Raw genomic sequence first — 72,089 nt, 5'->3', positions numbered from 1 at the left:
AGCAGACATGTGCAACGAGCGCGTACCTACGACTGCGTCCGTTGCAACCGGAGCGACCGGAACGACCGCTCTGCGCCGCGCGTACACACACCTGCAACCACACTGTTAGCAAGTCCCGTGTATTTGGCGAATATTTGGGGTGAAAAACACGCTATTTACGCAAATTACCATAAATTTACACGATTAGTAACGGATAATTCGTTCAGAAATCATGCGAGGTTGTAAAAAACGTGTTTTGGTTCGGTCATACACGCATAACCGTGTAGCCGACCTCGATAACACGCATCGCCCCCGGCGACGACCACGGCATTGCCGGCTATCGAAGCACCGGAATGCTTGGGGACACACTTAGAAAGGACCGTCGAGACAAATGCCGCGGAAAGAAACATCTCTCGGAGACAGATATGCACCAAAAGCAATTGCGCCATTTCGCAGGACATTGGCGAAACCGGCGCTTACCGGGCTCGCCGCCATCTTCTGGTCGATGGCAATGCGGCTTCCCTCATGTCGCCCATGTTTGTATTTAGTTTAGGTGTCCTGATAACAGTTTCTTAGACACCACAAATAAAGTTATGGGTCTAATTATCCGTTGCAAACAGTTAAAATGGATATAAAAAGCGTGTCCTCGATGTGAACACGTGACATTGCAGTTGGTTTCGTTTTTGCTTCAACCTTCAACTGCAAGCGATCTGGCCACGGCGCAAGCGCAACGCCGATGTACGCTGGAAGCCTCCTTGGCTGGAAGCAAGCGCCGGTTGGCTTTCGTTGTTTTGGGGTTTTTGTTTGACCGGAGAAAATCTGGCAAGTACGCATGGCGCCGCTACTGTTTTGGTTTGACGGGACGCGAGAAGCTTCGCATAGATCTTCGGAGTTTGCGAGCACATAGTGAAGACGTGACCGGAGAAGTGCCCCTGTGATGTTCCTGGAAGACGGAAAGTAGCATTCGTGATCGTCGTGTGTGCTTTGAAAGCGAAGGAGTCACAGGGTCCACGAGTTCGCAACCACAAGCCAAGGTTCACGACAGCGCGGCGTTGACTTCGGCGATCTCGTTCTGTTTGGTGCAACCCGGCGATGCGAAAAAGAGCTGAAGCATTCGTCGTGTGTGGTGCGGTGCTTTGTATTCCGGGTCTGTTTGAACCACGCTTTTAACACGGAGCGCAAATTGTTTGTTGCGTGGTGGAGGTTCAACGGGTACAGTCCCGTCGTCGTCAGCTGATCCGGTCCAGCTGGTCCGGGAGGACGCAGCGAGCGTTTTTAAAAGTAAATCTTCCTTCGTTCCATTTCAAACTGTGGAAGTATCCCGACACATACCGTGAGTAAGAAGCAGCGGGCGTTTTCAACAAAATTATGTTGTTTTAATTGAATAATGGACTCCGGATTGTTGTCTTAAATCTGCCGTTTTTTATGCTTCGTGTTGGACTGCGTTTGCATAGCGACGCACACCGCTCTAGTAGATGATTTGGTCCTGCAACGAGTTTGTTGCGCCAATCATGCGGCGTGAATAAATTAGGGCAAGGTTTGCTACCTGCCCACAGATGCATGTACTGAGACCATTTTTTATGTTGTGAACGTAGTGCTCTTTCTTTATTTTGGAAGACGCGTTGGTGCATTTAATATGGTACAATCACTTTAAAGTTGAGAAATTTGAGAGCGAGCAAGCTTTCTCAACTTTGTCTCTTTCTCTCTGGCACTGCCCTGTTTCAGTTTCAGTAGGCATATCGCAGGTACAAACTGCTCTAAAGCAGGTAAAAAACGGGAAGCTTAGGACGGTGCGAACTCCGTGTTTCGCGCTTTTCGCAAGGTGACAGGGTAAATGCTTTTGTGAGATATGCGGAATATGCAAGCGATTTCGTTATGCCCGTCGTTTGCATCTCTCCAGCAAAACGAATAAGATAATCTACTACAAAGGCGCAATCATAAGCCAAGATATAAGATAGCAGTCGTTTGCTTCGGTGATCCGTGTAGCTGTATTTTACCCTGCTCTCTGCAACACCGTGTCATGACGAAGAGCTGGAATGGTCGCGGTTTGTGCTGGCCTCCCGGTTGACAGAAACCCGCGTCGCCCGCATCGGCACCGAGTGCGCTTGGGCTGTTGATGCTCCAGCTTTTCATCCGCGGCTTGTCGCCAGCTCATCCTGCTGCTCAACGGTGAGGAAGCGGCGAGAGTAACCTCGGAAGTGAATGTAAATCCTCGTTCATTCAGTTATCCGGTGTCAAAGTGTGGAAGATGTCCAACGTATACTAAGGGCGGGAACTACGAGCGTTTTGCCTTGGTTTTATAACCGAAACCAGACCAACGAGATAACTGCCTTGAGTACTCTAAAATGACGGAAGCAATAAGTTTCAACAGGTCGAGTACGTCACCGGGGATGTAGGCGAGACGGTGCACACTGTTTAAACGCTTTCAGTATCCACGAGTGGTACCAGGAAAGCGACGTCAAGAAAGAAGGAGCTCGCGATTCAGCATAATAAACTGCTACGGGCCCGTGTATCTTCAAAGTTCGGGGTGGTGGCAGTATAAAAAAAAGACGCATCAGCGCCCCACACCAGTGTTCACGAATAACACCGGTCACAAACTCCCATGCCCCACCGCTCTTCTCGACACCGACACGACATACGACAACAAACTGCATCAAAACGCCCCAAAAGTGAGGGCGTCTGCTCCCGTACTGCAACTGCTGCAACTAGCGGAAGTGAAGTGTTGGGCGGATGTCCGGATGTCCTTCACAAAAATATATAAAAAATGATTTGCGCAAGGATCATTTTCATTTATTATTCTATACGTAATGACAAAATCCCAATAATTTGTTTTCCTATCTGATTCAAGCTAGTCAGACTGCTCGTAACACTGGTCAAGCAAGAAAATAACAAAAATTTGAACTTTTTCATGACCGGTTTAAGATTTATTGTTAACATATCGTTATTTATTGTAACGGACTAACATTATAGATTTTGCCTCCATACTTTTTAAATGCAAACAGTTCTAACACACGGCTGTTCATTGCGTCGTGTTTTGTGTGTTCTTCTATAAATCTGTAATGGTCAGCGACCAAAGAGCTCACCCGCACATGTCAAGCTTATATGCGCCGCGGGAAGAAATGGATATCGAGTAGGAAGTGTCGGGCGTAGTGTCGGTTGTTGTGTTTGTGTACATGTCGGTGCTGTGTAGCTGTGTGCTCTGTCGCCTGCGTTGTATGTAGGGTTGCTGTGTAGTCGTGGTCGTTCGCAGTGTTAACTGGCTCGTCCTTTTTTTAAAAACAGGCAGCTAGAAATCTCGATAGGTGGCGCAAGTTACCGTCCAATTCTAAACAGTTTGCTCAAGTTATTTATCCATGTAAGTTCGGCACTCGTTTTTTTTTTTTTTTTTTTTTTTGTCTAGCGGCTCGTTGAAGCTACCGACGCCGCCGACCGCCGACAACGCACGTACGTACCTTTGCAGGTAGCTACGTCCGCCGCTTGGAGACTTTACTGTATATAACAGACATCGAACGAGAACTAACGCGCCCTGTGTGCTTTCAATTCGGCTGAAAGGCGCGCGGCTCGCTGGGCTCGTCTCTCGCCTGTTCTCGGCCGCTGGCCGCCAGGTTTCATAAGGAACACGCTCGAAACGGTTTTGCGGAAGGCAGACACGGTGTAGCGTGTTAAGTTTACACAGCACCTCATGTGTAGACGAAAAACACAGATGGCCTCGTGTAAAACGAACACGTCTCGACGTGTCCGCTATGGGACAACGGTTTACACGTCTGGGCGTGTTATTTTTGCTAACAGTACACTACAACAAGCGCAGCGAGTCGTCAGCACGGCGACCGCTTCTATACGCCGCCGTCAGCTGTTTCAGCGGCCCCTCTAAAAAGGGGACGTACTGCTACTCAATGCCGTAACAGAATATAGACAGACAGTTTTCTATAGCCTAAAGCTTTATTATTATTTTTTCTTGATAGGCTCGCAGGGTACAGTGGATTAAAAAAATAAAATAAAAAGATACAGTCCGCCGTCTTGGACGATCACGACTCTAATACACGACATTGCAATAGTACAAATATCGCCACACGCCTTTTCTACGATTATAAAAGTCAATGTAAGCTTAGCAGCGATATTGCAACGTAGAAATATGGGGTCTAGGAGAATCGTCACAAGCCAACTCGTCGCAGCCAACTCGTCCTAGGTAAACTCGTCAACTAGGCCAAGTCGTCATAGAGCATCTCCTACACGGGGAAGTCGCAACAGAGGGCAACTGGGCACTTGTCCATTTCGTTACAATTTACTTTTTCCCGATCTTGCGTTTGCAATTCGGCTTTGATAACTGATGACAAATAGTAATTTACAACTAAAAAATAAAAGCACGACATGGTCTTGTATAGATTTTTCTCAAAAAGAGCTTCTGCTGCCACCTCGAAGAGTTTGTGCTCTGCTCGCTTTCCGAAGCGACAAACACGTACGTGCTGGGCTGTAAATATCGCGCGCTGGGCCGTACCTGAGAATGGTATATTATCGGGGACAAGTAGAGAACGCGCACGTTAGCTTCCGTCGTGATTTGGTTGGGCGTGCGCGATCGTGCTATCAAGGGAAGCAAACTCATTAGCCCATATGACCGATTCTAACCGCTCATTCACAGTGGAAGCGGATCCGCGCTCGCAAAGCGGTTGCGAACGCGGTTGTTTAAAGACCCAGTACAATGTCACGCGCACTGGATGTCACCGAGTGCGCGTGCAATGGTACTGAATCATTTTACAACCGCGTTTGCAACCGCTTTGCGAACGCGGATCCGCTTCCAGTGTGAATGAGCGGTAAGAACCACTCTGAAACATGAAAATATTGGGTCTAGGAGAACTGACCACAAGCCAACTTATCATAAGTAAACTCATCAAGTAGGGCAAGTCGTCATAGTGCATGTGAGGGTGATGGCTTTGGCCTTTGCAATGCTTTCTATCTCTACAGACCCAGTACACAGCGTCGGGGTCTTTTCGGTTAAGCGTATAAGAATACCCTTCGCACAGCATGGGAGCGTCACGCTGGGTTTCAATTCGGTCCATCATACCAAATGCGGTCGTGCTCTCTCAAGGTCCGCACATTTCGCCCCTATGTATATATACGTACTCGAAGCCACTTCGAATGAGAAACCTCTTTGGAGTAGATATAGAGAAAAGAGAAGACGCCCCCAAAGACGAAACCTAACTGCTGCACTTCCTAGCGTCCTGCTGCGGAGGTCTGCATACCACACCCCTGTTTTGTCATTGCACAATAAGTTCCAACCTAGCAAAGCTTCCGAAAAAGGTTTAATAACAAAGGGACGTCGTAAGTAAACACCGAAAAGCCGACCACAACCGCCCCCTGCAAACAAGCAAAAGGAGAGGCCAAGTCTGAAACTGCGACAAGTTCGACGCGACCACTTTCCAAAATAAAGCCCCCCCCCCCCTTCCCCTCCCCCCTCTAAAAAAAAGTCTGTGACGAACTTTACAAGAACGAGAAGGTCACTGCGACCACTTTCCCTACTACGAGTTCACCTAAAACGAGATGCCCTCTTTGACCAGTTCACCTATGACCAGCTTCCCTATAACGACATGGCTGTGACGAGTGGGCCTGTTCCCGATTTCGTGATCAGATAGACGTTGTGAGCGTTCAGGATAGCTAACACTAATCACTTTTCTCCGCTGATGAAAACGCGTGAACATTCGCATCCTTTATACGGTACGCGCCAGTAATACCTTCAACTTGAGCACAGGCATGAAATGCGCCAAATAAAAAATCCGGGCGATGTTCGAGGACACAAATGCTTAGAAAGCACTACTGTAGTCGAAGTAAACAAACACGACGGCACGGGCGTTTCTGCTGTCTGGAGAGTGTCGCCGCGACTTCGCCGCATGAGTAGGTGGATCTTCCCTTCTAGTATGTGCTGGGTTATCATAGCGACACACGACGAAAATTCACAGTCAAGGATAGCGCTTTCACGCGGAACGATGAGCTGTCACCACGCCGTCCACGCCGCCCACGCCGCCCATCACCACCGACGCCATGTTTGCGGATAGAAGGAGCCGGCCGGCCTGCGACCGGCACGACCGGCCTGCAACGCGCGGGGATACGTGCGCTTCCGCGCATCCCTGGGGAACGGGAAATTCACCCCCCGCGGAGGAAGGCAAGGAGAAAACGTAGTCCCATGTTTGTGAAACGATAATTGCAGTATCGCGTATTCTAAACTAGAAATATTTTACGTCTTGTGAAATTATTATGCACAACATAAATCAACTGGAAAATGTTTCTTTAGCGAAACTTTACAAAGACCACCAAAATTTTCAAACAAACGATAAATTCATTGGTCCTCGAAAGTACGGAAAAGAGTCCGCACGTATTTTATTCCTGCGTGATTAATAGGCGGTTCTGCCTTCTAAAACTGAAGATACTCATTCACTGACACTTCCTTAACGGCATCGCACCAAAAAGTAGCTTCTTCAAAAACCGCTTGAGTGACCGAAACGGGCAGAGGTGAGGATTGAACCCAGGATCCTGGGTTGTGTAAAGGAGCTTTTCTTCGACGTGCTCCGAGCTGGTGTGCGCTAGTCCAACCGGCCACCGTTCTCCCGATTTAAATAATATTGAACCCTTCACTGCGGAGCGTAGGGAAAAATCGGAGCTACGCTGGGGAACTCGCCGCCACCAGGGGGCTGGGAAATGTAACAGGAGGAGTGGGAAACTCGCCGGAGTGGAGTCAAAAGAAGCTCCTCCCTTCCCCGTTACGTCGCATTTGAGAGATTCCCGCCGAAGGTGAGTTTAGCCTCCCAGTCCCAAATTTCTCTTTTAAAGGCAGACAGAATTCGCCGGTACCGCGAACGACAGTTCTGAAGTAGAGGTCCCACGCCCGTCGTCCGCTGCCACCGCCGTCCCCTTGGGACCCAAGATGCGCGAAACGACGCACGCACACAATGCTTCCGGTTCTCCGTGCAACTTTTTTTTTTTTTTTTTTCAATCAACGTATTTGTAGCTTTTTAGAAGCCACAAAAAATGTTTTCATATTTTTTTTTTATTTTAATATTGAGTGTGCGCCTTCAGTGACCAACGATTTTGATTAAATTTGGTGGTCGCGTCGAAACCTTAGAAAACGGCCTGTGACCACGGAAAAGCGAGTGAGCGAGACTCGAACCGGCCAGTTCTTGATCGGCAGTTTTCGGGCGGAAAGAAACCGAATTTCGAGCCGCAAATTTTGCTCTGGGTAGTTGGGCTCTCATATTTCATGTTCAACTAAAAACCTCGGCGAGCATAAATACCCTGTCAGTGTCCCTTTAAACGTGTTGCCGTGCGGCATTCGAAGCTCAGATCTCGTGGTGACTCGCCTTTGGATCTGCTTGCAGACAGTCTTTTGTATGATGTATAAGCAGTGTGACCCCGGCTTTGGGGAAAAAGTTATGGCGGTGAGGTACGGCCAGAACGCAATGACTTCGCCATTTTTTTAAAGTAGAAGTTTGGGCTGGTTGGTATTTCATGATTAAAGATTAAAACAGCGCAAGGACACGGACAAGAACAAGAAGGTAGACAAACAAGGCGCTGACTTACAACTGAAGTTTATTCGTTCTAACAGCGAGTATAAATACTGTGTTGTCACAGCAAACAAACATGAATAAAAAGCTTGACCTGGATGCCACGTGCTCACTAGTCATCGCTATGCACTGTCACTGTTTCTTTAAATAGGAACGTTCCTTATCTGATAAAGATAGTGACGGAATGCTGACACAGTTTTGCCCCAATCTTCCAATTTCCCGCGCCTCAATGATTTCCCGAGTGAGTTTGTCTTTATTTTTCCTAATCACTTCACATTTGTCAAAGACGGGAGCGCAGCAACAGTCTCGGCAGTGCAGGCCAAGGTGACCTGACACTTGGAAGATTGGAGCAAAACTGTGTCAGCATTCCGTCACTTTCTTTATCAGATAAGGAACGTTCCTATTTATACAAACAGTGACAGTGCATAGCGATGACTAGTGAGCACGTGGCATCCAGGTCAAGCTTTTTATTCATGTTTGTTTGTTGTGACAACACAGTATTTATACTCGCTGTTAGAACGAATAAACTTCAGTTGTAAGTCAGCGCCTTGTTTGTCTACCTTCTTGTTCTTGTCCGTGTCCTCGCGCTGTTTTAATCTTTGGCCATTTTTTTATTTACTTCGTGATAATTGTAGGTACTGATCCAAAAGTGGGGCGTTATCTTGTAAACGTCTAGTTTTTGGCATATGTAGCACAGACCAGCGCGTATCCCGTTATGCGCCTTTTGATATAACTTGCTACGCAAAAAGATAATGGGATCTAAAAAAAAGGAAGAAAAACAACTCTGGTTTATTTATAAATTCGAACCCTGTACCAACATGGTTTATTCGCTATTCCAACTCCTATATTTAGATTTCAAGCATTGAATTTTTATATTAGACGCGAAGTACTTTGCGATGCAGTAGCCTCAGGCAGTTTCTTTCGATACGCTATCCTGCCTGGCCTGTCAGTGATGGTCATCCCTATGTTGACCAGTAATGGCCGTACAAGCGTCTCTATTACAATCCAAGAGTTTTATGTCTCATGGTCATCTCTTACAGCGCAAATAAAACTCCAAAGAAAATTTAGCTTCGTACAAAAAACAAACAAACAAAAAAAACTACACATATTTTCTTAAAGGGAAGATGGAGCGGTTCTGCATTTGTGTGATTTTTCTGCATGCTGTGATTTTTTTTAGTTTTATTTTCGCACGTTGTTTGACATAGCTTTTCGATCGCAACCACCGGGTTTGATACTACAAAAGCGCAGTCCTCGTGACATCCTCATTTTCATATTTTCTTATTATTTATTACGTAAATTGTGCAGGTGATATTGTTGTTTGCTTGCACCGTAAGCAAGTTTAGGGCAAAAATTATGGCGGTAAGATACGACCGCCTCGCAATGATTTTGATTTTTTTTTTTATAAACTTGGTTATGTTTGTAGGTGCTTTTTCTACAGGTAGGTAGTTTTCTAGTAACCGTCTAGTTTTTGGCACATGTAGCACAAACCACCGTATCCCGTTATGCACTTTCTGATGTAATATGCAAACAAACAATGGGATCTCAAGAAAAAGAAACCTGGTTTATTTGTAAATTCCAACCTTGTTCCAATCTGGTTTATTCTGTATTCCAACCTGGTATATTTACAGATTCCAAGCCTTGGATTTTTAGACTAGACGCGAAGTACTTTGCGATGTGCAATGGCTTCAAGCTTTTTCTTTCGATAAGGGACCCTATCTGTTATAGTCATTCCTATTCTGACCAGGGACGGCCGTACAAACTTCTCTATTACAATCCTAAAAAATTTTGTCTCATGGCCATCTCAATTGTAGCGCAAATAAAACTATAAAAAAATTCAGCATATATATATATGTCCCTGAGTAAAACAACAGTGCTGTACTTTCTTTTTTTCTTATCCGGTGAGCCCTGGTGAACGCAACGAAGCGACTGACACCACCCACCCGCGATGCCTCCGACTAGAGGTCTGCATTTAGAGGCCCGGCCCAGTCCGGCTCGTTGTCTAATGGGCGCGGACTAGCCCGCGGCCCGCTATCTATTTCTGACAGCCGGCCCGGCCCGGCCCTAAGCTAATTTTCACGGACCAGCTGCGCTTTATTTTAGCCAATTATAAATAGCTCACAAATTGCGTGACATGGCAGCTCGCTTGCCACTGCTACGCATAAGTTGATTACGGTACCCAATAGTAAATACTGTAAGCATCTTTTTTTTTTTTTGCTGTTATTAGTTGGATTAATCTGCAGGCCTAGGAAGCTTTAAGAAAAATCACCCCGATGCCCGATCTTCGTTTTCTGCGACCAAACCCGCGCGGAAAGGACGGAAAAACAAAAATGACAAGCAGCAGTAAACAAAACCACGTGCCACCATTGAAAAGGAAAGAAAGCGTCGCGACAGGTTTGGACAAAGGACAAAGTTTTAAATTGCAACTCTCTCCGCGCAAAACCGTAAAGCAAAAAATAAAAAAATATCAACGTTTTTGGCGGTGGTTTGCGAGAAATAGTTTAGGAAAAGTACCCCTGAGGAGAATCTTTTCACCCATGTTGGGTATGCCGCACTCGTACGTACAGACGGTTTACGCCGCCGATGGTGCACATTGTGTAGGCGCCTGTGTGCGTGTTGGTGGTGAGAAGCGATGAAATAATGGCAGCGCCGCCGGGAACGAAAAGGAACGCCGCGCCGCTAGTCTTCTGGAAGAGCATTCGCTGTACACACCGAACCGTACGAAAACATACTCGCACACACACATGCTTCAGCATCTCTTTATCCCCCACTGTGGTTCCTGTCCCAACATCGAACACGCTTACGAAGAACATGGCGCTAAAAAGCAGTGATGGTCGGCTTGCTCCGCTTTGGCGCCCCTTGTAGAGTTCAATGTAACGCCTGTACCCGGATCGGTCCCTTCATGAATGTAGCTGTAAAGCCCGAGCCCGGCCCGCAGGCCGGGCCGTGCCGGCCCGTGGCCTGTATCAGTCAGTGCCGGCCCGTGGCCTGTATCAGTGCGTGGCCCGTATCAGTGCAGATCACTACCAGCGACGCTGCCGGCTTTCCCCTCTGGTATGACTGGGCAGACATCGCCACCTCGCGGCGAGCGCGGAGGTCGCGCTATAACACTAGTACTGCTGGGGAGCGACTCGAATGGGACGGACGGAGAAGCCTTCGCGCGCGGGCTTCGGGATCTCGGAGGCACTCCGTTAAAGGGCAACTCCGCTTCATTTTTGGTTTTGAAAAAATAATGCAGCCCTCTTCAGTATCACCTAGGAAGACCACACGTCAAATATTACGACGCAGTTCTGTCTAAATGTTTCTTAAACGGTCCAGCAAACTTTGTAAATCGCCAAATCGCCGAAATCGACTGACACGAGCGGGCGAATTCAGGCGCAACCAACAGCGCAGTCGAGGCTACGGCGTGGGCGGAGCCAACATTGAGACGTCATCATCATGGCCCCCTTTTGCTTGCTTTTACTTCTCCGGGTGAGCGTAGCGCATGACGCTAGCAACGTTGCCTCTCGGCACACAACGGTGTCCACGTGGATGGCATAATGTGCCTGCGCAGCGCGCCTCTTGGGAGCGCGCTACGCAGGCGCCTTACCGCCGTCTTCTGCGTCACAACCGCCATCGTCGTCTCACCGTTTGTGATTATTGTCTCTCGGAGTTTCGCCCACACTTCGGACACCACGTGCGCAGACTTATGCCGCACTTGTGGAGACGTCGTCGAAATCCGTAGACACCAAGACGTGGCGAAGAGTGCGGTGCAGACGACACTCGCGCATGCCACACGCCCGCCCCAATCGCGGCCGTCGTTGGGCCGAGGATCACTTGACATCTCGCACCACGTGATGGCCGTGGTCTTGGCGGCCCGAGGTCAATGTTGCCGGACGGAGCCGAAGTTTCGGTTTTGATTTCCGCTCGTGTTTAAAGGGCAACTCCGCTTCATTTTTGGTTTTGAAAAAACAATGCAGTCCTCTTCAGTATCGCCTAGGAAGACCACACGTCAAATATAACGACGCAGTTCTGTATAAATGTCTCTTAAACGGTCCGGCAAACTTTGCAACTCGCCAAGTTGCCGAAATCGGCTGACTCGAGCGGGCGAATTCAGGCGCAACTAACAGCGCACGCAGTGAAGGCTACGGCATGGGCGGACCTAACATTGAGCTGAACGTCATCATCATGGCCCCCTTTTGCTTGTTTTTACTTCTCCGGGCGAGCGTAGCGCATGACGTCAGCAACGTTACCTCTCGGCTCTCAGCCAGGCTCACGCAGCCAGCGGCGTTCAAGGAATCCTCGGTAGAGGCCGCCAAGAGTCAGGATGACGTCACGATGACGTCAAATATGTTGATCACCCTCTCCGGCAACTAGGACGGGTACAGCCGTTAACATCCATGTTCCGTCGGGGCGCTCTTTCTGCGCTCAAGCGTAGGGTTCTTGTTTCCACCACCTCAAAATATGGCGTTACGATCGACTTTGTCGCCGGGCCGGTGGCCATGGCAACGGCAGCGGCGCAACCGGTGCCACCGGTGCAACGGCAGCAACGGTCGCCGACAGCCGCTGAGCGTGATCGTCAGCTCCGAGTGTTCTGCGGAAAACGTGGTGTTCGCTCGGTCCGCGCTAATTTGACTTCGAAAGCTCTGCTGCTCTCGGAAGAGGATACCTTGGCGCCACTGCTCTGCGAAATGGTGCGGGAACTCCAACAAGTCAAAAGTCTTGTCGAAAGATGTTCCGAAGCGAGAGCTAAAGTCTCGTTTTTCGTCGCTTTCGTTCCAAGCCCGTTCCATGTGGTGCAATCCTGGTTGCGATTTTCAGTCTCGTGCGGCAGAAACCCCATAAACACAGCACTTAGCACACGTTTTTTTTTTGTTTTTACTTACGTATGAGCGACGCTCCACCTGAAATTTGCAGGCAGATCGAACCGTACCACGTGCTAAGCGCACAGGACGACACTGGCATTTTTGGTGTTCTCTTTTTGCCCACAGACCCTTGCCTTACTTTTTTGGGCAAGCTTGAGTGCTTTCTGGTGTGCATTCTGAATCTGGTATACAAGGATGATGTGACGAAGAATCTTAGTCCTTTCATGGTGCGATGTCTTCTAAAAATGTATATTTCTTTCATTGTGCTCTTTTTTGCTTCTCGTGCTATCTGAAAAAGACAACAGGGGGCCGAGCGAAGCAGAAATACTCCACTAGGGCTCCTGCCCTTTTTAGGCAGTTAACGCGAAGGTACCCAAAATATGCTTATAATCTTCAGTGTCATTCAATTCACCAAGAAAAGCGGCACCGAGGGATACCACAGCGGTACAAGTGAGTGAATGTTTCGGCCAAATTTCCACCTTGGAAATATCTACCTCGTATGAGGAGAGCTAAGCCTCACCAGGAATACAAGCGGTCGCCATCTTGGCTGCACTCGAACACGGGGCACCCGCCGAGGGAAAGAAATACGCGAGACCCAACGCCGAAACCCGCTTTGCGCGCGGGCCTTCGGGCCCCGCAAGCATGATACATACGCAAGTAACAAAGCAGGGAAGGAACAACGAGATAGAGATGGAGAACAGCGCGAGTACCAAAACGAGTGGCACGCACATGGAGTTTGATGAAAACAGCGGCAGGACGCTGAGCCAGCCTTGCCCGTTGTACGAAGTTCTCAAAGAGAGAAAAAGCCAGAAAACAGCGGATGAGAACCGCATAAAAGGAAACAGCAAGGCGAACAGCGCGTAGAATCTAAAAGAAGAGTCGAGTGGGGTGACCAACCCAAAGATGCAACCGACCAACAACCAACTGCAGCAACAGCGACGCAGGGACGGAAGAACCCGCGGAGGCAACAACACGCCACCAAGGAAACGCATGTTGCCACCATTACAAGAGGATGAATACAAGGTAGTATACAGACCAAGAACGGGCCTCAAGCTTTCCACGTGGTCTGATAAAAGCCTCACGCAAGGCATCGCCACAGCAGGCGGTTTTCCATTGTGACGATCCAAACGCAATGGGCTCAGAACTTGATCATTACAAGTACCGCGGATGAGGACTACGCCATGAAGCTGAGCATGAGCACCCAGATACAGCTAGGCGCGGCCTTGTACGAACTCATGCCTTACCTAAAACCGCTCCCGGGCACCGTACGAGGAGTGGTGCACGCAATAGAAGCAGGAACAACAGAAGAGGATCTTAAAGAACTTATCTCAGTCAACGGCTACAGCATTCTGCACGCAAGAATGCTCGGAAAATCCAGCTCGGCGCTACTCACGTTTGTTGGACCGCAAGTGTTGTATTGTACGTGAAAGCGGGTAGCGTGTTCACCCGATGCCGGCCCCACCGCAGATCCGTGCAGTACTGCAGAGCCTGCGGGAATGTCGGCCACAGACAGGACGTCTGCCCCAACCCGGACACGAACAGGTGCAACCGATGCGGAGCGGAAAATCCTCAAGACAATCACGAGTGCCAGCCTAAGTGCAAGCTGTGCTATCAACCCCACGAAGCGGCAAGCAAGGAATGCCAGAAACGACTCAAACCAAGTCCCCCACCGTTACACGTGAGGGAAAGAAGCAAATCGCAAAGTTAACAAGCCGCTTGGACGGGAGTTGCAAGCGACCGCCCTTTCGAGCAGCAGCAACGGACGTCATTGCCGCAGGACAGAGTGGTGAGCTGGCCTCAGCTGGGGTCCCATTCTCCCAATGCTTCAGACCCCTTTCCCCCACTGTCGGTCACGCAGCAGGATTCAAGTAACGCAAATTTCGAGCAGACCATAGAGACACTTAAGAAATAGAACGCGGAGCTAATCTGGCGCTTAGAAAACAGCGAAAAAAAAGCGAAGGCTAGGGAACAGGCCCTAGAGCAGAAACTGCAACAGTTTATAGAGCAGATGCAGAAACAGCAGCAACAACTGCCGCAAATACTGCCACGAGCTCCGACACCTCTGCCGGAGGACCTCGAACAAAAAATGGAATATCACATGAACAAATTAGATGAGAGGATCGATCAGAAGATTGATCAGACAATGAGCCAGATGACAAAAGCAGTTGAACATAAAATGAACAAAATGATGGAAACTGTGAATAAGGTCTTTGAAAACGTTAATCCAACCATCATGCAAACGAGTACGACCCTCAACGCCAAGATTGATCGAATGGGGGAGACCCTCAATGCCCAGATGGGCAAGATGGGTGATGAGCTCAAGCAACGTATTTCCGACCTTGAGAATGAAAGAGAACAAGCCCGAAAGAAGCGAAAAACGTCGCCAGGAGGGGATGCGCTGACAGAAGAAACGATCAGAACCCACAATAGAGAGTAAAGAGACGGGAAAGAAAGACGCGGCCCATATCCTCAAAATCTGGGAGTGGAATTGCCGATCGATTAACCGGAAAAGACAAAATCCACTACTACTTATCAACCTTCATCAACCGGATATCATCGCGCTACAAGAAACAGAAACAGACACCATAAAGATACGGGGCTACGAGACACACATAGCCGAAGGAAGAAACCGGACAGCCATCCTCAACAAGAAACACCACACAACACAACAACACCAAATCAGCCACAGAATTGAGCACACTTTGATAGAGATGATACCACAAAAGAAGACAATACAGAGTCTATTTATCCTGAACGTTTAAAGCCCGCCCTCGGACAACCTAAGGGACTTGGACAAGTTCCTGAGGGAGATAAAGAAAGTAACCAAAGGGCAGAAGATACTCGTAGTTGGGGACTTCAACGCACCGCATGTAGCGCGAGGATACCACAAAACCAACAAGAAGGGGACGGATGTGCACAACGCGGCTCAGCACCACCAACTGACGCTGTGGAACGACCCTCAGTGTCCAACCAGGATTGGAAACAGCATCTCCAGAGATACAAGCCCCGACTTAACTTTCTCGAAGGGCATTCGGCAAATCGAATGGACGAGGCTGGAAGAAACCCAGGGAAGCGTTCACTCTATAATTCAAACCGAACTCCGACACAACAAGACTCCATTGAGAACGGGACAAGCGAAGATCACGGACTGGACCGCGTTCCGAAAGGTGGAACACCCAGTGGACATGGACGATATTGAAGAATGGACCAGGCAAGTGATGGAAGAGGTAACCAAGCACACCAATTGGTGTGCTTGGTTACCTCTTCCATCACTTGCAGGCCATACGTACCGAACCCGCTGCGCTGCTTCAAGTGCCACTGGTTCGGCCACGGCTCGCGGAGCTGTCACGGATCTTACACGTGTGCGAGGTGCTCTAGCAAGGAGCATCTCGCAAATCACTGTGAGAATGATCCAAAGTGCACTAATTGCGAAGGGAAGCACGCTGCAGAATCTCGGTCTTGTTCTCTCTGGAAGCAAGAAAAATAAATACTTACATTGAAGGTCCAAGAGAACATTACATACCAGGATGCAAAGAAGCGTGTCTTGCTTGCCCCACGTGGTTCATATCCAGAGGGTGTGCACAGGCGACCTGCACGGCGTTGGTGTCGACGGGGACTCAGACATCTGCGAATGACCTGCGTGTCCCGTCGGGGTCCCCCTCCACCTCGGGAGCGGTGCGGCAAACACCACCTCTGAGCTCTAGGAAAAATGTGGGCGTGCCCACACCGAGCAAGGAGCAGGGCTTGGGGGCCCCCCTACTGAAAAAAACCATTTGGCGCCAATATGAAAATAAACGGGTCCATACCGGTAACCGTTTAACCATACCGGTCACCAGTTTGTCAAAGGGGTCGCCCGTATGGCTCAAAGGGGTCTCCCGTATGAGCCATAACGGTCACCTATTTGGACAAACAGGTCACTTGTTTGGCAAAGGGGTCGCTCGTCTGGGCAAATGGGTCGCTCGTCTGGCCAAATGGGCGACTCGTTTGGGCAAACTTGTCGCACGTTTGCTCAAACCGGTGACAATGTTGCAAATTGTACCGGTTTAATCAAACGGCTCTCCGGAGCCCGTTTGATACTGAGCGTACAGATCGGCGGCGCGGGCACGCCTAGCGTATCATCCGTGGCAGCCAATGTTTCCGGAAGGCTGGGAGCGCCGGTTCATCGATTTCAAATCGTCCGCGTAATGCAAGTAATTATATTTATATTTCAATCGCGCTGATGTTCGCTTATATTGCAACTAAAGCTAACACCTTTTTTGTTGTTTTTGTTTTACGTAAACGCGCGACGTTGGTGAGCCGATATTTTTGAGAGAACTTTAAAACTTTGTCCATCTTTGTTGCCTCAATTTACTTATTCAGCTCGAATCTCTCTCGCAGAAGACGCGACCGCGTGAAAGAATATACGTCTAGACTCCGTTTCACTTTAATTCAAGACGCAGCGAAGGTAGCACGCGTACACGCGGCTGCAAGAACATCGAGCATTGCGAGAGCACGTCCGCCGTTGCAGCAGTCAAACTACGAGCTCGCGCTGAGTACTTTCTTCGCTCGGCCGCAAGCCGAGCTTCTGGCCGCCCCGCCGCCATTTCCAAGGTTCGAGCGCGCTAAAACGCGCGCGCGCGTGTTTTTTTTCTTTTTTTCGAGGTTACAAAAACACATCTCACTGGAATGCCTGGGGAGAGGGAGAGGAGCCGTCCCTGTGGTCCTCGCCCCCTCCCTCCTCTCTTGTCACCCGTCACGTGACCCTTAGCCGCGCGCGAGCTACACGCTGATAAGCATCGAGATCCGGAAGGGTGCGCCTAGCAGCCGTTTTTCTATTTGTCTGCTTGTTGTCAGTTCCAGCTCGAACTTCGCTCGTCCACCTGCTTCGATCTGTCACCTAACCCTGCGGTCTTATTAGGATGTCTCTCAACAACGTATTGGATGTGCACCAAAGCTATCAGTGTTCGAAAAGTCCTACGTCTATATCGGCAACAAGCGATTCTTCAAACAAGTCAGGAATTCTCGCGGTTTGGTTGGGTTCGGCAACTGACAGCTTGTGCGCCACATCGTGTTGAGACTTCCAAGAAGCCGTTCCCTCTCATTTGTTTTTGTGTGGTTATCCTGCTTTGACCGTGTCGACAAATATCACGGATTACATCTTTCAAGTCCGCTATTTTTATGGTAAGTGCACTGCAACCTACTTTTTGGCAACGATTGACCGTTCTTCTACTCGTACTCTTCCAGATTATCTATATAATTATGCAGCCACTATTCTCGCGGCAGCCGGGCGAATAATTTCCCGAAAGTCTACCTTCATAGTCTAGAATTACCTCGGTTGTTGTTTGCTTTGCTATCTTCTCAGTTGTATAAAAGCTTAGAGTGCTTTTCACCTTTCACAGATCGCTTGCACGTTTGTACTTGTCTACAGAAGACGTAATAAACATTGAGGAGAATCGAAAGCAATCTTTTGGGTCTGTTTTCCTGTCCATTTGCAAGCACCCACGTGAGCACATTTGTTCTACGTGTTTCCTCCATGTTATAAATAGGTTTTTGAGTTTCGGAACGTCTTATATAAGTTTAAGATAACCAACCTACCAGACGATCCTCGTTTAGGGCTAGCGCATAATTTCAGGATTCGAATGGCACGTTCAAACGTGTGGTCACGTGCAAGGTTGAACGGGCACCTGTATCAAACGGGCACCCGTTTCAAACGGGCACCTGTATCAAATGGGTACCGTTTCGAGCGGGTACCGTTTCAAACGGCTACCCGTATCCCATAATCACGTTTGATCCAAACTGGTCGACAAGTTTGCACCCGTTTGATTTACCAGTTTGCCACCCGTTTGAATTTCAAATGTTTTTTTTCAGTAGGGCCTTGCTCCTCCCACTGCCCTGCCCCCGAAAGGACGGGGTCTAGCACCCCGCCCTTCTGATACCCAGAGGAACCCCACCCAGCCACCCAAGCCAGAGGCATCCAAGGGTAAGCCATGTGCGACAACTACCGACGAACCAATGGATCAAAGTGGACTCAAGTCCGACGAGGACAGGCCCACGTCGGGGTCGGAGTGTTCCCTTCCTGGCACTGGTGGATCCACCAGTGATCTGAGGGGTGCCACTAAAAAAACAACAACACTCCTCTATGAAAATCGATTTTAAGAAATAAAAATATATTCCTCGTTTGTATTTAAGCTTTTCTTCATCTTTACGTTTTTAGCTTTTTAGACATCACTCTTTTAAATCATGGCCTGTATTATGCAGTGGAACTGCAGATGTCTTTTCTCTAATTTAGATGACGTGAGGCTCTTGTTGCAGAGGCATGAACCTTCTGCATTTTGCCTGCAAGAAACTTACCTGAAACCAACCAACAGCAACTTTCTTAGATCATATCAAGTCTACTGGAAGGACCGCGTGAGTACCTCTGGCGCTTTCGGTGGAGTTGCTTTTGTTGTAGAGAGTGGCACTCCTGCCTGTGGGGTCCCTCTAGACACGCCTCTGGAGGCCGTAACGGTGAGGTTGCTACAGCAACGCCTCATTACAATTGGCTCCATTTACATCCCCCTTCCTTTGCCCTGGAACTCGCCCAACTTGAAACTTTAGTCCATCAGCTACCTGAACTTTTTATTTTAATGGCCAATTTGATGCACACAACCCCCTCTGGGGCAGTGTCCCAACTGCCACTCGAGGTTCTGTTGTGGCTCGGTTTTTATCTCTTAAAGAAGTATGTGTAATAAATACAGGAGAGCCAACATATTGTAGTTCTTCTAATCCCTCCTTTTCTTGCACTGACTTCCCTATTTGTTCTGCTGCACTTCTTACAGATTTTTTTGGAATGTATTGGATAACCCTTATAGAAGCGACCATTTTCCGGTGTATTTTACTCCCTTAAAGTCCTGCCCAGGCTGCCTTGTTGTCCCCCCGTTGGAAGATCTCTTCAACAGATTGGGACCTTTTTCAGTCAAATATCTCTTCTTCCCTAGATCTTTCGCCAGTGGCCTCCGTGGACGAAGGAAATGCTCTCATAACTACAGCAATTGTTGAGAAAGCCCGTCTGTCCATCGCACAGACGTCTCTAGTTCTGAAAATCACACTCCAGAGTTTCTGCAGTCTAAGTCCAAGCGCGAGAGAATTCCAATTCGTAGGTTAGAAAATTGCACTGAAGAATATAATTGTCCTTTTTCCCTTGTCGAGCTTCGTGGAGCTCTTGCTGCTGCAGAGCCTACATCCCCTGGGCTTGATGCGATTCACCCAAGCATGCGTTCTCATCTACCTGAAACATTTCTAGTCATTCTCCTCGAGTTTTTTAACATCATCTGGGCGAAAGGGAAATTTCGTAGCACCTGGAAACAGGCTATTGTCGTTCCCTTAAAACAAGGAAAGAACAGAAGTAAAGCCACGAGCTACAAGCCAATTGCCCTTACTAGCTGTTTGGGGAAGACTTTTGAGCGGCTGGTTAACAACAGGCTAATCTACATACTAGAAAAAAAGAAACTACCAAGCAATATCCAGTGTGATTTCCGCACTTCCAGGTCTACTGTTCAACACCTGGTACACCTTGAGACGACGAACTGCGAGGCTTTCATAAATAAGCATGTTTGTCTCTCTGTATTTTTTGACTTTGAAAAAGCTTACGACACCGCCTGGCGGTACGGCATACTCAAGGACCTTATCTCGATGGACATAAAAGAAAGAATGTTCAACTGCATTGCTGACTTTCTGCAGGATCGTAGCTTTCAGGTACGCCTGGGGGCTACAATCTCCAACCCTTTCCCGTAGAAGAATGGTGTGCCGCAGGGCTGTGTCATGAGCGTCACTTTGTTCACTATGAAGATAAATTCTCTAAAATGTCAGCAAAAGTCGAATCTTCTTAAGGTCCTTGCACACCGTTCTTCGACTTCCGACCGTATCTACCTTTCGCGAATCTACAGGGCCTGTGTTCGCTCAGTTTTGAATTATGGAATCATTGTTTACGGTTTTGAGGAACCCTCTAAGATAGTAAATTAATTTTTGGCCCACATATAAAGGAACTAAGACTAAAATGTCAACGAAAGTAGAATCTTCTTAACGTCCTTGCACACCGTCCTTGGGGTTCCGACTGTGTCTGCCTTTTGCGAATCTACAGGGCCTGTGTTCGCTCAGTTTTGGATTATGGAAGCATAGTTTACGGTTCTGCCAAACCCTCTACGCTTAAAATGTTAGACCCAATCTATGACCAGGGGATCCGACTGGCAACCGGAGCCTTCCGAACGTCCCCCGTGACCGGCTTGTATGCCGAGTCAAATGAGTGGTCGCTTGATAAACGTAGGTTTTATCTTAGCGTGCAGTACTTTTTAAGACTCCGCACTCTTTCATAGCATCCGAATTTTTCTTTGATTGAACACAGAAAATATGAGCAGGCCTTTCAAAAGAAGTCATTCGTAACACGTCCCTTTGCACTTCGTGTGAAGGATGGTGCAGCGACTTACAGTTTTTACATATCCTGTTCTGTCATGTAAACTGAACAAAGACTTGCTCCTTGGGATGATCTAGCTATAACATGCGACCTCTTTTTGACAAACTACAACAAGAAAGTGGCCGCCGCTAGTGTTATAAAAGAATAATTCTTTTTGAGAAGGATAGTCGTTACGAGACGGACAAAAGTTTTTTTTTGATGGGAAGAAAGCAGCCGGTTATGCTGGCTGCGCTGCGGTTGGGCAGTCCTTCCACCAAGTTAGACGAATTAATGCCAATGAATCTGTGTTTACTGCTGAGCTTCGTGGACTCTTATTGGTGGTAGATGAAATAATCAAACAAACATACAGGCTATCCGTGATATTTACAGACTTGCTCAGTTAATTTCCTCCTTGCCCTTACCTCTGCAACATCCTGGAAACATCCCTTCGTTTCTCTGCTTCGTGCTAAAGTAACAAGCGCTATAAAGCAAAACATCACTATTCACTTTTGCGGGGTTCCTATCCATATAGGAGTACGCGGCAATGAGGATGCCGACCGAGCCGCAGGGGCATGTGTAAACGGGTCCATTGAAATTCACACCCTCCAGTGACAGATTATAGAACTACACTACTAAATAATATAAAAGATTCCTGGCAAGTAGAGTGGGAGTCTGATCCTCACAATAAGCTACATAGAGTTAAACCTGTTTTAAGTGGATGGCGCAGCGCCAGACATCGGGAAAGGTTTTATGAGGTCATTTTATGTCGACTGAGGATAGGCCGCACGCACTTCACTCACGGCTACCTTTTAAGGAACGACAACCAACCGATGTGCGACTACTGCTCAGAAACCCTAAATATGCTTCACGTCCTTTTAGTATGGCCACAATTCAATGATGAAAGCCGCTCCTACTTTCCTATTTTTTTCAGAAAACAAATACCTTTCCTCTTGGCACTTTTGCTTGGAGACGAGCCTGTTACTCCGTACACACGTTTTTTTTTTTTTGTTTTTTTTTTACTTTTTAGAAAATATTAATATTTTACATCGACTCTAAGATACAATTTTCTTTAAGCGATATTTGATGTTTTGATCCACTGCAATAATAATCTTTTAGTCTTGTGATATCTACTCAGCCTGTGTTTGGCGCACTATGGCCTATGTTGCTGCTGCGCCAGAAAACTCTAAATTCATTCATTCCTGCGCTTTTACAGCATATGATATGTGCAAGGACGAACTCAAGAGGCCTTTCACAAACCGGGAAAGACGCCAGCCAGCGGACGACCTCCTGCAAGTAAAGACTTAAGGCCCCAACAAAACGGTCACCAATTTTGTTGAAGACGTCCTCCCCCCGAGCAGCCGCGCCAACCCACAGGCCACCAAAAATAATAAGCTGCAAGTTCTTACTAGAGGCGTGAAGAATGACATCTTCTTCGGCAGCCTTGTTCGCAACCCGCCAGCTAGTATCGACGAATTCGTTGCCGAAGCAATGAACATCGAGCTTGGACTATCGGTCCGAGCCAACCACAACAACCGTCTCGTCGGCACGCATGTTGCTTCGACTCTGACGAACCCGACACAACCAGGGCGACATCGGCGCTGACAATCTTCGAGAAACTGTCCGCCAAGTCGTCAGAAAATAGTGCCGGAAATAGGGTGGTGATTTGGGCCAGTTGGTAAGAGAGATAATCGAAAGTTTCATAATCTCTTCGATGGCAGACAGAGAGAGCGGTGGCGCTCTCTGAGAGGGAGGTACTCTATCTGCAATCGAACATGAGTGTGGAGTTTTGAAGCAATGCATCTGCACATCTGGTCGCCTGGCGGGCGTGTTTTTTAATCTGTATGTGTGTTATCACCCTAACAATTTCTTTGATCACTTTTCTTTCAATAAACTTTAGTTGCAAGTCAGCCGTTGTCCTGTCTTTACTCGCTCTTCGTCCCTGTTTTTCTGAGCCTGTTTTTCATAATGTTCAGTACCGGAAACTTTCACCAGCTGGTAATCGCCCCGTCCCAATTTCCCTCGCCGAGGTCGTCCGAGGAGAGGTTCAGCGAACTCTTCAGCCGGAGGCCCCCACCGACGTACCAGCTCCCAAGAAACCAGTGGTGAGTTACGCCTTAGTTGCCCGACAACGGGCATCGCTTACTCGCCCGTATATGGCGCCACCGCGACGTGAACCCCCAGCACCGTAGTACGTCCGCCCAGATGAACCTTCGTCCAGGAAGACGGTCGTCTGGAGGACGGCCGACCGACGCCAGTCTCGTTCCTATTGCGGGGAAGCCGAACACATTTATCGCCGATGCACCTACGGATTACTTGGGCTGCGCAGGTTCCACCCGAACGACGCACGCCCACCGTACGATGAGCGCCCAGAAGAGTGTTTCTCCTATGCACTTGCGTGTATTGCCTGGTGTCAAGTAATTGGTCGCTGGTGGTGCCGCCGGCGGGCTCGCGATCCGCGATCCAGCCTCCTACAGTAGAGATCAGTGTTCAGGATAATGCCGCGCGTAGCGCGGCACTATCCCGAACTTAATGCCGCGCCTAAGGTCCCTAGATAAGGGCCTCCTACAAGTAGCGACATTCCTTGAAACACCGACTGCGTGAAGGTGCAGGATTTAGCAAGCAAAGGGCGGCGCACAGCAGAGGTTTGAACTGAACGCCGCCATTTAGTCTTAGCGGAATGTGCTTTGTCATCTGTATTCGTTGCCGTTACTCGTAAAAGAAATATCAAGGGATTTAGTAGTGCCGAGCAAGCAGCACCCGGTCACGGTGTTTTAGAAGATTCGCTTTTATTTTTCCTCGGGGCGTAACTATTAATATTTGTCCCTAGTTTCTTGTTCTCAAAAGTGCCTGTTTTATTCTCACCCCGACCGCTCGATGCTCGAACCTTCTGAGCCGAATTTTCGCGATGCCGACGCACAGCGAATAAGGAACTGCCCGCGACCTTGTTGAGTCAGTCCCTCTGCTTGCTGTTAAGTCGCTAAATCGCCGCACACGCTTCTGCTGTCTCAACACTAGTCGTCTATTTTGTTTTGCATAAGTTGGCCGATTACATCTTTATATTTAGTTCAGTGCTCATCTTCTCGTCGCATTTTTTTGGTGACAATATCGTTTCCGACGACCTGTCTCCTCATCGAGTTTCATCTAAGCACGTCCTCGCGTTCGTAAAGAGTGAATCGTTTCAGTGAAGTCGCGAACACGGCCCCCTCAAATTCGAACAATTCAACCTGGAAAGTACTGTACTGGACGTCGGTGAATTTCAACAGAGTGAAAATTTTGGTTTAATCGGAACCTGTCAATAAAGCCCTACATAAACCGCCTGCATCGACTCAATCAAAAAGACGCCCCGTTCTCTAAAGGCGCCTTCTTAAAATACTGTTTTGTTCTTTAGTATACTCTTTGACTTCCGTCAGGGGAGATCAAAGTTTATATTCGATCCTCACAGTCAATGTAAGACTCACTTTCTGACTTTCAACCAATACCTAGATAAGACAGTCACAATTTCTTCATGTCAGAAACACCACGCGTTTTGGAAATTGGCAAGGAAAGACGGATGCGGACCGCTAATTGAAGAAATGAAAAAAAAAACGAATTTTATTTATGTTTTTAAGGAACAAGCGTACGCGTCCCTGGTTTTTCGGTACTTTTTTTGTGATGAGATAGGCCAGGAGCGACCAACACAGAATCTGTACGTGCTTAACACTGCACCGAGATTATCTTCGGGCAAACACTGGGTTTATTTTTTCGTATCTCTAAAGAAAAATTTGATGAGTTATTTTGTCAGTTTGGTACGATTCCAATACACGAAACATTTGACGACTTTACCAGAAACGTTTCCAGCTTCTTCTTGAACAAAATGAAAATTCAAGGACTCAGGTCAAGGACGTGTGGACTTTACTGTTTATACAAAGGCGCTCTTCTGTCTTGCGGTGTACCATTCCGTGAATGAACCAAGACGTTCTCACCAGCATATCAACGACGGAACGATGGTTTGATATCTGTACTTGTGTAGAAATACTTTGCATCTCCAAAGTTAGAGCTGTCCTGCTGCAGCCTTGTGTAATTTATTTTTTCAGTTAAATATAAAAAAGAAAAACATAAATAAATTGTGAATAGTTTTATTGCATGCATTCGTAAGCATTGAAAACGCTTTACACCTAAAATACATAGACATGAATATGCACTTTTGATATAACCGTTTAAAAGAATATTATTTCACAATGACACTTTAGCGTGGGGCAACATTTACAAAAGAGATGAAAAATTAAAAGCAAAAACTTATCAATATACACTTTCACCATAATAGAAATGCAGTGCCTCAATTACATTTTCATCGTGCACATAGGTTTAGGGGAGGGGGTGATATTTCCTAGGATTGAAAGTTGAAACATATCAATACACACTCCAAAAATAAATACACTGCCCCAATGAGACTTTTACCGAACACATCCGGTTGTCTCGGAGGACAATATTTGCCCGAGTCTGAGTTGTCCGTATGGAAGCGTTGAAAGTCCGTTGTCTTCGACTTGTTGTCAAAGAGGCTCAACCCCATTTTTTTCTAAAACGACGCTTTTGTTTTTCTTTTGAAACTTTGATATCCGGCCGTCTGGGACACAAAACGTTAAACTGTCACACAGCATTGTTGAATGGTGACGATCTAGAAACCAAATCCGCCTTCCTGATACTGCTCTAGGCGGGCGTTTATCCCCACACAGGACAGCTTCAGGGCGCTGGCAAAGTTCCCCTCAGCCCAGATTGTTTGACCGAAACAGTGAAAGTAATGCACGCTAATGTAAACTTCGCCTTCGGAGTCGAGTCGCGTCACATCTGGAGTTAATGTGATAAAAAAACCGCGCCGGTATTCCGTAATGTCTCAACATGTTGGGAATTGCATATCGGTGATGACGGAACACGTTAGAGACGTCGTGAGCCTCGTTGTTGCGCTCGTGCAAATGCATACCATAGCGCACCGTAAAGTTTCGGAAAGCGCAGAGTCCCTCACAAAATGGATTGTAATCTTGATAGGGAACATTATGAACATGTAATGCCTCTGCGTTAAAACATTGTTGCCTCTCGCGTTCATTAATATTTCAGATAAGAACACCTAAATATCTGACTTCGAGAAGACAACGATGGGTGACTGCCAGTCTCCCTTGCTTTTCTGCAGAACTAATCCCGTCATGTGACGCATACTTTCAAGTTCTTCGTCCCTGAGCTCTGAAAAGCGTTGAGGTAAAAATATCTTCACAATGTCGTCTGCCATATGGAGGAATACGAAGACGGACGGCCCGTAACGCGTATCTAAACGTCGGATGTCTAGCACAGACAGCTCCACATCAGACCGAATGAAATCCGTCATGACAAAGTTTCACGGCGATCGAAAAGATCTCAGCAGGTCCAGGAGGTTCTTCATTAGAAGGTAGGCGGCGGCAGTGGGCTCCCGTAATTATAATGTATCTTAAAAAAAGCGCGTTTTAAATATTTTTCGGACAAAACGAGCGGGTTGGTATGGATAATTAAACTTGACGAAGAATACGAGAAGGGACGGACAAACACAAACTTCCAACTGGCAACAACCTTGCCAGTTGGAAGTTTGTGTTTGTCCCTCCCCTCTCCTTTTCTTCCTCAACTTTAAATATCTTTCTTTTACCCCACGTTTATGGCACGTTCTGAAAAGACGGTGGACGTACAGTGCCCCCCAAATTTAACGCCGCCACTGGATTCCCAAACATCGATCTCGTGTCGGCTACTTAGTGCTAAAGTTGTCACCAAAGCGTACAAGATGGCTTCTCAGGATGGGATAGAAATCGGAAACCTATACATTCTTCATATAGTTAATTCGGCCGCAACAGGGACTGACAAAGACGGCAAATACCGCGACGGCGTTAAGTTTGAGGCGCACTGTACGTCAGTTTTATAGCAACCTGTTGACGAGCCGATGATTACGAGATATGTCTAGACAGGACAACCTCCACAATCGAACACTCAACGCCATAATTCATATCAGGGTTTTGTTACTGTCGCCCTTTGCTTTAAAGCAACACGTTTACGAAGTGGCGAACGGTTGCGTCTTAAGGCCCGTTCACACTCTTGCGACCGAGTAAGACAGAGAGAGACCAGACCGGTTTTTAAGCCTCTTGCGATCTCTTACGCCCAGCTCTGCTCTAGCGCATCGGATCCTAAGAAGTCTCTCTCGGTCGTACTCGGTTGCAAGAGTGTGAACGGGCCTCTAGGCGGGAATTCGACAGCAGTGAGGCGGTTCCCGTCGAGTTTTTTTAGAATGTATATTGTACCGAAGCGCAGGCAATTTTGCTTTCTACAGTTGAGTACTAGTTTTCCTTCGCCCACTAAACAATATGCGATTAGTGAAATCCCAATCCAAAGTTATTTATCTTTCCCCAAAAGTCAAAGTACAGTGTTCCTTGAGGTGCCCACTAAGATGTCCGTCGCCACGCCTTTCCGCGTATATAGCATGTCATCATCAAAGTGCAAAACGTATTTACTGAAACATCCTAATGGTGTAGGTTTTCGAAGGTACGTGATCTAGCGTAATAAATCAAGCAAGTTATACCATTTTCTTTCCAAAATAAAAATAAGTTCGTAGCGAATATCAGTCGGCGCAACCAATGAGAGATGGCGTCAGGGTACTTTAGTGACCTTAGTCCGCGTTGCCATAGCTGCGCACTGGAGGCTCTGAAAATTAATGTCAAGGTTTTGTGTTATATGATTTTCTTCTGTTTCTTGAAGCCCCACACCAACTATGCAGCAGTCAATCATCACTTGCGTCACCTCTGCCATCAGGTATAAAGCAAGTGATAGGCGCGCAATCTGGTTTATACTGATGCCATCGTTAGTGCTTTGAGGTTTCCGCTTTCAAAAAGATGAGACAAAAACAAATACAAGTGTTAAACCGAAACTTGTGCAGTGATCGTTAGCCAAAACAATTTGTTTTCATCAACACCACACGTCACTCAAGAACGCATATCGGTGAAACGTCATTTTTTTGTTGATAATATCATATCAATTGTAACGGAGACAGCATTGTTACCATTCGCTTCCTTCTGATATTGATCAGTGTAACATCTATTGCCCCTTCTAAAGCCCGCTGCAACAGCATGTTACGGTTTCTATTACTTTATCTCTGGAACGCTGCGTGACATGAATCTGCGTGACTTTTTTATAAAAATCTTGGGGGCAAGAAGGAAGCTCTCAGTGTATCTGCTAAATCAAATCCTCGCACGTCGGTCGGTGTATGCACATTAAATATAATCCTTAATGCATTGGAAACGCAGAAACGCTCGTTTTTCAAAATCTCAACGAAACGTATGGTCAGAGCGATGAGACCTATCTGTTCAACATTTCGTTTATTCATCTTCTTCGACTGCGGCATCGGGGAATTGTCATAGCGCTTCTGTTACTTTGGAGAGTATCTAGTAAATATTTCGCATATAATATGAGGAAAACAATACATTACAGGACATCAAGTACACCCAAGAGAAGTTCAGCGCTCACGTACCTGGCGGTTTTAAACGAATAGCACGTGTTCCACAGATTTCTGGTGGGGCATATTGAACTCCAAACGATCACAGCCTATGGAAGGCGTGCGGTAAACACTGAAGACGCGCTGGTACTGCGACATGTCCAAGGGAGTTGTTCGTTGTTCCACGGATATCAGGCTGGAGACGTTGTCTATTTGGAAAGATAGGAAGTTGTGAAGAATGAGGTATCGCACAAATTGAACCTTTTCGAAATCCCGTCAAGCAACATTGGTAATACATGCCTCCTCCTAGTCGGGAAGCATGAGATTAGATCCCCATCCCTCGCCGAACGCTGACGCGGCCACTGCGTCCGATGTCTGCCCAAAGTATGCAACCAAACAATGGCTAACTGGATGAAGTGGTGCAGCAGCTGCTACATGCCGCGACGTTTGATAAAGGGTCTATTCCATTACGGCGAATTAGCGTATATAATGTTTCGCAGTAATAGACTAACCCACCTTTCAATCATATGTTTGAAATCCAGCGCTCCTGCTGTGAGTGCGGCTGCGTGTCTGCAAATATATCCCCAATAATATCAGTTCGAAAGTTAAACTTGCCCTGGAGCCCTGCGCGTATTATACAACATGAAACGTACCCAACTCGATCCCTATTCTTTGTAAATGTGTGTCTTGGAAGACGTATCGCCACTAATATGCTTAATATAGGAAGCGTAGACTGCAGCCATTTTTGAAAATAATTTTCTGAAAACTTTCAAGTGTCTAGTTAGTCAATCGTCAACGCGCTCAGATTTTTATATGAAAAATTCATACTAATAAGAAAACAAAACGCTGAGGAAAGCGGCAGCACTTACCCAGTTTGGGTTATGAGAAGCTCGCTCTGCATGTAACTTGTACGGAATTTCTCCTTCGCCACCAGGCGTTCCAAAGTCATGAACAACCTTGCTAACAGCGTAAAAAGTTTAGGTTACGTTCTGTTCAATATTGATTTGTTTCACAATAACAGGCAGGGGAGCACACTCATAGCCTTTCGGGGTTCTCCGTTGGTGTTATTGAAGAGAAAGGACAACAAATAACGCCAGAGAAGTGCCTCTTTATGTTTCGGCTATATTTTTGTTAGGCGGAACTCCCTCACCCACGGTCCACTATTGGCGAAAAGTTGTTTCGGTGGCGCCCTCTTACGGCTCCTATCCCTGATGTCACGACCAAGGCAATTAGTAGCGAGCTAACAAGTTCGATGGCGCATAAAAGCTGCGGTGGAAACCTAGTCTGCAAGTCATTAAATCAACACCGTCAGAGATTAGATTCTTTGTTCTTATTTCTGCCAATTAGAGCAGAAATAATTCTAGTCAAGACGTCATAGTGGGCCTTTTACCAATCGTGGAAGGCCAATGATAGTGTCGCTTTTGGTCACGCACGTCGCCAATAGACAAATTATATACCGGGGGAATCAGCGAGCACCTTGACAGGATATATCGAAGAAGCCGCTAGTACCATCTTGCTTACTTTTCAATCAGCGTAATCAGCCATCAACCAGGGACAGAAGTAGCCTTACTTGGAATCGTACGGTTCGATATGTTCTTTCAAATTTGTGACATTGCGCAGTCACCTCGGCTATCTTTACTAGAGCCGAAACTTTGGTGGCGGAGTCGGAGGCACAAGGTGGGACGGGTGCCTGGGACTCTTATGTGCAATGCTCTCGGACCACATTAGCCACCCGCTATTTGCATGGGCGATTGTGGTGTACGACCTGGTAAATTGTCAAGGACTCATGCGGCGCTAGTCTAAGAAAGGCGGACTGCCTGTAACCTAAGCGGAACATTTTCCCGGGGACGCTCACCCTCCGCTGTCATCATTGGGCAACGCCTTGCAGCGTGCTCATGACGGATAGTGGGACGTGGTCAGTCCCGCACTCATCTGTCTAGTCAAGGCCTCCAGTGTTGTTTTCAGTCCCCAGCCTCCAGAAAATAAGAAAAGCAAGAACAATACAGCAAGAAGGTGGGAAGAAAAGCCGTACTGTTTGTATGCTTGATTTCCTCAATGAAGCCAGGCGCACGCAACGAAGCGTTCAAGTTTCTCTTGAGAAACGTGCACGGTTTTTTTGCCGTGCACAGCAGCGTGTTCGGTTTGGAAAACCCTGAAATGTACACTGTATTAAAAGAATAGGTATTTTCTTAAAGAGCAAATATGAAACACGTAATAATTCGTAAGTATTCCACGTGAAAGAAGAAAATAATGCGCAATATTTACGCCGTTAGGCGAAATTTAGGTGGAGGTCACGGCATACACTAAGCCTCGCCCCCAAATCAGTTGCCCCGTCCATTACTACTGGATTGCCTGGGCTGCTCGACCGGAGACGATAAAACTGATGTGTCCCTTTCCTGACATCCGGCGCGTCTAGTTTGGTGCCTGACAAGGCCTGCGGGTTGTGCGAGCAGACGCGCGGCAGTCTCCGGCACCGTTTGCTATTTCACCACCGTCTATCGTCGTCTGCCATGCCCGAAGGACGCGGGCATGAACGCTGCTTCTCGGCGTCCGTTTCCGCCTTCGTCCGTCTGCTATTTCGCCCCCCGTCTAGAAACGTTTACAAAGCTCGCAAGGCTCGACCATCAGTTCGGCGTTCCAGTGTTCCATCATGCGCAAGGGACTGTCCAATACAGGCGACCGTCAGCGCCTGTCGATGTGGGGTGAAAAGTGAATGAGAGGACTAAAAAAGCAAAAAATAAAAATTCAGCCAATTTAGTTTTTATGTTTTTGTTAATATTTTCGCATGGCATCGGCAAGCAAGGTGAGAGAGTGTCATGACGCACAATTGAAACGTGACTTTAAATTATTTGTTTTGCAAGGCCAGGTGCACTGCGAACCCGATAGCTACTGTTCTTTCGAAGCAAAATGACGGGAACATACCTGGACTAACTTGATACGAGCCGAACGCCCTATTAACTGCAGCCAACTGGCTCGCAAAATCTTACCTGTGTGGGCCTTTTCTCAGTATTGAAACCATGTTCGCAATCACGACGGTTAAAGAATTCATGGAGTGGTGGGGCCTGTTTTACGGGAACCCGCATATTTAATAAGCATCAACACGCCGAAACAAAGAAATTGAGAAAAATCGATCAAAACGGTGAATATGGGACGCTAGGCTTAGGGTCGTCTCGCTACGAAGAGAAGCGTCCGCACATCGCTTCCGAAGGCGCGTATTTCCGATGGTTCTTCGCTGCAAACCATGTCGGTTGAGGAGATCGTCCTCTAAACACCTCTGCAAACTCAAAACAAGCCGCACTCATAAAAATTGACAAACTCCACGAGCTGAGCTCGTTCAGCACTCGGCAGTCGCCGGCAGTCATGCCTGTTAAGCGGCGGTTTGTCGGCACTGTGCCCGCGAGTGTGAGCAGGGCGTGCAGGGCCCATGATCAAACGGTGGCACACATCGTTCTAGATTTTGCGGGTCTTCAGCATTCTCGGCCACAAGACAACGGATCACATTCTCGGACCCCCTGGAGCTTGGCGAGGCGTTGTGCTTCCTGATACCAACTAGGAAACCGCAGCAACCTGACGCAACAAGGCGGGGAAAACATGCAGACACGCCTGCTACAAAGGCGAACGTGATCGCCAGCATTCTGTGCATGACTGCTGTAGAGGCGACCAATGAAGGCTTCGGGACTGGAGGAAACAATGAAAGACGTTTACGAATATCTGTAACGAATAATTAGGGTGCATCACTTGAGGAGAAGGAGGGGTAGGTATGCAGGGGAGAGTATTCCCCTTTTCCTCCTCCATACAATTCAACTTCGTGTTGAGGTCCTGTGGCGTCAGTTTTCCCGCTACATCTAGCAAAGAGACTGGACTTTTTCATGGGCAACGTTGCACAAAGTTATGTGGCGTCATTGTTTCCGCTAAATTTAGCGGGGAAACTGAATTGGTATTGAGGTCACGTGGCGTCAATTTTTCCGTTAAATCTAACGCAGAAACTGAATTAGTCCATGGGTGACGTCACCCGAAGTCACGTGACGTCGTTTTTCTCGATAAATTTAGCGGGGAAACTGAATTGGTGTTGAGGTCACGTGGCATTACTATTTCCGCTAAATATAGTGGAGAAACTGAATGTGTTCATTGGTGACGTGATACAAAGTCATGTGACGTCATTTTCCAAGCTGAATTCAGTGTGAAAATCGACGTCACGAGACCTCAGCGTCAATTTATTTTCCGGCTAAGTTGAGCGGGGCGGTTACGCCGACGCCGACGGCGATACCGAAGCCGCGAAACCCGGAAATGGGCGCCTAAGAGGTGCGCTTTAAAAGGTGTACATCAAAGGCCATTAAAGGGACCATGAAACGATTTTGAAATCGAATTTTATCCACCGCACGTCGTAAAAGGTGTGAGAAGAAAAGCAAAACACAAAAAACTCAGAGCCATTTTTTTTTCTTTTTTTTTCTTTTTTAAGTTTTGAAAGAATTTTTAAAAGAAAATCGGACTCTTTTATACCCTATTTCCTTCGAAAGCTCTTTCTGCCTTTTCACTGCAATGCACTCGCGGTGGTAATGCACGTCAGCCAAATCTACGTCGCCTACTGGATAAGACCCTACCTCACCAGCACCGCGATCATAGACAATCAATAGCCGGCAAATGTTTTTTTAGAGGCGAAGCTCCTTAAGGTGTATTCACACGAGGGAGAAATCCCGGGGATTTCTCCCCGGCACGCGCATCCTACGACGAAAACGTCACGCTTTGCGATGTGCAAAAGCGTCGCGTTTTCCTCTCGTGATGCGCGCGTGCAGGGGAGCAATCCCCGGGATTTCTCCCTCGTGTGAATACACCTTTAGGGGCTAGCCATGTCCGTATGTCCGTCCACCGTCGGGTGCACGTGCTCCTGCTCGTGAGCACGTGCTCCTGTGCTCGTGTAGGATAGAAAAAAACAAAAAAAAAAACCGCATCTTCACGTGGTGAATGATGTTGATTGGGGCGAAGCTCTCGTGGTGCTTGTCTGCGTAGACGGTGAGCCACAGCATACCAAGCCTTTCGTTCGTTTTCATCCATGTCAGAAAGAAAATGTGAGAGAATGTGTGGTATGGAACGTGGTTATATACGAATTTGAGCATTTGACCGCAGCGTGAAATGGATGAAAACGAACGAAAGGCTTGGCATGCTGCGGCTCAGCGTCTACGCAGACAAGCACCACCAGAGTTTCGCACCCAATCAACATCAATCACCACGTGGAGATGCGGTTGTTTTTTTTTTCTTTTAGAGCGCTGCTCTTAGGCGCCCGTTTCCGGCTTGAGCGGCGTCGCCGTCGCCGTCGGCGTAACCGCGCGGTGCATTATGGGTAAATTTTTCCAAAGGGACCCGCGGTCCTCCCGAAGGAACCCGAGGTCGTCCCGAAGGAACCCGAGGTCTTTCGGGAGGACCTCGGGAGGACCTCGGGTTTCTTCGGGAGGACCTCGGGAGGACCTCGGGTTCCTTCGGGAGGACCTCGGAAGGACCTTGGGTTCCCTCAGGAGTTGCATGCAACATGTTGCATGCAACTGGCATACAACAAGTTGTATGCAACCTGTTGCTTGCAATCCAGGTTGCATGCAACCTGATGACGTCATCGTCATCCGCATCGTCATCGTCATCCTCACTGATGACGTCATCAGTCACGTCACTGATGACGTCATTGGCAGCCGCATCGTCATCGTCATCATCACTGATGACGTCATTGGCATCAGCATCGTCATCGTCATCATCACTGATGACGTCATCAGTGACGTCCCTGATGACGTCATCAAATCGTCATCGTCACGGTCACAAAACCCCCGGAGGTCACGTGACCCCTCGCGGTCACGTGACCCCTGAGGTCACATGACCCCCTAAGGTCACGTGACCCCACTGAGGTCACGTGAACCCCTTGAGGTCACGTGACCCCTGAAGTCACGTGACCCCCTGAGGTCACGTGGCCACCTGAGGTCACGTGATTCTCCTGAGGTCACGTGACCCCCTTGACGTCACCCGACCTCCCATGAGGTCACGTGACCTTAAGGAGTCACCTGTCCCTCAGTACGCTTCCATCCTCCTCCTCAAGAGCTGCGCTCCAACCGGCGTTACAGGGAATCGTAAACGGCTTTCATTTTTTTCTAAAGATTCTGATCTACATTTTGTAGCATAATTAGCGATGTGACGGAATTTGCCGAATTTAATCATGCTTGGAGCCATGCGCCATCTATCGTGTTGTGAACGATCCAAGAGAAAGATCAGACAGTAGAGCAGCAACTGGTCGCGGTTGCTGCTCTGCTGAAAAACATGGCGTCGGCGGTGATCGTCCACATGGTTGGCGTCATGGAAGCTTATCTATCTGCGTAGAGCGCTATCGTGGACTGAATTCTCGTCGTGTGTCACGATGATGACCCAGCACATCCTAGAAGGAAGATCCGTGCACTCGTGGGGCGGTGTGTCGGCACCCTCAAGACAGCAGAGACGGTCGTGCCGTCTTGTTTGTTTACTTCGAGTTCAGCAGTGCTTTCTCAGCATTTGTGTCCTCAAACATCGCCCGGGTTTCTTTTTACGGGTTCCATGCGTGTGCTCAATTTAGGTATTACTGGTGCGTACTTTATTTAAAAGCGCGTAATGAAGGATGCGAATTTTCACGCGTTTTTATTACCTGAGGAAAAGTAATTAGTGTTAGCTGTCCTGAACTCTCGCGACGTCTATGTGATTACGAAACCAATCTCTACGTTGCTGTATCGGTATGAAGATTATATCACTGTTTTCAATCATAGAAAAGCTGCGTGGCGATATTTGTAATATAAGTAAAGTCGCGTGTTAAAGTCGTGATAGTCCAGACGGCGTACTGGATCATTTTCTTTTCTTTCTTCACCCACTGTGCCCAGCGAGCCTATCCTGACAAAATAAAAGTTAAAGCATGAGCCGTTAGTAAACTCTGCGCATTTTCTGCTACGCCAGGGAGTGACAGCGCGTTCCATTTTTTTAGCGATACTGCGAAACCGACTGACGGCGGCGGAGAAGCCGCTGTCGGCCGGAAGACCTGCTGCCCATCATTCAGTGGTTGCAGGAGTGTGTACGCGCGGCGCAGGGCGGTTGCTCTGGTCGCTTCGGTCACAGCGGACGAAGTCGTAGCTAATACGCTTGTTGCAAGAGCCCGTTGTGCAGTCTGGAGCTTAAAAACAAAACGGCTGCAGTTTCACCGTTTGCCACTCGTGCAACCCCGTCGAAGCACTTGGCGCAGGCTCATCGGTTTGAGGGACCCCAGGTCTAAGGTCATCCGCGTATGCTCAGAACATTCCGTACATTGGAGTCGCCACTCTTGTCGTCCGATTCTGGCGAGGAACTGCAACCTTCGTCGGAAGAGTCGCCATACTTTCCAACCGGCGTACCGGCGTATCGGACGGGCCCCATGTTGTCGCTGTAGCGTAACATATCTAATGGAATTTCGGTCAGCTGCGATGTGTTCATAGCTATGGCGGTGATGAAAGGCGCCGATTCAGAAAATATATCGGTGGCATCGGCGCCATGAGCGCTGTAAAACCTTGTGGTAAAGACTACCGGCGCACCGCCAGCTCGCCGCTAACGCTCTCATTCTCCTACTGTGGAGAGAACTTCCGGTTTCGGTGACAAAGTGCGCCTCGATTGTCAAAATTACGCCGCGGTTTTGTTTTGCGGTTAGTTGGAGGGGAAGAAAAGTTAAATATTTCAATAATTTTTCGTGTAGAAGTTAATAAACCAAAATGAAAACGGATCCCTGTTCGGCGTTCAGTGAACATTAAAGGCTTAATGTAAATGTTATATGGCAAAAGTAGAAAGGTAGTTTCATGGTCCGTTTAATAACGACGACTAATACAAAAGCATCCGCAGGTTTATTCCTGTGTTGCGTTAGCCACATGTCCGAAATACAACATAGTTTACCTTTCAACAGAACTTCAAAGAGCTCATATTGCACGAGATATTTACCCGCGGAACAAGAAAACACCCAAATCGCAGCGGACAAAAGCGGACGTCGCATCTAAGTGTCGACACTAGCGCCACCGCTTCATCTTGACCAGCTGCTCCTTCTCTCGCGCTCCGATCCTGACAACGCCCCTTCTAGACACCGTATGATGATGAATGCGCTAAGTTAAAGCATAGCCCTCTTTATACTATTAAAGCCTGGCAAGATCGCCACGAGACGCGGTCGCCAAAAGTGAAAAGGTAGAGCGGCGGACAACGAATAAGAGGAAAGGCATGTAACCGGCGCCTTGCTGCGGCGAGACACCAAAACACACTTGACCCGAGCGATGAATGTTCGCTCGTGCTTCTCGCGTTCCTCGGGATACCGCTTCTTTTCTCGTCGGGTTTGAAAACCATGTTTCGGGTCCTCGCCGCTGCAAAAGCAGTGCGCTCACTACAGGCTTCCCGAGAAATGCTCTGTGCTACCAGATCCTCGCGCTCCAGATCTGTGACAGGGCACTTTATGGCTCCGTCGTTGAACAGCCAGGCTTTGTGAGTGCAAGAAGCACAGGGATTTTGAAATCTGAGAAATAGCTTGTTCTCAGGGTTACTTGTGTTTCTAGAAGTTGAGAGAAAACTATAAATACGTCTCACGTTGACACGTGTTTGCTCTTCACAGCTCTCATTTAAATTGGTTGTCAAATGGTGCATGAAACGCACGCCAGACGATTTTCATAGTTACTTTCATACATATAGGTTTATCCCAGTTAAAATGATGTAAATTAAAGACGGCTTAAACACTCAGCGTGCGTCGCACTTGCGTCGTAGTGATGAAGTTGGGTTTATTACTATTTCAACGCAGTACCTTGCGAAGCTGGTTAGAGAATGAATAAAAACCAAGACGATTTGAATCGTGCTTTTATGCATGATTTAATTTGAGATTGGAAGAGCATCCCTTTTCTTATAGTTATTTAAATCAAATGTCTCCGGCTAATGTAATCACAAAGCTACATTCTTTACGACTTGCTTCTTGCTTAATGCTTTTTATGTGTATTTATTGCGCATGTCTTCAAAAGAACCACTAAAAATGTACTCGATGCTGAATCGAAGAACAAAACATGGCGTCCATCTGAGCAAATTGTAGGTTTGAGCTTCGTCTCCACAGTCCAATTCATTCGTTAGTTACACGGTAACATAAGCAAACAAATTAAAACCCCCAAAAAGGAAACAAACAGAAAAATATACGTGTGCGCACCGGCAAACATACCGCCAGAAAGAAAGGGAGAGAGAGATAGAGCGAAGGAATGAGAGAAGCAAGCACAGTCTGACAGACTGAGTTTCTTGGGTAAAGTGATATTTGTAGTGAAACAGTTTACCAAAGCTTGAAAACGTGGCACGCGTAGTCGCGCTAACAGACATATTTTTGCTGATCTCTGGAGTCAGTGGGATTAAGTTGTCCTTTTCTCCATCCCAGTAAAATGAGCTGGTTATTAAAAAAAGAATATCATAAAACAATTTAATCAATCACTTAGGTTTGTCTGACCGTGGCCGACAATTGAAGAACTTAACAAATGCTCTGCTTTTCATTTGAGCAGAAGTTGCGATGTGAGAAAATTTTTGCCATATATTCGATGCGGAAGGAGCTAAGCTGCACTACGCATGAATAACAATAACCTAGATTTGATCCCCACGGTGTTAGGAAAATGCTCGCCAGCAAAGGTCAAATCGGCCTGCTATAGAAGCGTCGGTATTGGCAAGATCGTTGTAGCGAAAACAAATTTGTGGCACAATGCATCCCCACCGTGCGCGTGTGCACAGCTATAAGATGAATGCACGTCCTTCACTCTGGTTACTGAAAACACTCTTCTGCAGGATATGTGAAACTCCAGACTTGTTTTTAAACATGTTTATGTGTTTTTTTAATATAGAAAGCAGCTTCAAGACAGTTATTCATTAGAAAGATCACACCCAAAAACCTCGTACACGTTTATTTAATAAATCAGTTGTTATTACTCGGCATAAGTGCAAACTAACAGACCAACTTTGTGCGATTGCATCACGCGTCGTCTGCTCGCATACTAGTCTCTTGGTCACAGCAAAGCAGCCGCGGTGTAGCGCCCACAAAACTTATCGTCGCCCATAATTCCGCGTGCATGACCGACAAGAAACCAAACGTTTCTCCGTACGTCTAGAAGATTCGGATTCGTGTTTGTAGCGAAAAAGATAACGAAGCCAGTCTCACCCTAGCTCCGCCCCCAAATTTCTGGGTGGAATGCTCGAAAGACCGAGTATAGTGAGTAAATAAGGAGCCGAGCGCGGTACTGCCGACTTATTCACTCACGCGCAAGCCAGCAGTCACGGCGATGCATCATCGCTCGCTGCTGCGGCCGTCGACGTTCTCTGCTGCTTCCTCGACGCTAGTTTTTTTCCGGCGAAGTCTGCCCAACTTACTGTTATTTTCAATTTATTATTTATCGTCCCTTCGCTTTCATCCCTGACGTTTCTCATGGAGGTGCGAGTAACTTTTATGTCCCTTATACGTAAGCCCTCGAGCAGCGGCCGCGCACAATTAGTTTCTAGCCCCCGAGAACTTTCTTTTCTGAAGCCAGACGAAGCCCGAGCAGGCCGCCGTAGTTAAGGCCAGCCGCCGTAGTTTGGTCCATTAGTGAAACAACCAAGGAAGAATTCGCCGAACCTGGAGATGTTCGCCCGGCCGAAAGCCGACCGAAAGCCCTGTTTCTGCACCCACGTGGTGTTCCTGCCCGTCGCACCTGGTACGCCAACGCCCTCCCACAGCGCTTATCAAAACGTCAATGACTGGACGCTGCAGTACAAGGGAACTACGCAAGGTGGAACTCCATCAAGTGTTTGCGACCCAGTAGCGACGAGAACGCTCTAAGGAACTACTTCAGGCAAGGGTTTAAGGCCCCTACAGGAGCGTCGTCAGTTTCATCGATGATTTTCTTCGGCTCAACAAGCGAGCGGATCCCCAAGCTCCTGAAGCGAAGAAGCTGAAAATCCTCATGCAAAGAGTAAAAAAAAAAAAAAAAAAAACATATTTTTGAGGTTTTGTGCGCAGTTCACCGGCAACCGTCGAACAGTTTGTGACAGAGGTCACAAACATGGAACGTGCTGTCCAATCACGAGTCTCCCACTAGTGGCGACTACCTGACGGCGCTGCATTTTCGTCGTCAAGCTGCTACTTAGGCTCCACTACATCGGACATACGCGAGATCATTCCGTACGTCGTCCGAGAAGAGCTCTGGAAGCTGCTCCCTGCTGCTGAGCGCCAGCGGCCTCCTTTTCAGCCGCTGAAATCGTACGCGACAAGGTCCAGCTGGCCTTGCAGCCTGAAAGATCCGTCGACGTGCCAGCCCCCGAAGAACTGATGCTGTCCTACGCCACAATGGCCCGCCGATAACCGCCGCCCGCTCGTCTATGTGGGGCACCTCCACGTCATGAGCATCCAACACCGCAGTACTGGAGACATCGCGAAGAACGGCTACACTCCTTCCGCCCGGAACAACCAGCACCCAGGAAGGCTATCATTGTGGAGGACGGCCGACCGACGCCCGCTGTGATCACTGCGGGTAAGCGGACAACACTTACCGACGATTCCCGTACCGCCAGCTAACCTGCGAGGGTTTGCGCCAAACGACCCTCGACCACGCCTTGGGGAGTGACTACGGGATATTGAAGACTACCTTCGCCACTGGACATCGGCTGTCTCCTCACCGAGGATAACGCTTGCCTTCACCTTGACGCCCTGCATTCACTCTTCGTAGGTCCCGCCGGAAAAACCTTCTCCTTTGCCTCGCCCAAAAAACCAAGTACGGCGATACCGGGAAGTGCTATTACCGAGGACGAACGACACGAATATCCTCTACAAACGAGAAAGGGCTCCCGCACTAACTAACGACGCAACGGATCGGAACGACGCTCCTGCGACGAATAACCTTGACGTTACCATCGACGGCCATGACGCGACGGCACTTATCGACACCGAAGCAGACAATTCTGTTTTGATTGGTAAGCTCTCTTGCCACCCTCGGAAAGTGGTGACGCCGTGTGATGGCCCGCAAACAGGAACCGCCGGCGGCCATCACATCAATCCGGTGGGAGGGTGCACTCCACGCGTGGACATCCACTGGCAGACATGTCCAGTGAAGATCGTCGTCATCAAGGACTGTTGAAAAGACGTCATTCTTAGAATGAACTACGTGAATACGGCGCCGTCATCGACACTGGAGCGAACAGGTTGACTGTGCGAGAATCCATTCGTACGTGGTAAGATCGCGATGCGACGTCAGTCGCGGTTAGACTTGTTGCGGACCTTGTGAACCTGCCACCGCTGTCTTTTTGCCGCTCGGAATCGCAACAACTATCTGCGGTGGAGTTCTGTTCAAAAGGAACGCTCAACTGCTCATGGGAAGAGGTATCGGAGTTCCTAGGGTGTAACGGAGCTCAAGGACATGCGCATTATATCTTGTGACGAACTTCCGAAAAGAACCACAGTACCTGACAAAGGAGACAACTGTGGGCCACGTACAGGAACTTCCAGACCCTTCCGCGATCGCCTCCATCTCAGAAGACTCCTCTTCATTACTGCACAAGAGGACACCGCCTTCGGAGCTTCACATCGGAACCTGTCAGTGAACTTAAATGGATTGTCCGGTCACGTTTTGTATTCGAGAAAACGATTGAATATCATTGTTATTGCCTCGAGACCCATCGTACATGCAATATCTGAATTTTAAATGCCCCCCTGCATGAGTAACTGAATTTATATTGCTCCAATCACACTCTAGCGTTAACGCTGCTTTCGGTGGCAACATTGAAGCTCTGACGTCACACAACACAAAGCAAGCATTTCTGTCTCGTCGTTTACCTGCGAGTGAACGCCTCAGCGTGCGTTACTTTCGTTGTTATGCTGGACTTGTTTCGTGGTTGGGTGAGGTTTTTGTTGCGTGGTTGGGTGCCACAACCACCGGCACTACATGCGACCCGAGACATGACGTTGCGCACTTTTCCGCGAGACGTGCACTGAGGAGCAAAATGGACCGTCGCCGTGCGTAGGGACTGGGTTCCCGTCAAGATTGAGATCCCGCTTATGTAGCAATCATCTCACTGGACAGAGCTACGAGCCGAGCTCTAAGCGGGCAGAAGGCTCGTAAGCTGAGGTGTGATGCTGTGCCAACGATATTAAACTTCGTCCATCCACTCCTCGCCCAAATCAGATCAATCAATTTGATCATCTAGCGAAACCCAAACCAACAGACATGCCACCTGGAAACGATACCAGAAGTTGTATTTAGCACGCGTGCAGTCAAATTCTGTTTGACCCGCATGTGAAATAGAGCGTGGCTACGATTAACCAAGCTCGCCCAAGTCAAGTGACGACATTCATTTGAACGATTCGCCGTTTGCCTTTGACCCGTGGACATCGCCTCTGAGGGAACGTCCCGCAGCCTCATCACCGATCCAATGAATCAGCAGAAATGCGTACCCGGATGCCGCTTCGTGTACCTAGTGTCCGCTTCAGAGGCGAAATCTGGATCCTTTGCTTTGCAAGCGCTTCTAGTTCGACCGGCGGCCGTCGCAGTTTGCTAGAAGCTTATGGCTGTTTTCGAGTAATATCCTGCTAAAAGGCGTGACTTTTTTTGCAAACGCTTGGGAATTGCATTAAAAGAGCCGTATTTCAGCAGGGTACAGACTAGGAGACCATATAATCCGAAACAAAATACAAGACATCCATCGACCGACGCTTGTTATCCCGACCATCCGAAAAAACCTTTGCGTTTTCTGACGTCGCGCAGCAGCTACGGATGTCAGCCGTTGACACTGGCGAAATTCGGGGTGCAGCTTCGTACATACGCGCATGAAAGTTTGATTAATAAGGGGAGATCATATATAAAAATAAAAATGACTTTTTGTACATGAAGGCTCCCTCGACGTAACGAGCGCAAAAACTTAAGCACTTCCGGTTTCGACCGGGCAATCGCTTTAAGGACAACAACGTGTCGACTCGAGCCGGTATAACCGTTGCAGACGTGACATTCATTTTCAACCGAGAGACAGAGTGGGAGCGTAAACACCTATACGACGTCCCGACCTTAGCGTGAAGCTCTTGGAGTGAATCTTCGACCATACAGTGTGCTCCGTCGCCTCGGAGACCTGAACTACGAGGTGACTCCAGACGGAACACGGTCGTCTGGACGCCGCAAGTCGCGAACCCAAGGGGCGCGAGTCTAGCGTCTTGTTTTGTGCTCGATAGGACTGAGGGCTATTTATAATACAGACGACCCCGCAGTTTACTCTTTGTCGATATTTGGTTTAGCTTTGTGTTAATTTATTTAAGGTTGCATGGGAGCAATGCGCTTTTAAAGTGGTGAGTAGTACCACGTGCCTGACCCCCAAGGAAGGAGTCTCCGTACATCTATAAGATTGGTATTTATTCATACCCCTAGTGTAAAAGATAAGAGAGACAATGACGTTGCCTAGTCAGTCTCGCCCTAGCTCACTAAGGACCTTTCTGCGTCGAATGTTCGAGGGACCGTGTATAGATCAGGAGCGGAGCGCGTTGCCAACTCATTCCCTCTCGCGCTAGTCAGCTGTGACGTCCCCGAATCGTCCCCTGCTGCTGCCATCGTCGACGTACGCTGCTGCTTTCTCGACGCTAGTACTTCCTTCTGTTTTTGGCACAAGTTTGCCGATTAACCCTTTAAGTTTATTATTCATCGCCTTTTCGCCTTCATCCGTGGTATCCGTGATGTATAGCCCACACACAAAACGAAGTAATAGCCTGTTATGCTCTTTCCCAAAGTTACCAAGATCAGAAATCTAGTGTAAATTGCAATTATCGGCTCTGCGAGAATTCGACGTGGAAACCTTGTATACTCTTATGATTTCTTGTTTCATATATCATCTTTATTCCAAACCTATTTATATTTCCCACAGCCGTAGGCACTCTCTCAAATAGTTCCTCAGTCTTTATGCTTAAAAAACAAAATTCGCAAAACACTTGGTAAGCTTCGAGCTTTAGTTGCTATAATGAACTTATTTTCAACAATCTGCCAACATAGATTGGGGTGCTAGTAAATTTGCTTTACAAGGACACACATGAGCAAAAACTTCTATTCCAAATTATTTATTCTCGTTGCTTTATTTGCGCTTACCGGTGCTTTGTTGACGGTTTTTGTTTTCGTAATTATTTTACATCTTGTGGTAATTATCTTATATCTTGACATGTTTCACGATATTTACCAAATCCCTGGGACCAATAATTAAAAAGTGACAGATGTCAGTCGTTCTGGAGTCCACCTTTTAACGACATATGTCCACGCACTCTCTCAACTCCGTGAGGGCTTTCTCGATGGCGTCCTTGAACTTGGTAGCGTTCTTCTCAGGGAAAGACTTGCTGCAACTCAGGCCGAAAATGAAAGATTCGGGTCGGATGTTGTACGTTACCATGTAGCTACCAGGAAAACTGGGATTTTCGAAAGTGCAGCCGTCGCATTGAAGATTCATCTGAGTGAAAGTAGGGACAACAGTCAGTCTTTTCGGGTAACAAGCACGCAATGGTCTACAAAGGCAATACCCGAAAGTATAATCGGAAAAGCTTTCAAGGTAAGTCAGCTGGCCAACTTCGGCACACTGGCACATTATCATGTACGTCCCATTGCCTGAGTTACGGGAGGTGAAGCTACTTAGGTAGACTTACCTCAATGATTGACGCGCTAGTCGTTGGCCAGCTTCCAGATTTGCTTAGCCAATATGCGTAAGCATATCTGAGAGCTGAGTAAAGCTTAGCGCACGGATTACTGAGGCATGTCTACGTAAGCTTTGGCTGCTCCTCCTCTTCCTTCCCCATAAACAATGCGGCATTACGTCCAATGACGTAATATCGGCCGTTGGCTTACATCACACACTTTTCCGAATACTCTTCCCAGACTAGCAACAATGCACTCGTGGTGCGGGTGAGCAATGTTACGAAATGGGGGTCACTTCTTGCCTCGAACAATGGACCTTTTTCCAGTAAGGAGTGCCTCATGACGGTTTCGCCGCCTACTACAAATGGAGGGCAGCCGGACTCGCCTTCTCCCGTAGGAGCAGATTAGTGTGGCAACAGAACAGTGCCCCCCGAGGATGGCGAAAGGGCGCTCAAGGTCAAGGGAAAGGGTTTGCGCGTGCGCAGACGTTTACTGGAAAAAGGTCCATTAAAGACGAGCTCTGCCGACTTAGAAGAACGTTCAAGCTGAACGCGTTTCTCCCTTTTTGAAAGAAACTAGTTGACAAGCAGCGCAAAATTTTCAGGGGCTTATTCATAGACAATGCGGCGCCGAACATGACGCAGCATCAAAATTCTCGTTTAAAGCCCTATCACATGAAAGCGTGTTTCACGCGTCTCATTCACGTCAGCGTCTCTCCGCGTCGGGGCGCGTCCCTCATAACCACTTTGAACAACCCAACCCATGCGAGGCGCCGATGCCTCTCTCGGGCGGGTCTCGGCGTCGACGCGGGAAGTGGCTTGAAGCAACCGGAAGCGAGGCCGGGCGCACCCTCTGAACGATCCGAGTCAGTCTTGAGGTAGTATAGATGCAGCAATGTATATGACTGTCTCGGGTTTTACAACTGTTTTCTTTAATGTACAAGGCGACATAATGAAGACTTATTTGTTTTTACCTGCATACGTCTAGGTGTCCCCACATGCTAATTCCTTAATTGATAAGTGTACGAACTCAACTTCAATAACGTAACGATCTTGCATGTGGTAATTCTAAGAGTGGTCTAAGGTGAATTGAGTAGGTTGTTTAACTTATAGAATGTAGTCGCCGAGCTATATCTCCGCCGGTTATGCTTTTTTTTCTTGAGTGATTTTTGGAAAAATACCGAATATATTGTTAGACATCAAATGAGCTCGACATACGTATCAAGTTCAGGATTACCTAATATACCTAATTCTATCAACTGTAAACAGCTAGCCGGAAGTATATTATCTCTGACAAGTTTTATTTAGATTTTTCTTAGATATTGGATATCAGTTTCAGGTATAATTTCGCACGTTCGTCCGAAATTTATTTTAAAGTCTAGTTCTTTCACTGGAGTAATACGCAAACTAGTTCATTAGGAAAGAAAAGCTCGCGAACTGAGGTAATTTTACGTGCGTATGCGCTTCTATGCTCAATGTCCTACAGAGGCTTAACATTTTGTGCCGTCCGAGCTTGTATCTTCATTACTCAGCGTTGGATGCGTAGTCAGAATAATATGAAATGCCCGGAGTAAACAAAAATCGCGTAGATATCGCAGTGCAGTTATCATTTGACGAAAGCACGCTGCAGATAGTGTGCTCATAAAGCAAGGGTCAAACTACTGAAACATCGCGTCTGCAAGGACTGTCCAATTACTAATCCTTGTATTACGACGGTGATGTCACATTAATTCCACAAACACTTCTGCAGATGCGTTCCAAGCGTGCACATGAATGAAGCAAACAAATATTGAACATGCTTCAGCAGGGCCCGTGGATCATTTTGTCATCATGCCAACAGAGAACATCCTCCCTACTTTAGTTTAGTGGGAAAATTGACATCACGTGACCTTTACCCAAATTCTATATCCCCACAAAATTAAGTAGGACATTGACGTCACCTAACCTATTCGTTAAATCAATCTTTCCGCTGGTTTTAGCGGATAAATTTATCATGGCACTTTTCTCACTAAGTTTAGTGAGGAAACTGGCGTCAGGGGACTTAAAGAGACACTGACAGGGTATTTATGTTCGCCATGGTTTTTATTTGTGCATTACATATGAGAGCGCAACTACCCAAAAAACAATTCGCGTCTCGAAACTGCTTCTTATTCCGCACGAAAACCACCGATCGTGAACTGGCCGGTTTGAGTCGCGCTCACTCTCTCCTCGGTGGTCACGTGCCGTGTTTTATCGTTTAGACACAACCACCAAATATAATGAAAGTCTTAGGTCTTCCAAGGCGCACACACAATATTAAAACTAGAAAAGAAATAAGATACCCATTTTTTGCGGCTTTTAGAAAGCTGCAAATATGTTGATTGGGGGAAAAAGAGTATCAGAGCCACGTGACTTCCGACGCCTCCTTTTTCCTCTATATTCCTTCTTCCTCCCCAGTCCAGCATTAGTTTCGGTTTCACAAGTTTCGAGCAGTTGCGTTTTTCTTAACTTTATTGAAAATATATGTGACGCTGTAGCAAAATATTCATTGGGTAGTCTTCTAACGCCCAAATAAATCGCCTGGTAAAAAAAAGTGTGTGTGTGTGGGGGGGGGGGGGGTGTCAGTGTTTTTTTTAAGCACCATTTGTTTCCCCTCTACGCTGAGCTGGAGAGGTGATGTCATGTGAGCTTTACGCCAATTCAGTTTTCCGGCCAAATTTAGCAGAAAAATCGACATCATATTGCATCTGCACAAATTTAGTTATCTCGCTAGATTCAATGGCTAAACGACCGCCTAATATCGTCTAAACAAAAATTAAACGATCGCTTCTTACGTACTGCATTCCGGACATTTTCAAGGTCTATCTGTTAAACTGTGCGAAGGCTTAAAAAAGAAAAAAAGAAAAAAAAAACTGAAGCAAGCGGTGCGCGTCGCAGTATTTTTCACAGTCCTATTGATCAAGTCAAGATATTATTTTAGGATGTGCCAAACTACCAATGTTACAAATATTACTTACATATTGCATATTAATTTTTGCACAAACCCTTTATTATCAATTCAGTAAAGTATGTTGAAAAGCATCCTATAGTGCCGCTTTCAACTTTCCATAAATGTAGTTTCGCATTTTTAAGGAAGTTTAAAAATCTTGCGGGAGATTTGACAAAAAGCAATATCATGTAATTACCCGTTAGCGAACTGTAATTTTAGCTTGGTTAACGACGTGCGGTTTTCGTTTCAAATCTTGTGGCTTTTTAAAGCTCAAGGTGTTTACACAGAAAGGCTACCTTTATGAAAACGACATGATTGCACGTTGCTAAACAAGGCACACACAATTTGTAGTCAAGGGTGCGCGCATAAATTATGATTAAAAATTTAGCTAATTAATCTTTCTTAATTAGACAGTTTCGCTCATCGCAAAGGATATCGTTGGTTCAACACGCAGCAGTTCTTTTTTTTTTAAGTCTTAGCACAAGTTAGTTAAAACACCCTATAGATCTTCTAAAAAAAGTTCACTGTCAATTGTTTTATTCTTTTATGACATGCGTAACATACGAAAACGTGACAAAAATGCATTTTGCAATACTCCTATCGTACCTGGCTGGCTATCAGATCCGCATGCCCAAAAACGCGGTGCTTGAAGAAAGGATGAATCGGGATCCCATCATCAAGGGCAATGCTTAACAACCCATACATCATCCGGTACACCGCGAGGCCGTTCGCTGCCTGTGAGGAAAAAATAACCCAAAATAAATTTTTGAATAATGCAATAAATGTGTTGTAATCCCTATATTTTAAATGGTATTCACAAATCGTTAACCACGCGAAATGTTTTCTTACTCCTCACGTACATGTCTACAATGCGCTCCTTTCAAACGTGGCAGCAATGTCATTAGTATTATAAAATTATGGAGAGATAGGAATATCAAAGACATGTTAAACTAGGGCAATCTGTGGGAAAACCGTCGCCTTAAGTGGAGCGTGACGGACACACCAGTGTGGGTCTCACCGGAAGGCAGGGAGAAAAGCGTTTGCTTAAAGATATCGCTAAAAGACCAGAAGTCACGAGACTCAAGATCAGGTAGATTTAAAGCAACACGCCATCAGGTTACTACGAGGCTACAATGCGAAGGTCACACGCTGAGGAAGTCAACTTTTTTTTTTAACTTAACCGGCAAGGCACGCAGATTCCCAACCTTCCTGCCGTCGTCAAGCAGGGTCAAGATGTCAAACTTCGACCATTGTGTCATGTTCTACAAACGACAGGAGTCTATGGATAATCTAAAATGCCTTGTCCAGAATTTATAATGTTTCTTCCGTAGCATTGGCCTTGGCAGGCAAATATGATTTTTGTAGTCGCGAAAGACGGGAAGAGAGCAGTTGGTTGCCAGTTGCGGAATGTCTTTTCTTTTTGTATTTTCTTAGGAAGTTTAGTCTCTAATAGGTAGCATACAGATGTCGCTCTTGTTCGTTGGGAAAGTACGTATCTTAGGAAGCTCTCGCCATCCTTTTAATTACATTTTCTGCACATCGGATATCTGACCCCCTCGTGCGACAACGTGTAATAACTTCGGATCTCAAGCTTTAGCATCACATAATGTCGATAGAACTGTCCAAAAATGCGTCAACTGGTGCTCTTAAGAAAAACAAAACTTGCCTGCGTCTGATCACAAGCGAAAAGTTTCATTTGATGACCTCTTGTGAGAACGAGCTGCCACGACCCGATTGAGTTTTTAACCAAGACTACGACTTTTCCAAAATTAGAGAGACAAAATTACGTCAGCCTTGAACTAAAATTTGTTATCATTGATTGAACAGCGAAACCGGCGATCCGACTGTCTTTGAGTCACTTCTAAAGTATAAGCTATTCACCATGTCCAACACGTTAGTCGCGTGTGCCAGTGGAGTGACTTTTTACTATAACACACTTACACGTGCATGTGCCTGTTGTGGTGAGAACTGGAAGATCTCAGTTTCAAACAAAATTGTGAAGGAATTACTGTCCAGAGGAATTGTAAAGTAATGTCAAAGTAACTTCACTACGTTTTAGATATAAGTATAATGTAATGATATTACGTCTAGTCTGGTTTAAGTTGCAATGCAATTGAATTATTTTTCAAAGTATTTCTGCCATATCCGTCCCTTTCGGACGGAGCGGTGAAAGGCATGTGTTGACCGAAACGTGACACACCCGTGAACCACTGGCGACATCACGTGCTGTGCACATTCCCAACCGTCCGTCTTTGGAATTTATTTGACAGGAATGACTTCGTTCCTTGAACGCTGTAAAAAAACACGCCTTTCCCACACTGTCGTGGCCAGGCGCAGGTAACTGGGAATTGGAAGCCGCCCAGACCTATACTCTGTTTCACCTTATGTTGTACTGCAGCAAAAGCTAGAAGCGCAAGCTCATAGCGTCGGCAGCTGACCTCAGTGCTCGAGAGCTTGTGCCGCTGAGATCTGCCCCAGAGCAAGGAGCTCGCGCTTCTAACCTTTCCTGCGGTACAACACAAGGTGAAACAGAGTATAGATGCGATCGCAGTCCCGCTGTTTCCGCCAAGGCGGCGACTCTGAGAAGAAAATATACCTGAACGGAGTAGGTTAAAACCCCTTGATACAATTCAGGCTCCACGTTTTTAGAAGTCCTCTCGATCGCGTTCCGGGTGAGCAAGAAATTTGAAACAAATCAGTGCTTTATAGAGAATATGATGGCTTGTTCAAAAACGCCTCGATCCAAGAAGTACGTTTCAATAGGGAGACAAAAAAAAAAACAAAGAGTAGCAATGCACCAGTTTCTAGCAAAAAAGCTGTTGAACTACCTCAACCATCCGCGCAAAGTGAAGATGCTTAATCAAGCGTCCACTTTCTTTCTTTGGTTCTCTGTATATTTCTTTTTGCGCTCTTTCTCGTGAGAAGCCAGGAGCTCGCTATTTCCAAGTCAGTGGATCTGGGAATGTACTAAGTAGCGCCATTGCCTTCCCACCTGATAGCCGGACACAAACAAATACCAACACGCAGACGACAAAACCTCTCAAGGTAATTGGCTCATCGCTGTTGGTTTCCATGGTGATCGCCATTTTTCACCCTTTCAAAGCTTCCAAGCATCGAAAGGGTCATTAAAACTAGTCGCATCAAGATCACTATGGAGCATAAACGTACTGAAAGCGTTTCTCGGTCAATATAAGTGTCTTTGGTTGTGTGAATGCTATAAACTTATCAATCCTGCTTCTTTCCCAGATCTCAAACAATTATTTTACTCTTCTTGCGTGCTTGAAGACAGCAAAATTGTTTTTTCAATGACCCCAAGCTGTGACGCCGCATGTGATGCCCTCCGTGGTCGTACCGCCATCACACGCAACGTCAGTGCTTGGAGGCATTAAGAAATAATTGTACTATTTTGAAACACGCAAGAAGAGCAAGATAATTGTAACAAATCTGGAGAGGTATGCATGAGTGATAAGTTTATTGCATGCAAAGTGCCAAAGACGCTCATACTGACCGAGGAACGCTTTCAATACGATGATTCTCTATAGCGATTATAGTGCGACTAGTTTTAACGACCTTTTCGAAGATTGCAAGCTTTGGAAGAGTCCACAATGGCGATCATCATGGCAACCGACAGTGATGAGCCAACAATCTTGAGAGGTTTGGTCGTCTGTATGTTGGTGTTTGTTTGTGTCCGGCTAGCAGGTCGGAAGGCAATGGCACTAATGATTATACAATTAAATACAAAGGCGCAAGCGAGCTGAACAAGAAAGACGAAAATGATACCTGCAGAAGTGAAACTATGGGGACAAAGGACAAACACAAATATCCAAACACAAATAAGTGACTGGAGCGCGACCGAAAAAATACGCTTAGTCTTGGAATTGAACCAGGGACCTCTTTTTGTATTGTTTTATATAATGCTATACCCCCTGAGTCAACCAGGGTTTTTCAAAAGTGATCCTTAGTAAAGCTCTACAAACACTGCGGGTGTGAGGTCGTGTTAGATAACGATATTCTTGAAGAACCTACAGCATAATAGTTACGCGTTTTTCAGCCACTGAACATTTTTCATCAACCTTAATAGGAGCGCTTACACACTTACGGAAACGGCGTCTTGTTTGCATCTTTCCACGGCTTTCCTTAAGCTCTGTTCTTTCTCTGCTTTGCTTGATAAGGGGCTGTCGAAGACCCTGCAGAACGATAGGCTGTCTTCCGAGGAGGGGTAATATACCGTAGCTCGTCCGTGAAGGAATTGGCGAGTCGAAGCCGTTCCGTACACGATGACCGGGGTGCCAATAGTCCTGGTAAAACAAATGGACTACTTACACCTTTATGTCCAAAACGATGATTCGTTCACCGCTCAACAAGCAGATAAGTCAGCAGTGTATCACTCAGTTAAAAAAGTTAGGATAAAATTTATACCGACATCACTTTGTAAGACTTTATGCGTAGGAGCATTACTCAGAAAGACCTTCTTTTTTGTCCTCCGGTTAACACGCAGCCCTCATGTGAGGAGAGAGCTTCTGGTAAACCTCAGAACGGCGTGCCGACGTTTCAGTGGGAGACCTAGCTTTTTCAGGGCCCTCATGTAATACATTCGAACAAACGTATTTAGTAGAATATACTTGAACTTAACTTAGTCGACTCTGTGAAGCGAACAAAGCTACTTTTGTAAGTATTCAATTTTTTTTTTATTTAAAAACACTGAATGCAGGGATGGATTTAATACTTATACAATTCTAAAATTCTTTAATTTTCCAATGCAATGGAAGAGGAGAAGTGGGACAGTCATGAACCATAACAAACATATTAAAAAACAGCGACTACTTAACCATTTGTGGGCCAACGAGATCGATAGAAATCACTTTCAAATCGGTTCCCATATATGAATGGAGCGCAGCACATAGAGGAGCGCAGCACATAGAATGAGGCTCAATGCGTTTGAATCGCTGGCCTTTATACTGCAGCCCAAATCCCCTGCTCTTACTAACAGTGACCGAAACGGTCAACGTGAGCACAACTTGCATAAATGGTTGTCAGTGTACTTCCTGGCGTGTGCTAACACTGTTTTGTCGAACTTGCTATTGGCACTGTCCGAGGACGTAAAGCAGGATCCCGGCCCTCTGCCACAGGCCCAGGCAGAATTGCAATAGGCCGCCAGATTATTCGCACGATTTTTTTACGGAACTTTTTGACGCACTTGTTTTTTCTTTCCAAAAAGTTTCCGAGAGCTAGTATGACACTTCTTGGTGATTTTAATTATCCACATATTGACTGGCTTTCTTTGTCGTCACGATGTGCTACGTCACATGGATTCATTGACACATGTTTAACGTTCAACTTAGTTCAAATGCTAAATAAGCCAACCAGGATTCTAGGTTCCTCTGGCAGCACCCTTGATCTATGCTTATCGTCTCATCCAGGCAACATCAACAGCATCCCATACCTCCTGGGGCTGAGTGATCACTTAATTATACATCTTTCACTGGAACTTCCCACATCCCGAAAATTCGCATACCATACATACATCATGGGTTATAACAAAGCAAACTATCGGGCAATAAACGAGGGCTTAGAATCGTTTTACTGTTCGTTTATGTCCATCTTTGACCAGTATTCAATTACTCGTCAGAGATCAATCATCAAGTTCGGGGTGGCTACCCAATGACTGGAAAGTAGGAGAAATAATGCCCATTCAAAAAACGGTGGTTCGGAACAAAATAATTAATTATCGCCCCATATTAATCACCCGTGTTCCTTACAAGCTTCTTGAGCAGATTATATATTCAAACATTATTAACTACTTGGAATCAAATTACTTGCTGTGTTACAACCATTATGGGTTCCGCAAAACGTTTTCCTGTGAAACCCAGCTGTTACGCTTTACGCAGGACCTTTTTTCTAACTAAATAACAAACTCAGTGATGTGATTGCTGCGCCAATCGCGCCAAACTACGCCGAGGGTCTAACCCTGATACATCCTGCTACATTTTGTCAAAATATGGGTAATCTGCGCCAAGCCTGCGCCAAAGTACCAACTTCGGTCGCCTTTCGAAACCGAAACTGAACTGACTATATATGTATACCGTAACTGAGCATGCGTGAGCTAGTTGGCGCTAGCGGCCGCCCAACACAAAATATCTGCACGCTGAAGTTGCAGAGTGCACTTGTTTGTCTCGAGTACAGCTGTTGGAGAAAGCTCTCCAAGAACTCTTTGATCCTGGCTTGCGATGTCTTGCATCGATGCGCTCAGTTTCTTTTTTCTGTGCGTTTAGCTTGTACCTTGCCCTGTTGGCCTGGCAGGCACATGCCGCTGGACTGTTTTTTGGCGTATGCTCGACAGTTATGTTTTGTATACAATTATCGGAACCGGTTGGCGACGGAGCGAAGTGGCATGGTTTCAGTTTTGATCGAACATGCCGTCTCCACTCGCGCGACGAGGCGCGTGCAACTGCAAGTAGTCGAAGTTAGCCTCACGTGCTTGCGAACATAATAGCACGAATGAGGAACCAGCCGGGACGCATGCAATCCATTGCTTTGCGTTTGCTTGCTTTTGAGGAAAATTTGGCATTTCTGGAACCAGTAAAACGGTGGCAAGCGTTTTTTCGGAATTTCTCGGCAAAGCCTACAGCACTGTACACTTGTGGGACGTCTCAATGTCTCTTTGGAGACATTGGAAAAGGGCACCATTACTTGCCAAAGGCAAAGCGGGGCTTGCAGCAGCCTTACAGAAAGTTTCGACAAGCAAAAAGAAAAGCACCCGCTAGTCGTAATGCACCTTTTTCTTGTGTACAATTTCGCATTGCACTGCAGTAGTTACGTGTTTCATCAGTGGGAGACAGCTTCAATTTATTATATTACATAACTAGTCAACCTAATGCTGTGATGTTCACTACGAAGCTGGCCACTTCCATATAATTATTAAATGTGCAGTTTGGTTCTGATTTATCTATACCAGGTACATATGTATGTATTATTTAACTGAAGCATTGCAAGATGTGTCATGTCATTGGCACTTCAGTTACATGTTTAACGACATCCAACTGAAATGTAAAATTATGGTCTCATGACCATAATTATTTTATTGCTGCGAGCAAAATGCCTTCATTTGTCCAGAACCTAAAACGAATATTTCTATTTCATTCGCTCCAAAAGCCACTTTTTCTGCTCCGAAACATTGTTTTGCCTGCTCCAAATACCACGTTTACTGCCCCAAAACACTGTTTTGGCTGGTCCGAAAGGTGCTCCGAAACGACTTAGGCCAATCACATCACCGCAAACTCCAAACTCACGCCATATTCATCGATTTCTCAAAAGCATGTAGAGGGGACCTCATCAACGCCTTATTAAAAAGCTACCTTCCCTTGGACGTTCCCCAAACATAATAGACGGGATCAGAGAGTTCCTCAAAAATCGCACGCATTATACAGTCATGAATAACAAAATGCCATGCAGGTCCTCTGTCACCTCAGGGGTCCCTCAGGGAACCGTGCTAGGCCACTATTATTCTTAACACACATCAATGACTTAACAAATCTTCTATCATCCCCCGTGCCTCTCTTCGCGGAGGACTGCGTCATTCACAGAGCCATCAAAACACCAAATGACCATAGAATACTTCAGAACGGCCTCAATATAATTGAACAGTAATGTTAAAATTTGCGGATGAGAATAAACATAGAAAAGTGCAAGTAACTCACATTCACTCGTCGAACCACCTCGTCTAATTTTTCTTACCAACGAGGTATCAATAACATTGGCCACTGCACATCATATAAGTACCTAGGTCTTAACCTCACCAGTGATTTCGCATGGAACAACCACGTTAACGAAGTTGTCCTAAAAGCTAGCCCAACACCTGGATACTTAAAACGTAACCTCAGGCTCTGTTCGCCCGAAATCAAAGGGCCAGCCTACACAAACCTGGTTCGTTCCTAAATGGAATATGCATCATCGATTTGGTCACCATATTAAAATTATCTCTCTAGCGAACTAGAAAAAATTTAAAACAAACCACTAACGTACAATCACTCCGACTACTACTCCTATACCCGTATCACTTCAGTTTGTAATCGCGCTGATCTCCAAACGCTTTTTTTTTTCGTCGAAGGCTCTCCCAACTCGCTCTTCTTCATAAAATATATTATGACAATCCACAGATAAAAATGGACCTTCTCTGTGCTCAGATCGAATTTCCGCGAGAGGTGCAAATGTGTGCAAAATCCAATTCATCCGGACTGCATCCTTGTTTTTCGTAAATTTCATGCTTCCTCTTGCCATTTATGATTGGAATTAATTACCCAACGACATTGTAATAGAAATTAACACATATATATTTTGTGAACTGTCTGTGTCTTCTTCGATCAAATGAATGAGTTATATGTTTGCATAGTGATTTGTTAACTTGTTATCACCATTTTAACTATTGCACTATGTTATTTTGCTGTTGTTTTTTGTGATTTTTACATTTGTCACTAAAAAAGAGTGTCTTCTTACTTACCCTCCCTTGTGTAATACCCGGACACGGGTCCTCAATGTAAATAAATGAAATGAAATGAAATAAAACATCTGCAAACCTCTGCCTTTTATCCCAACTGAGCATTGCTGGGGACCGAATATGAGAGTTTAAAAGGACCGTGCCATGGATATAGGGCAGGAATATTGGCACATCGATAGTTTAGTCCAATGTTCAGTACGAAAAACTTTACATTGCAAGGTAAAAAAAAAATTTTTTCGTCTAATGCTCGTAAAAATATTAAGCGCTGCGAAAACTTAGTCATCTGCGTTAAGTCCTTATTTTGAACCCTTTTTGTTCACGTTCGCCCATTAAAAAGCACGACGAAAGTACCGAAGTGCACACCTGGCCTCTGTACCCTTCCGTATTTGTACGTAGTCTGTCCTGTCCATCTGCTATGGTCAACGTCAGCATGGCAACGAAGCGACATTTTTAGAGGATTCTTGCACAAGACCATGATACAACGCTACTTTATGTTCGACATTCGTCGCTGTTCTGCTATCATTTGTGTGCTTTCGGGCTGTGTTCGCGATGTAACGTATCTGGTCACTTGAGGTTTAAAATGGTCAGTGGCGCCGTGATAATTGTTCCAGTCGGAAATATCGACGAATGTCGCCCACTGTTACTCCGAAAATTATAAAAGGGAGCAACGAGGGGAGAAGGTGACCGTCTATTCTGAAAACCAGGTCAGCTTTTCATGCGGGAAGGATCCACTTCGAAGAAAGTGCCAATGGCATCCTCTTCTGAGTCAGCAAGGCGCGCCTAGCTGGGCTTTGCTTGTGGGCGAAGTCGAAGAAATCGGAGGCAGGTTTTTGCGGGTCCATGTCACGTTTTGCGCCTTCTGAACTCGTGATGCGTGCTAACAGCCTAAAGGAAAATCTTGAAAGTGCCATAATAGCTACGCTTCGTCTTTGTATCGTAGATTAAACTGAATTTTTGTATTATAAAACAGGATTTGCAAGCGCCAGTCGAAAAAAAATTACGCGTGATCGACGAGAAACTGCCGACCGCGTCTTGATGTGCCTGAGCAGGGTCGCTCCCGAACAGAATCCTCAACCGCTTCGTAAATGCAGCTCAACCGCCAGTGTGAATGCGCCATAAGAGCTGCGTTCTAAAAGTTGGAGACCCGGCTAAAGTGCGGACAAGTTTCACCATAATATACCGCAAAATTTCCACCTATAAGTAGGCACATAATTTTTTCTTTTTCTTTTATCACTGCAAAATATTAGCAGATGACGCATTTTTTGTCGTTCGATGCACTCTTGCGTGGTGTTTAATTGCCAAGAAACGGCACTGGACGTTCGCCTTCAAGTGCCGTCCACGGTCGTGAAACACAAATCACGCTTATTATGACCTGTATTCCATCGGCTGCTCGACACCATGTTCTTTTATCACAGGCGAGAGAGGCAAACAGCAGGGCTCTGCGGCACTATTGCTACCGCAATAAGACTCCGAATGCCTCCAACATGACGCCAAGGCACTGATGGTAGACGACAATCTTGGTATCGATTTCGACGCTAACCGGAAGTGACGGCAGGTGCAAGAAGCCTATCGGCGCACTCCAGTGAAGTCAACGCCGCGTAGCGGCAACGCCGAAAGCTCAACAGAGGAGGTCGTTTCGACTCTGTTGTCTGCAACCGCCGCTTGGTTCTCGTTGGCAGCACAGAAACAAACATCGTTTGCAGTAATGTGTTTTAGGATTCCCTCATGATCATTCCTGCACAGTGATTAGAAGGTTACTACCGTCAATAAATCGCTTTGCTTAATACCAATTTTACGCTGCAGTGCTACAAATTTATTTTGGTCCGCGTGCTGAACGAAGAAAACGACCTTCTTTCGTCCGCCATTTTGCCTGACCAGCGCTCCCCCTATAGTTCACTTTAGTCGCGAGTAGGCGAAAAGATGTATTAGTGGCACCTTCTAATTGTTCCTATCTGTCACGTTAGAGTTAGAGTTATCGATTACCCGCGGCACTTTGGATGGTGTTTAAAAAGCACGGTGGAATCTTGTAGACACCGTGTCTCTAGATGTTGTTACAAATAGCCTACGAACATGCATTTTTTTTTAATTTTATCTGAAGGGAGTGATCTCGTCGGGCTGTAAAACTGTGCAGCTGAACAATTATAACTTTTTGCGTACTGAGCGATGTTAGAAGAACGGCGGTCATACACCAGAGAAAACGTGAATTTGAAACTCGGTGATTTGATTTGCAGAAAGGTACGTAGCATATTGGTAGTAGATATATCATAAGAAGATTAAACATGTTAGTTGCACTACATTTGCTCCACTCACATTCCGAACGCACTTAAAGCTGATATACCTAGGCTAAAAGTACGGTTAAACAATAATTGCAACAGAACACCCCTGGCCGTACAGCTACTCTTTCCGGTCATCATTATTTCTAAAGCTTCGTGTTTTTACTAAATACTAATAAATCTGAAAAGTTAAGGCCCGGGTCGCTTTTATCGAAAACGGAAAAAACAGAAAAAAAAAAGCGATTGGGAGCTGTCCGTGATTCGGAGAACCCCAAGCTTCTGGTAATTACTACCTATGATACTATCTTATGATAACCCATAAAGTACAGCGCAAACTGAACCGTTTTGAACGCTGCTTCGTCTTCGGAACCTCACCCCTTAGCACGTTTCCTTCTCTTATAGTTAACGGTACTTATGCGGGCCACGGCACAAGAGCATGTTATCTAATGATTGGGAAATACCATGCTCGCGTTTAATTTTCTTGAACATACTCCCCGATAAACATCTATTGCAAGTTTGACGTAAACATTTACACCAAACAACAACAAATACGCTTCTAAAAAAAGGCAAAAATTTTTGTTGTCGCTACGCTGATTCTTGAAGAAATGCCTTAGCATTTGGCTGAAGGGTACCAACAGACTCAGCGAAGGATGACAATTCCAACTTCGCAAAGGTCCGCATACTGTTCTCTTCGGAGAACCTTACTGTTATCCTGAGCGTCGGCAGCTTCGGATTCAGTCATAACAGCTTCCCTTAATCTCCGCCTACGGTCCGCACACTGTTGTGTTTGAAAGGACAACTTTTCTCCCCGGGTGTCGGCGTTTTTCCGCAAGCGGAGTTGTCACTGTGCCTGGGGTCATGAATTCGCGTACGTTGTGCCACCACCGAGGCCGCTCGATACCCTCCTCTCCCACTCCCTCGGTGCGTCACTGGAAGTGTGCCAGAAGACTCGTTCCTCCTTGTAAGTGCGAAATTGGACGTGACCACAGAACGAAAGCAGCAAACGAGCACGGCAGGCATCATGCAACGCGCCGCGGCTTCACAAAACCAGTCCAGTTCACACCAGTCCAATTCAGTTCACACCAGTCCAGTCCAAACCATTCCACACAAAACCACGATCATCCAAACGATCATCAAACAATGTTATCGCACTTAAAATAAACCAAAGAAACACGCCCCATTTCTAAGGACGAAAATGAAAGACGTTTACAATCCCCTGTAATGCTAAATTAGAGCGCAACTCTCGAGGAGGATGATGGAAAGGAACGGAAAGGAGGGTATGCCCCTCCTTCTTATCTGTATTCTCCGCTCCTGCTCCTCTCCCACTTAAGAGAAATGTTCGCAAAATTTCCTGCTAAAGTTAGCGGAAAAAAATCCCCGGTAAATTTTGTGGGAACGTTTTTTTCCCTAAACTTAGCGGGGAATTGTTTTCCGCTGACTTTAGCGAGAAATGTTTCCGCTAAAATTGGCCGGAATGTTTTCCGCTGAATTTAGATAAAACTTTTAGAGCGCCGCAGCTCTCAGACGCCCGTTCCCGGCTTGAGCGGTGTCGGCGTCGCCGTCGGCGTAATTCCCGCGGTGCATTATGGGAAACGTCCTATCATGCACCGCGTTGAATTATGGGACGCTTCCCATAATGCGCCGCGCGAGAGGGAGGAGGGGGAGGATGGGGAGGCAAAGGGGGAGGAGGAGCAAGGAGGATGGGTGGAGGAAAGAGGAGGATGGAGGGTGGGGAGTAGAGGAAATGAGGAAGAGAAAGGATACGGAGGAGGGAGGGGAAGGAGAAAGAGGGAGGAGAAAGAGAGAGGGGGAGAAGGAGGGTGGAAGAAGGAGGAGAAGAGGAGGAGGAGGCGAGGAGCCCCCTACTGAAAAAAAACACATTTGGCCCTATATGAACGTAAACGGGTTCATACCGTTAACAGTTTAGCCATACCGGCCACCAGTTTGTCAAAGGGGTCCCCCGTATGAGCCATAACGGTCACCTATTTGGACAAACAGGCGACCATGTTTCACAGATGGATGACCGGTGACCGGCAAGCTGTACCGGTTTAATCAAACGGCTCTGCTGAGCCCGTTTAATGATGAACGTACAAAGCGGGGGCATGGACACGCCAGTTTCAGCAATGGCAGCCTGTTTCGGGAAAGCGGAGAGCGCGGGTTCATCAATTTACAATCCTCCACGCAATGTAATTACATTTATATTTTGATTGCGCTGATGTTCGCTTATACTTAACAACAATAAACTTCTTTTTTCTTTTTCTGACGTAAACATGCGACGTTGCGGAGCCAATATTTTGATACAATTTTAAAACTGTGGCGTTCTTTGTTGCCCCAATTTACTTATTCAGCTCGAATCTTTCTCGCAGGGAACGCGACCGCGTGAAAGAATATACTTCTTGACTCCGTTTCGCCTCAATTCAAGACACAGCGAAGGTAATGCGCGAACACGTGGCTGCACGAACATCAAGCATTGCGAGAGCAGGTCAGCTGTTGCAGCAGCAAAATTACGAGCTCGCGCTGGGTGCTTTTTTCGCTCGGGCGCAAGACGAGCTTCAGGCCGGCGGGCGCCATTTCCAGCGTTCAAACGTGCTGAAAAAATTCCCCTGCTTTCCGAGGCTGCAAACGTGGCGTAGTCAACTTTCTGTGGCGGTTCGAAGAGAGGAGGAAAGCGGGTGTACAGCGGTACCAAATACTTTACTGGGGGAAATACATTCCACTCCTCCCAAATACAATAGCCTCGGCGCGGACAGGTTTTCTGGGCTTGGCGAGAGCCATCCATCGTCGGGGAGGTCTCGGCTATCGATGATATTGATGCTCTACATACCAAATTCATTGTTGTGGAAATGCGCGAGACACGCGCCGCGCGCCACTTCTTGTCGAAACTCTCGCTCAGTGGTGCGCTAAATAATTTGCTGCGCTGTGCCGCCATGATCTTCCCAAGGGTCGCACGTTCCACGTGCCTCGTGCATCGACGCACCTTGCGCTACTTTTGAAACATGAAGGGGCTTTAGGTGGAATCGGAGACGACACCGCCGCGGCCGCCGCGAACATCCACGTGCACAGAGACTTCTTGGAGTTTGTGTTCAAATGTTTTCGTGGCGGACATAGCCGGACGTATGGATACGATAGACAGGTGAAAAACAACTTATTTACGGGTTTTCTTGGTCATGTAGGACGCAAGGGAAGTGCTGCAGTCGATTTTTTTTTAATCCTTGTGATAGAATGGAATCTTGTTCTTCGTCAATATCTGCGTGCTGTTGCGTCGACATTTTTAAATATGCGTGGTAATATTCTAGTTCTATTCGAAAGTGAATAACAAGTTTTTGATTATTGAAAGTGCGTTGTTCGCGCTTACCTGTATATTTATACTAATGTTACTTTATTGCCTTTACCGATTTTATACTAGAATCTTAAAACAGTATTACTGTATGCAAAATAAGTTGTATTTTGTTCTAAGGCAGCTCAAGCCCATAGGGAGAAGTAAATTAGTTGACTAAATACTAATTTTAGTACCCCTGCCACACTAAAAAGTTAGTATATTTTCATTAAATGATATGAAATTTAACCAGTTCACGGTCTTGAGTGAATATACAGTCGTCGCAAGCTAATTTGTCCAATGTCACTCGATCGAAATTACATTAATTTTGCCATGTGGCCATGGTAAAATGCAAGAATTCAGTGACTGCACGCGATAACAGCCCCTTACATGATCGTAAATGACACCTGTCTAGCCGTATCCGCGTTAACTACGTCAACCTGATTTTTAACAGTGATCTGTTTTGCTGTCTACAATCACTGCGTGTCTCGCCATTTTGCCGAAGGTTTCGATTTAAAACAATCACATTTTTCTATAGACGTCTTACACTCAAACCTCGTGCCGTTTCGTACCGATTATTTAGCGGTGTAATGTTTTTCCCGTGTAATAAAATGTTTTCTAGACCAGTTGCTATGTGCAGCATTTATTCTAGCTCATACGACGGACGTCTTATTAGCTAAAAGGAATGTTGCGCTGCGACGTCACGAGAAGAGCGCTACGGTTTTTGTTTCTAGGAGGTGGTTAGTGTGCTGTTGGGCTGATGTTTGTATGTGCCGTGTGTGTGTATGCGCTTAATGTATATTTTGAGCTGATGCTTGTGGTATGCATAATGTATCTACATGTGTGTATAATAAAGGTGCCAAAAAAGCCCGAAGCGTAATGGTGGTGTGAGCAAATAAAATATTTTTGGAGCACATAAATAGGGCGGTATCTGTAGTCCGTAGCAACTCGAGAAGGTAGGGCGAGGGTAAGACGGGCCGGGGAGGAGGAAGCAGACGGAACGCTAAAGAGGCTAGGAGGTTTGCCCCTCTCTTCTTTGCAGCATTCCGTCTGCTTCCTCCTTTCCTGCCCGTCTTGTCCTCGCCCTACCATCCAAGTACTCTCTAGATATACGTGCTATCTCTGGTGGGTGCTCGGACGACACTTCCAGTACAAGATTGAAATTCTCGACCCCCGGCGGATACTCAGCCGACGCTCTAGTACTCTATAGATATACGCCCGATATCCAGCCGGCGCTCAGACGACACGCCAGCTTGATTGACATACGCGATGCCCGGTGGGTACTCAGCCGACGCTCCAAGTACTCTATGGATATACTGGCGATATCCGGCGGGTACTCCGACAACTCGATTGACCTTGGGTTAACACGCGACGTCTCGCATGCACTCAGCCGACGCTGCTAGTACTCTATAGATATTTTCGGCGCCGGGTGGGTACTCAGCCTGACGGTGGCGGTATTCCTGTGATATTGTGCTGGTACTGCCCCGCTTTTAAAAATATATTGTCTAGACATCGTGTGGATGAAAAGAACCGTATATTCCGAGTATTTGCCAACCATATTGTGTAGATACTCGCCTAATATTCTTGTGCCGCTTGGGTTACAACCTCAATAATAATAATAATAAACGACCTACCTCGACAGCGTACGATTTGTTTCTTATGCTGGCCTGCACTACGCCGGTAATGCACTTCAGGTCGTCGTCGTAACTGATCTGCATGACGTGGTTTTATTTTACGGAATTTTCGCCCCTCTGAACTGAGCTGGGTTCTTCACAGAAAAATAACGCACATTGCGGAGGCCTCTACGGCCATGGCGATGCACTTGCTTGTGTTGCTCGTTTACCGAAGCAATTCAATGAAGACGCCCGCTGCAACAAAGGCCAGCAAACCTATTGTGTCGTCTGCTACCAAAGCAAAGCGGAGTGGAATACTTCAGAAATGGCTTCCATCGTTGCAATACGACGCTGAGATGACAAGAACATCTCCATAATTAGATATTAAGAAGTTAGGTTGCTTACAAAAAATTATTTACTTACTTGTAAGCGAAAATCTAGCCTCCTGTCGAGTCTCCATGCATTAGTTCATAGCAACGTCCCTAGCAACGGTTTGTTTGGACCCAGACGCCATGTTGTGACGTCATGACTTACGGGGTCAATGGGCAGAGTGGAATGTATTCCCCCTAGTAAAATATTTGGCGCTACAGCGGTTGGTGCACCACCTCACCTAGTATTGACTGCAAAAAAAAAAAAAACTAACCGCGAGTTTTTTTGCTTTGTTTTTTTATAGAGGGTGGGGCGTTTCCCGGGTACTGCGCCTTGACCTGGCCCCCTCCCTCCCCTCTGGTCAGCTCTGTCACATGATCCCCGCAGCAGCGCGCGAGCTACACGCTGATAAGCATCGGGTTTCGGAAGGGCGCGCCTGACAGCCGCTTTTTTCTTTGTCTGCTTGTTTTCAGTAGCAGTTCGAACTTCACTCGTCGTACCTGCTTCAATATGTCGTCTAACCCTGCGGTCTTATTAGGATGTCTCTTGACAACGTATTAGATGTGCATCAAAGCTATCAGTGTTCGAAAAGTCCTACGCGTATATCGGCAACAAGCGATTCTTCAAAGAAGTCAGGAATTCTACCGGTTTGGTTGGGTTCGGCAAATGACAGCTTGTGGCCGCATCGTGTTGAAACTTCAACGAGCCTTCCTTCTCGTTTTAGTGTTTCTGTGGTCCCCATGCTTTGACCGTGTCGACAAATATTTTGGATTACATCTTTCAAGACAGCTTTTATTATGGTAAGTGCACTGGAACCTACTTGTTGGCTACGAGTGACCGTTCTTCAACGCGTACTTTTCCAGATTATCCATAGAAGTGTGCAGCGTCTAATCTTGCGGCAGCCGGGCGAATAATTTCCCCCAAAGTCTGCCATATAGTCTGAAATTACCCCGGCTGTGTTAAAGCTTAGAGTGCTTCTTCACATTTCACAGATCGCTTGCACGTTTGTACTTGTCTACGAAATAAGTTGTAATTAAATTCTAGGCGAATTGAAAACGATCTTTTGTTTCTGTTTTCCTGCCCATTCGCAAGCACCTGCGCGAGCACAATCATTTCCACGTGTTTCCTACATGTTAGAAATGGGTCTATGAGTTTCGGGACGTCTCAAATAAGTCTAAGAGAACCAACCTTCCAGACGATACCCATTTAGGGCTAGCGAATAATTTGCCTATCCGAATGGCGCGTTCAAAAGTGTGGCCACGTGCCTGGTTGAACGGGCACCTATATCAAAACTGGTACCGTTTCAAACGGGTACCCGTATCCCATAATCACGCTTGATCCAAACGGATTAACAGGTTTGCCATCCATTTGATTCAAACGGGTCGACCAGTTTCCCACCCGTTTCAATTTCAAATGTTTTTTTTAATAGGAACGGGAGGAGATTAGGAGGGGGGAGAGGGTATAGATGAGGAGGAGGGGCATACCGTCCCCTCCGTCCTCTCCCCCCTCCTCGTCTTCAAGAGCTGCTTTCTAATTCGGCATTACAGGGAGTTGTAAACGTCTTTCATTTTCTCCGCTCTATTTAGCGGGGAAACTTCTTAGCGAAAAGAGTAGAGGGGATTTTTTTTGTGCTACATTAAGCGGGGAAACTTTTTCTCTAAATTTTGCGGGGTAAATTTTTCCGCTGAATTTAGCAGGGACCCATCATGCAACGTGCCGTGACGTGACGAGTGACCCTCATGACGTCACACGTGACGTCAGTCACGTGTGACGTCATTAATTTGGAAACTCCCATAATTAAACTCGCGGTTACACCGACGCCGCTCAAGCCGTAAACGGATGCCTAAGAGCTGCGCTCTAATAAATCCCGTAAACACGGAACTCTTAGTCAAATTTCTGAGGCAGGGGGAGCCGATCGATGTGGATGGCCAACGATGGTCCAAGCCGTCCAAAATCGAGCGGCACGTTTTATAACATCGAGTTATTCGTATAACATAAGTGTTTCTACTCTAAAGGATCAGTGTTCTCTCCCTCTACTCGAAAACCGCCGTAAAATTGCTCTTCTGTGCCTCATCCATAAGCTCTACTATCACATTAATAATACACATTTTCTTGAGCCTCCTAACAGATCTTCCCATCGAACCACTAATAGCAAAAGTTTCAAGCACCTAACCGGTAAAACTAATGCGTTTATTAACTCCGCTGTCCCGCGAGGCATCCGCGATTGGAACGACCTTCCCAACACCATAGTCGACATTAGTGACACCGGCCTGTTCCGTGAGGCGATTTCTACATTGTTTTCATAGTTGGCTACCTTATTTTTATATTTTATTATATGTTTCTTATTTTGTTTTATTCTTTTAATATTATTTTTTTTTGTCGAGTGCTTACATAGACGATATGTTGGTGATTTTTGACCTCATTTGTTTCTGTGCGGATTTTCCCTGCTATTTTTATAGCGTGTACAAATGCATAATTGATGTGTTTTTTTGTTTGTTTTTTTCGCTTCGTGCGGTGTTCTGTATTTTTGATTTTATATTCCTTGCCCCCCTTTATGTAATGCTCATTGGACCTTTAAGGGTTGAATAAATAAACATTTGTGGTTCCGCTGGTTATGTTGCGAGGTGGTAAATTTTTAGTGACGAGTGTTGCCACGTTTATTACAACAACAAAAAACAATGTATATAAAAACACACCTTCGACCAAAAGAAAAAAACGCAACACGTTTCGGGCCTCGTTCCAGAGCCGAATCTTCTAAGCTCTCGGGATCTGCTCAATTAGTAGACACGCGAGTGATCTCCCTTTCCTCTCTAGACAGCACAGGCCCGCGTCTCAAGGTTGAAAGAAGTTGTTGCGCCAACACCATCGTTGTCGTGTTTGTCTGTTCGCCCCCGCCCATTACTGCGCACTCGGACGGCCTACGTGCAAAGACGTACGCAAACAGAAAACGGCCGTGTTTGAGCACAGATTCTGCGTGGGGGGCTCTACTCCCATTTCTCGTCCGGTGCTTGCCGTAAAAACTGCAAGCTGCATTACACATGAAAAACATAAGCCATCCGAAGGCGAGCGAACACGAGTGGCGTCGAAGAAAATACCCCCTCGGCAGACACTTCTCCTTCCCTGACAGGCAAATAAACTACAAAACTACACAAGATAACCCACTAACTTAAAACCTCATTTCAAGCAAAGCGCGTTCCGCGCTCCAGCAATATTTTCTTACCTGAAGGCCGCCAGTTGCATGGCCATGTGCACGTAGCCGTCCGGACTCATGTTGGACGACTGAATGAACTTTTTTCCATAGTTAGAAAATTGATAGATGAGCCTCTCAGTGTCGCCGGTATATCTGTAGTGTTAAGTAACACGATTAAAAATTATAGCATCCTAAATCTGTCACCGCATTTCAATTGCCCTATCGTTTTCTCTTTCCGAGAGACCCTTTCTGCGAACTGATGCTGAAACACAATTTTGCTCTCGTGCATTCAAACATAAAGAAGGTCAAATAAGGCCCAAGGGACGTAGAAAATTTAAATACATCTTCACATAAAGCAAATTTTATTCCCTTGGTACCTCACCGTATAACTACCAACTTCTTTCGGACTGCCGTATGCTCGTGACGAATCTGGCTGGAAAAAATAATTTTCCTCAAAATGTTGCGGCCGAAAGATCAAAGTTCCACAGGTAGAACTCCCGTCATATTGTTCGAAGTTATACTACAGAACGTTTGGCGTTTTTTTAAACTGTAAAACAAACTGGAAAGATCGGCGCCCGCATATATAAAGCTCAAACTTTCACCAAATGTGCACCTGGCTGGGTGATTTAATCTTGCCAAAAGTTAAGGCATATATTTTTTTTAGAAGGTAAGGTAACCAATTTGCCAAAGTGAACCAAAGACGTGTTGTTAGACAAATTAATTAGAGATAGATAGGACCTTAGATGAACGTAACTTATGGCGCCACTTCCCGATAGCCACAGGTAGCAGAAAACAAAGTGCGTCGTCTGCTCGCTGCGCCTATGAAGAAAAGGCGACACAAGCTATATTAATTTGCCTGCCAAATCACAAGATATATTAATTTATTTCTGCTAAAAAAATAACTACGCCTTTAAACTTCATAAGGTAAAATCCACTTCATAAATAGTTATTTGGTGAAACTTTAGTTCTCCATGTGCAGGCGCCGATTTTTTCAGTTTGTTTAACAGCGTAAAAAAACGGCACCACACTACGGTGCCGTTTTTGATGGATGATGTTCAGTGATATTGTACGGATGATGTTCAGTGATATTGACTTACGAAAGTTCGTGTTAATTCCCCAATGTTTTGTTGAGATGAGCGATAGCAATGACTAACTCTCTAACTGCCAAAGAAAAATCAAAATGCTGAAAGGGCAACTGTGGCTATAATAGCGTGGCAGTCCCAGCGTGTGTTCCTAGTGGTCTCCGGCAGGTCAAAAACGGCAGCATCCATGAATAGGATGCATTCAGCATCCTGACCTTTGGTTGACTTTGCAGCTTCTCTACTGACCTTGCTTGGGATGATTTTGCCTTCTCTATATCGTCTAAGGTATCGGTTCCAAGAACGAATTCCAGCTTTTGGGGAGCAGCTTCCCCGTTGTCTTCAGATGCTTCAAAGCTTCCTGATTTCTTCCTGCAGTATCCACAACTTTTGTTAACGAAAGACGTGTAGCAAATATGCACATAGTGATGACTGCATACGTGTTTATTTCTAAAAATGTATAAAAATGACTGAATGCTGAAGCTTTTCAGCTTTCTTTGGAAGAAGAGACTTTGTTCGTTTATAATATTCTACTATATATTTGTCGATCCAAATGCCTTAAGCAAGCCTTACGTTTTCACAAATTCGTAAAGAGACGAACAATTCCGTAAATAAAAAGAGCTATATTATCCTTAAACGTCGTCTGATAGTTTCATGTTTCGCCATGCTAAAAACAAAACATTAAATGCTGCCAGGACCAATCGCCTTGACTTCCCCTTCCTGCCTTTGTTTTCTCAGTAAAAACATAACAGTCCGTAGTCGTGCTTCCTAGATTTCATAAAAATGTTGGCCGTCCAGCTATACGCAACAACATGAATGTCAAGCCCCTTAAGCGGACAATAGTTAAAGATTGTTGGTTGAAAGGGTAAATATAAGAGACGAGCGGCGGTCCAAGAGACTAAAAGCAGTTAGTTACTTTACTAAGCAACTGGAGAATAGACACCACTCTGTTCATGTGCATTAGACATTGAACGCGAGCCACCAGAAACTCCCCTAGCGGTGTGTACGGCCAAGGTATGAGAACGCAAGCACCTCGCGCTGTCGCACCGAGACACCGGGTTCGCGAATACAGCCAAGACGGCTGTGTTGGTTGGTACTCAGGTACTCGAGTCTTCACTGGTACGCGGCTAACAATGTAGCGCAGTCACTGTGCGAAACTGTTACTGTGAACAGGATATCGGCGGATTTTGTGAGTGTTCCTCATGATCACTTCCCCGCTAGCTGCTAGGTGTGATTGCAGTATTTTTATTCGAAGTGGCAAAGTGCACTAATTATTCGCCATTGAAAAGGTGTCGTGCTGTGTACACAGCACTGGAATTATATATGTCAGTGTCTCCTTTTTTTCCATCGGCGCCACCCTCTTTGTTTATGTTAACGCCATGGCACACTAGAGGGGCTGCGCATTTCGCAAGGCTCAGTTTTTAATGCGAAAGCAATAACTGTCCCATGGAGAGAATTCGCCGTTGTCTGTAACCACCTGTAACAGACAAGCGGCACCTACAAGCGGAATTCGCATTGGCTGCGAAGCATCATATCAGATGGTTCGCCACGGAAGCCGGCCGGGCGCTCAACGTCAAAGCGGACGCGCCTCAGAAATATAACACAAAGAAAAGCACAGCAACGCAGATGCATCGTCACGGAAGCCACGGAGCCGGCGGGTGCGCCGTGCCTGCGCAGTGGGGGAGTGTGGTGTCACCGCCAGCGACGTGTGAAAAAGAAAAACGTGACGAGCTGCTTGTAGGAATGCTTTCGCATTCCTACATGTAAACAGTCTTAATTGTTTCTGCCGAGTGGTTTTGGAAACCTTCGCGCATATCATGGTGTAAGAACGTCAAAAATTCATACTCATGACACTCCAAACACAACACTGATGCCAAGAGTGTTGTAGAAAGCAAAAAATCTTGTTTTATGCGCAGCCCCTCTTTTCAGAAGAGCCTGCGTGTGATGATATTTCTCTTTTTTTTCGCTGGGTGCTCGGATTTTGTACACTGGTCTATAGCGTCGAATCCTCCCCAAGCGGCGGCGAAAGGCGGTGCCGAGAAACAAACGAGCATCGCTGCGTCGTAGCGGTGAGGTGCAGACAACGCACGGACACACCGAATTCGCCAAGACAGCAGGGACGGCTGTGTACGCAGTTTCGGGTGGTTTCCATGACGATAGATGGTGGCAGTAACCCCAACCAATAGACCGATCTCACCAGCTAGTTTGAGTACGCCACCACTGCCGACATGCATCGTGGGAGCTGTAGTCTTTCTGCACGCGCAACAACCTTGCTGGAGGTCTGGGCGAGCAGAGCACGAGGTGGCATTAACTATCTCGTGAACTGGCGTCTGCCTCCTAGGAACTACAGTTATGGCGGCGTCACAGATGCGTGGAACGCTTGGTGGGATCGGTCTATTCAAAGTGGAAAACCCCGACGCCGCGCGTGTCCAGCCGCTCGAGCTGTGCAAAAGCAGGGGGGGCTAAGACCATGGGATTTTCGTGGGACTAAATGTATACGCTCGCTAGGAACGTTTTTGGTCATGTGATTACACTATAAGGCGGAGGTGGCAGTTTCGAAAGAGAATTCTAAGCCGAAAGGTGAGCAATTCCACTCTCTCAAGGTGATTGGCCACTGAAGCTGCAGAGCACAACCGCAAATGTTTCATCATGAGACACACAAAAGCACTTCACCAAATGTTTATATACAGTGTATATATACCATCTTGAAGCAATAGGGATGATTGCTTTTTGATCACTATGACATACACTAATGGGTTCCATTACAACTTTGGTGAGATTTTTTTTACTAAATTTAAGTTTATATATATATATAGTGCTTTCCTTATATAAAATCTCCTGCTTTTATATATGTAATGCAGTTACGTCACCCGACTCGAGTGAGAAAATACCCATTGTTCTCTGATGTATCCTTCTTATCACGCGTTTTGATGTCGTTCCCTAGCAAAAGGCATATCGAGGTGACGGGGCGTATATAAATTTCCATAAAATGAACCCTTGTACATGCAATTTAGTTTTTTCACACGGTTCCCGAGAATGCATAGAACCCTAGTCATATAAAGTTTCGCTGTAATTGAGGCAGTATCCTGGGTTTCATCATTTTGCCGGCTTTGATATTAGTTTCAGTTGCGGCCACCGGTCACGCGATAAATGTAGCCCTTGAGCCCATTAAATGTTCACTACTTTTATTTCTTTTCATAAAAAGTCAAAGCGCAGTCGAAAGATAGAAGACACACAAGCACAAACCTACGAAACAAAAATGCAATGTCACGGCGCCTGACCTGCGTTTGGTTGGTTCAGCCGGTCACACTGTGCACGTCGAAAAACGACGGGCGCTAGGACGTAGCGTTTTGACGCCCTTATTAGAGAGTTTTAGGGAACCGGAACAAATTACGATCGATAAACAAAAACGATCGATACCTTGGATCGGGCGTGTGGACCGATCGTGTGCCCTGAAACGGCTTTGGGGGAACCGTATTTGCAGACGATAGCAGACGATCGGTACACGTCGCGCCCCCTGGCAACGGAAACCTGCATCTGCCTCATCGAGAAAAGACAAATTTGCGTGTGTTTGCACAAATCGCAGAAACTCAAGTAAATAAAGATCGCACCCTAAATATATAGAGAACCAAAAATATAGTATACCTACTTATAATTCGTCTCGTTTTTTTACTGGAATGAATGCGCTTCCGTAATACAAAACCTGGCGCACCACGGCGTGTCGCCCCTAGCACAGCGAAGTTCTAAAATGTTCGTCTGCTAAAGAAGCAGACGAGCTTTCCGACAACAATGGCGCTCGATATTTTTGACCGTGACTTGGAGTTGGCTCTATTCAGCGAAAGCAATTTAGAAAAAGTGATTTTGTACGACTGTCTGTGCACCAACGTAACTAAAACACTCAGTTGGGAAACTCGCCGTCGAAACCTGAGCCGCTGGCGTCCACCGAGACCGAGCTAAATGCGACAACAGCGCCACTCTTTATCATTTGTCTGTACTGTGGTCACCTTGAGCTTTTTGAAAGCCTGTTTTTGCGTAAAAACAAACGGAAAAGACTCTTTTTGTATGGAATTTATTGGAGTTTAGTACCAAATGACGGGCGCGTGATGTTTTTATCATCTTTAGTTCGCAAGGTTTTGCGGAACAATTAATATTGTTTTCATACAACCATGCCTCAGCGGGCCTTTCAGGTAGCACGTCCTGACCTAGGTGCATTTTAGCGTCAGTAGTTGAGCGCGGCGCGTCCGCCGGGGAGACGGGGGTGGCACCCCTGTAACCTCTACCGCTGTATCTGTTCTTACGCCGAAATAGAAGTCACGTGCAGTTTCAGGAGTGGCCGCTGCGGGAGAAATGTTGGCGTTGTGTTCGTCATTAGCTCGGTGCTCGGAGACAGATTGGGGCCACTTTTTCAAAGCTGTCTCTATGGGAGTTTCCCAACTGAGTGTTTTAGTAACGTTGCTGTCCACTAAGTGTGGCGTGAGTCCCTTTTGAACTTCCCGCTTTCTATAAGCGAGGCACGCACGCGCGTGCCGTGGGTCCCGTGACTTGTGCAGGGGCACGAGGGAATAAACATTCGTTTTGGTGTGCCGTGACCATAGAGTTATTATAATGTACGCTAGAGGTTCAACTGGCGCTAGTCTCTATGCGACTTCCGTGACGCAAATTGAAGCAGACAGCAACCAGTCTACTTTTCCAGTCTTCCCGTGTATTCCTATGGGAAAGCGCGCGTGCATTTTGTCTCTTCGCCGGAAAATAACACGAAAGACTTTGGTTATTTGGGTCGTACCGAATAGTATGTACCTTGATTAACACTGTAAAAGTATAATTGCTTTAGTTAGCGCATTTTTCTTCATCAGTGACCGATGTTTATCTTCGCTACATTTCAGTCCCAAA

At 46.5% G+C, this 72,089-nt stretch overlaps 1 protein-coding gene across 1 annotated transcript; it reads right to left on the bottom strand.

Moving 5' to 3' along the window:
- Positions 1 to 43,452: 43,452 nt before the first annotated feature.
- Positions 43,453 to 67,649, bottom strand: LOC8023084 (carnitine O-acetyltransferase-like; the record flags this gene model as incomplete). The annotated part of the gene is made up of 5 exons (XM_042288194.1): positions 43,453 to 43,716; positions 47,472 to 47,600; positions 50,965 to 51,163; positions 66,151 to 66,273; positions 67,449 to 67,649. Coding segments are annotated over 5 exons (856 nt in total), but the record flags the coding sequence as incomplete, so codon positions are not given.
- Positions 67,650 to 72,089: the final 4,440 nt, after the last annotated feature.

The sequence above is a fragment of the Ixodes scapularis genome, unplaced genomic scaffold, assembly GCF_016920785.2.
Source record: "Ixodes scapularis isolate PalLabHiFi unplaced genomic scaffold, ASM1692078v2 ptg001264l_1___fragment_5__unscaffolded, whole genome shotgun sequence".
NCBI lineage: Eukaryota > Metazoa > Arthropoda > Arachnida > Ixodida > Ixodidae > Ixodes > Ixodes scapularis.
This window is presented reverse-complemented; position numbering and strand designations above follow the sequence as displayed.